Raw genomic sequence first — 71,790 nt, 5'->3', positions numbered from 1 at the left:
TGCCACCCAGCTTTGTGTCATCCGCAAACTTGCTAGTGTTGCTCCTAATTCCCTCTTCCAAATCATTAAAATATATGGTAAACAGTTGCGGCCCCAACACCGAGCCTTGCGGCACTCCACTCGCCACTGCCTGCCATTCTGGAAAGGACCCGTTCACTCCTACTCGTTGCTTCCGGTCTGCCAACCAATTTTCTATCCATGTCAACACCCTACCCCCAATATCATGTGCTCTAATTTTAGTCACCAGTCTCCCGTGCGGGACCTTATCAAAGGCTTTCTGAAAGTCTAGATACACTACATCCACTGGCACCCCTTCATCCATTTTACTTGTCACATCCTCAAAAATTTCCGGAAGATTAGTCAAGCATGATTTCCCTTTCATAAATCCATGTTGACTTGGACTAATCTTATTACTGCTATCTAAATGCCCCATTATTACCTCTTTAATAATTGACTCCAGCATCTTTCCCACCACCGAAGTCAGGCTAACTGGTCTGTAATTCCCCGTTTTCTCTCTCGCTCCTTTCTTGAAAAGTGGGACAACATTAGTAAGTAAGTTTATTGGCCAAGTATTCACATACAAGGAATTTGCCTTGGTGCTCCGCCCACAAGTAACAACATGACATACAGTGACAGTTACGAATGACTCAGAAAACACTAAACATTAATAATAATAAAACATTAATGATAAAACACCATTGATCAAGCATGTGAACCAACAAAATACCAGATCAAAGGGAGGCTACAGATTTTTGGCTGTTGAGTAGAGCAACTACTCGTGGATAAAAACTGTTTTTATGTCTGGTTGTGGCAGCTTTGACAGTCCGGAGTCGCCTTCCAGAGGGAAGTGATTCAAAGAGTTTGTGGCCAGGGTGAGAGGGGTCAGAGATGATCTTGCCCGCTCGCTTCCTGGCCCTTGCAGTGTACAGTTCGTCAATGGAGGGAAGGTTGCAGCCAATAACCTTCTCTGCTGATCGGACGATTCGCTGCAGCCTCCAGGTGTCGTGCTTGGTGGCCGAGCCAAACCAGACCATGATGGAGAAGGTGAGAACAGACTCTACGATGGCCGTGTAGAATTGGACCATCATTGCCTGTGGCAGATTGTGCTTCCTCGAAGTACATCCTCTGTTGTGCATTTTTGACTATTAGCTATTCTCCAATCCACAAGGACTGATCCTGAATCAATTGAACATTGGAAATTGATCACCAATGCGTCTACTATTTCAAGAGCCACCTCCCTGAGGACCCTGGGATGCAGACCATCAGGCCCAGGGGATTTATCACCCTTCAGTCCCATTAGCCGACCCAATACTATTTCTCGCCTAATGAAAATTTCTTTCAGTTCCTCGACCCTCTTAGATCCTCTGTCCTCCAGTACATCTGGGAGATTGTTTGTGTCTTCCTTAGTGAAGACAGATCCGAAGTACCTATTCAACTCTTCTGCCATTTCCTTGTTGCCCATAATAATTTCACCCGTGTCTGCCTTCAAGGGACCCACATTTGACTTTGCTACTCTTTTTCCCTTAACATATCTAAAGAAGCTTTTACTGTCCTTCTTTATATTCCTGGCGAGCTTCCCTTCGTACTTCATCTTTGCAGCCCGTATTGCCCGTTCTGTGACAGGGAATTGCAACCATCAAGGCGTGTATTATACATTTTATACCTGTTCATAATATTGAGATGGCTGCTCCATAGGAAACATCTGCCGTGGTGGCATCTGTTGACGTCCCACTTGTGGCATCAGCTGCTCAGACTACAACACACATGGAATCATCGTGATTATTTCATCTAAGAAATTAATTTCAAGGACAAATATTGCAGAATGACAAGACAAATGCAATGACATATTGACCTGTTCGCAGAAGTCCAACACATAGTTTAGAAGGCCTCTGGTGAATGTCAGCATGCGATTATCCGGTGTACAGTTGATCAGGGAGCCAATGAAACTGGTCAAACTCTTCACATAGTCCTCCTGCGGTGATTTGGTCTTGGGGTCTTCATGAAATGCTCTGGTTGCGTCTTTTGCCTGTTCAATGAGCTGAAACATGAATGACCATGTCAAAGGTACAATGATGGATGGATGGATACGTTGATAGAAACATAGACAATAGGTGCAGGAGGAGGCCATTCGGCCCTTCGAGCCAGCACCGCCATTCATTGTGATCATGGCTGATCGTCCCCAATCAATAACCCGTGCCTGCCTTCTCCCCATGTCCCTTGACTCCACCAGCCCCTAGAGCTCTATCTGGAACTCTCTGCCACAGAGGGTAGTTGAGGCCAGTTCATTGGCTATATTTGAGAGGGAGTTAGATGTGGCCCTTGTGGCTAAGGGGATCAGAGGGTATGGAGAGAAGGCAGGTATGGGATACCGAGTTGGATGATCAGCCATGATCATATTGAATGGCGGTGCAGGCTCGAAGGGCCGAATGGCCTACTCCTGCACCTAATTTCTATGTTTCTAACTCTCTCTTAAATCCATCCAGTGACTTGGCCTCCACTGCCCTCTGTGGCAGTGAATTCCACAAATTCACAACTCTCTGGGTGAAAAAGTTTTTTCTCACCTCAAGTCTTAAATGACCTCCCCTTTATTCTAAGACTGTGGCCCCTGGTTCTGGACTCGCCCAACATTGGGAACATTTGTCCTGCATCTAGCTTGTCCAGTCCTTTTATGATTTTATATGTTTCTATAAGAATCCCCCTCATCCTTCTAAACTCCAGTGAATACAAGCCTAGTCTTTTCAATCTTTCCTCATATGACAGTCCCGCCATCCCAGGGATCAATCTGGTGAACCTACGCTGCACTGCCTCAATCACAAGGATGTCCTTCCTCAAATTAGGGGACCAAAACTGTACACAATACTCCAGACGTGGTCTCACCACATGATGAATGAGAAGATAAATGTGCAGCATTTTTACACAAGAGACTTACAATCCTGAACAGCTCATTCCGTTCTCCCTCTCCGTCTTCATTAGTGACGTCTGGTGAGGAGGCTCCGCTGTGGCTTTCATGTGCCATCCTCCTCTGGAAGTGCTGCTGACTGGTGGAGGGGGATGTTGAGGACAGGGCCGGCATTAGGAGGCGCGGGGCCCAATTGGGAACAATTGGCCCAATTGGCTTAAGGCCGGAACTGGTTGTAGATGCCCCCTGAAACGGATCTTCCACCAGTGCATGGGGCGCGCTGGGCGGTGGATTTAACTTTTGAAACTGGAAGAAATAAAATTTGTTTTAGACAAAAGACAATAGACAGTAGGTGCAGGGGTAGAGGCCATTCGGCCCTTCGAGCCAGCACCGCCATTCAATATAATTATGACTGATCATCCTCAATCAGTACCCCGTTCCTGCCTTCTCCCCATAGAGAAACATAGAAAATAGGTGCAGGAGTAGGCCTTTCGGCCGTGCGAGCCTGCACCGCCATTCAATATGATCATGGCTGATCATCCAACTCAGTATCTTGTACCTGCCTTCTCTCCATACCCTCTAATACCTTTAGCCACAAGGGCCACATCTAACTCCCTCTTAAATATAGCCAATGAACTGGCCTCAACTACATTCTGTGGCAGAGAATTCCACAGATTCACCACTCTCTGTGTGAAAAATGTTTTTTCTTATCTCGGTCCTAAAAGATTCCCCCTTTATCCTTAAACTGTGTGACCCCTTGTTCTGGAGGTATCCCCTGCCTCCACTATTTTTAAGAGCCCTATCTAGCTCTCTCTTGAAAGCATCCAGAGAACCGGCCTCCACAGGGAGGCAGCGAATTCAACAGACTCACAACTCTCTGTGAGAAAAAGTGTTTGCTCGTCTCCGTTCTAAATGGCTTAGTCCTTATGCTTAGGAGAATTATTCTTTACAATGTGTCGAGACCACTTCAAGACAAACTATTTAATACAAATCACCTTCTTGCAGCTCCTCCTCCTCTCTACTCGCACGATGTGCGGTTTCATGAACGACCACTTGTCATGAATCCACTGCTGCCTCTTGGTGAACTTTTTCCCAGCAGTCCCAGTTTTTGTCGCCATGGTCGTCAGCTTCCCATATATTGTCCGCTGGTTCTTGATCCACTGGCAGAGCTGATCATCTGTGCAAAATAACACAAAGCCAGCGTGAATTGTGAAGAGAATGGACGAGGTGCTGCAGACAATCAACAACCGCGCACTTAAACGCCATGGAAGCCCCCGGCGGTGTTAATTGCCGGCCCGCCAGCAAGAGAATGGAAGAAGTACAGAAGATAAACAAAGTAGGGAGTTTAAAACAAATATAACATGTGCTAATTGCCTGCCTTCCCGCATATTTAACGTAGGAGGTATTGGAGACAAGATTTCAACTTCAAGCTAACAGAGCAGGCTATTCTAGACTGGGTATTGAGTAATGAGGAAGAGTTACTTAGCAGTCTTGTTGTGCGTGGCCCCTTGGGCAAGAGTGACCATAATATGGTTGAGTTCTTCATTAGGATGGAGAGTAACATTGTTAATTCAGAAACATAGAAATTAGGTGCAGGAGTAGGCCATTCGGCCCTTCGAGCCTGCACCGCCATTCAATATGATCATGGCTGATCATCCAACTCAGTATCCCGTACCTGCCTTCTCTCCATACCCCCTGATCCCCTTAGCCACAAGGGCCACATCTAACTCCCTCTTAAATATAGCCAATGAACTGGCCTCGACTACCCTCTGCGGCAGAGAGTTCCAGAGATTCACCATTCTCTGTGTGAAAAAAGTTCTTCTCATCTCGGTTTTAAAGGATTTCCCCCTTATCCTTAAACTGTGACCCCTTGTCCTGGACTTCCCCAACATCGGGAGCAATCAAGGGTCCTGAACTTAAAGAAAGGTGACTTTGAGGGTATGAGACGTGAATTGGCCAAGATAGACTGGCGATTGATTCTTAATGGGTTGACGGTGAATATGCAATGGAAGGCATTTAAAGACTGCATGGATGAACTACAACAAATGTTCATCCCAGTTTGGCAAAAAAATAACTCGGGGAAGGTAGTGCATCCATGGAAAACAAGGGAAATAAGGGATAGTATCAAAACAAAAGATGAAGCATACAAACGAGCCAGAAAAAGCAGCCTACCAGGGGACTGGGAGAAAATCAGAGTCCAGCAGAGAAGGACAAAAGGCTTAATTAGGAAAGGGAAAATAGATTATGAAAGAAAACTGGCAGGGAACATAAAAACTGACTGCAAAGGTTTTTATAGATATGTGAAGAGAAAAAGATTAGTTAAAACAAATGTAGGTCCCTTGCAGTCAGAAACAGGTGAATTGATCATGGGGAACAAGGACATGGCAGACCAATTGAATAACTACTTTGGTTCTGTCTTCACTAAGGAAGACATAAATAATCTGCCGGAAATAGCAAGGGATCGGGAGTAAAATGAGATGGATGAACTGAGTGAAATCCAGGTTAGACGGGAAGTGGTGTTAGGTAAATTGAATGGATTAAAGGTCGATAAATCCCCAGGGCCAGATAAGTTGCATCCCAGAGTACTGAAGGAAATAGCCGCTGAAATAGTGGATGCATTAGTGATCATTTTTCAAAACTGAGGATTGGAGGGGTAGCTAATGTAACCCCACTTTTTAAAAAGGGAGGGAGAGAGAAAACGGGGAATTGCAGACCAGTTAGTCTAACATCGGTAGTGGGGAAAATGCTGGAGTTAGTTATTAAAGATGGGATAGCAGCACATTTGGAAAGTGGTGAATTAATTGGACAAAGTCAGCATGGATTTATGAAAGGTAAATCATGTCTGACGAATCTTATAGAATTTTTCGAGGGTGTAACTAGTAGAGTGGATAAGGGAGAACCAGTGGATGTGTTATATCTGGACTTACAGAAGGCTGTCGGCAAGGTCCCACATAAGAGATTAGTATACAAACTTAAAGCACATGGTATTGGGGGTTCAGTATTGATGTGGATAGAGAACTGGCTGGCAGACAGGAAGCAAAGAGTAGGAGTAAACGGGTCCTTTTCAGAATGGCAGGCAATGACTAGTGGGGTACCGCAAGGCTCAGTGCTGGGACCCCAGCTATTTACAATATATATTAATGATCTGGATGAGGGAATTGAATGCAACATCTCCAGGTTTGCGGATGACACAAAGCTGGGGGGCAGTGTTGGCTGTGAGGAGGATGCTAGGAGGCTGCAAGGTGACTTGGATAGGTTGGGTAAGTGGGCAAAGGTATGGCAGATGCAGTATAATGTGGATAAATGTGAGGTTATCCACTTTGGTGGCAAAAACAGGAAAGTAGACTATTACCTGAATGGCGGCCGATTAGGAAAATGGGAGATGCAACGAGACCTGGGTATCATGGTTCACTAGTCATTGAAAGTGGGCATGCAGGTGCAGCAGGCAGTGAAGAAAGCGAATGGTATGTTAGCATTCATAGCAAAAGGATTTGAGTATAGGAGCAGGGAGGTTCTACTGCAGTTGTACAGGGTCTTGGTGAGACCACACCTGGAGTATTGCGTACAGTTTTGGTCTCCTAACCTGAGGAAAGACATTCTTGCCATAGAGGGAGTACAGAGAAGGTTCACCAGACTGATTCCTGGGATGTCAGGACTTTCATATGAAGAAAGACTGGATAGACTCGGCTTGTACACACTGCAATTTAGAAGATTGAGGGGGGATCTTATAGAAACTTACAAAATTCTTAAGGGGTTGGGACAGGCTAGATGCAGGAAGATTATTCCCGATGTTGGGGTAGTCCAGAACAAGGGGTCACAGTTTAAGGATAAGAGGGAAGTCTTTTAGGACCGAGATGAGAAAATCATTTTCTACACAGAGAGTGGTGAATCTCTGGAATTCTCTGCCACAGAAGGTAGTTGAGGCCAGTTCATTGGCTATATTTAAGAGGGAGTTAGATGTGGCTAAAGGGATCAGGGGGTATGGAGAGAGGCAGGTATGGGATGTTGATTTGGATGATCAGCCATGATCATATTAAATGGCGGTGCAGGCTCGAAGGGCCAAATGGCCTACTCCTGCACCTATTTTCTATGTTTCTATGTTTCTATAAGCTGTGAAAGTAGCCAAAAATGCTGGAGAAACTCAGTGGGTGAGGCAGCATCTATGGAGCGAAGGAAATGGGCAACATTTTTCGGGCCAAAACCGTTCTTCAGACCAAAGATCCTATAGCGGAGCAAGATAGGCCACTCCTGCTAAATGCAATGGGCTGACGTGTAGTACGCAACGGAGCGGTACGTGGGCCTTTTTTTCATCCATTTCAGTAACCGGACCCGACCCGTCCCGACCCGACCCGCAGTGTAATCAACGTTGCAGGGGAACAGTTTGTGTTAATAAATTATATTTCTGAAAATGGGGAGAAGATTTTTACCCAATAACTTTTATTTTTACGTGGATGTTTCCGTAACCGGCTTCCGTCTCCGCACTAGTATTTTTGCTCCGCTGTGACGGGATCTTTGTGGGGGTGGGGGGGGGGGGGGGGGGGGGGGGGGGGGGGGAAGAAAGGAAGAGGAGGAGCCAGAGGACTAGTGGGAGAGCTGAGAAGGGGAGGAGACAGTAAAGACTACCTGAAATTAGACTTGTGAATTTTGCCTGCAAGTCTGCAAAAGAATGGAAGAGGTGCTAAATCTATCATAAAAACCTGATTGCCTGCAAGAGATACTGAAGATAAACTATTTATGTTTAAGAAAGAACTGCAGATGCTGTAAAATCGAAGGTAGACAAAAATGCTGGAGAAACTCAGCGGGTGAGGCAGCATCTATGGAGCGAAGGAAATAGGCAATGTTTCGGGTCGAGGCCCTTCTTCAGATAAACTATGAAGATAAAATATGTCGGATCTTTGAAACAAATATATCCTGTGCTAATTGCCTGCCTACCTGCATGAGAATGGAAGAGGAAGGACATTCTTGCTATTGAGGGAGTGCAGAGTAGGTTTACCAGGTTAATTCCCGGGATGGCGGGACTGTCATATGCTGAGAGAATGGAGCAGCTGGGCTTGTACACTCTGGAGTTTAGAAGGATGAGAGGGTATCTCATTGAAACATATGAGATTATTAAGGGCTTGGACACACTAGTGGCAGGAAACATGTCCCTGATGTTGGGGGAGTCCAGAACCCGGGGCCACACAGTTTAAGAATAAGGAGTAAGCCATTTAGACGGAGACGAGGAAACACTTTTTCTCACAGAGAGTTGTGAGTCTGTGGAATTCTCTGCCTCAAAGGGCGGTGGAGGCAGGTTCTCTGGATGCTTTCAAGAGAGAGCTAGATAGGGCTCTTAAAAATAGCGGAGTCAGGAGATATGGGGAGAAGGCAGGAACGGGGTACTGATTGGGGATGATCAGCCATGATCACATTGAATGGCGGTGCTGGTTCGAAGGGCCGAATGGCCTCTACTCCTGCACCTATTGTCTATTATATTGCAGGAAAAAATGATGCTTTAAATCTAAAGGAACCTGTGAAAATGTCCTGCAAATGGTGACAAGAGAATGGTAGAGCTACTGAAGTTAACAAATAAGCAGGTACTTACAGGTGCAGTCAGGATATTCCTTCGCCTTTTCCTGGAATAATTTGTTCTTCTTCTCCCTCATCCTGTAATCTTCATGTTCCTTATCGTACAGGATGGTGTTTTGCCGATACCATTCCACCAGTTCTCCTTCCTGCTGCCTGCTGAAGGTAAAAGGCAAAACCTTCCTCCAGTCCTTCCTCACCACCAATGGGGCGTCCGTTTCTGATGCTGTGTCTGACACAGACACGGAAGAAGGGGCTGCGTTGTTGGCTTTAAATGGGCCATTCAAGGATGGGGCGGTGGTGGTGGGGACGTGGCCTCCCTCCCTGGTCTCATCCTCCAGGGCTTCCTCCTCCAGGTCTTCCTCCTCCTGTGGCATCTCCTCCGGCCACTCCTGCCACTCCTCCTCCTGGTTCAGCAACACCTGCATGGCAGGTTTGTGTTGAGGGTTGTGCCTTAACCCTGCACTTCTGCCTTTTCTTTGGAGCCATGTCTAAAACAAGTCTGATGCTCTAACAGAAAACTCTCGCAATGACCGCGCCCTGGAATGACAGCGCATCTCGTGCTGCTGTTTACTCACCAAAGGAGCCATTGCAACGAGCAAACGTGATATACAAACGACTACTTTCCCTTGCCTTCGATTACCTACGATAGCATGCCGACCTGCTTCCACTAAACCTACAAGTAAAAAACCAATTGATTTTTTCCACGCCGACCAATTTTTCAGCACGCTAAAAAATTCTCCTCGACCGCGACTATCGGGAGGTTGCACCCATATCGCCATATCACAATTACAGCAAGGAAACAGGCCATCTCGACCCTTCTAGTCCGTGCCGAACACGTATTCTCCCCTAGTCCCATCTACTTGCGCTCAGACCATAACCCTCCATCCTTTCCCGTCCATATAACTATCCAATTTATTTTTAAATGATAAAAACGAACCTGCCTCTGATGAAGCCGAGTTTTAGTTAAAAATATAAGAAGATATTAAATTGGTTTCTGGGCTAGCTTACAGCTTATATTTAGTGTCAAATTAGGCTTTCCTCAGGTTGTGGGGTGTGTGAGATAACATTGTCTCCCAAGTGAAGGAGCTAGAGAGATATCTTTGAAAGTAAGATGCCATAAACCAAATGACCAATGTTTATGGGGGAGGAGGCAATAAAGGAAGAGAGAAATAAACAGTCACATCTTTGTAAACAAATGACCTATGTTTATGAGGGACCAAATGACAGAGGAAGCAGTGAAAAGAGCTAGGGGTGGTCTATTTGGAGATAAAGCAAATAGCCAATGTTTTTAGTATATCTTGTACCATGTAAACAAAAGGTTTGATGTGATGCAATCTGTGGAAACCTTTTCCTGTACCTCTGACATGATTAATGTCTGTGGAAGGTGTTAAGGGAACAAAAAAAACCTATTTAAGGCAATGTAATTCTGTTGTTCAGAGAAGAGGACCGGGGACAGTTGAGTGTCTACATTGGTCACTTAGCTGGAATCCTCGCTCCCATCGGCCGATGTTAAGTAAAGTTTTGAACTGGCCTACCAAACAGTTTGTGTGGTGTCTGTTTATTAAGAAGCGAACCTGGTTTAGTAGTTATAAAAGTAACTTTTTCACCTCCACCACCTTCACTGGGAGCTCATTCCACACCGCCACCACTCTCTGAGTAAAGAAGTTCCCCCTCATGTTACCCCTAAACTTCTGTCCCTTAATTCTCAAGTCATGTCCCTTGTTTGAATCTTCCCTACTCTCAGTGGGAAAAGCTTATCCACGCCAACTCTGTCTATCCCTCTCATCATTTTAAAAACCTCTATCAAGTCCCCCCTTAACCTTCTGCGCTCCAAAGAATAAAGCCCTAACTTGTTCAACCTTTCTCTGTAACTTAGTTGCTGAAACCCAGGCAACATTCTAGTAAATCTCCTCTGTACTCTCTCTATTTTGTTGACATCCTTCCTATAATTAGGCGACCAAAACCCAGTCGAGGTCACGAACCGTGACCCGTACTGTTGCCATGCAACGCCAACTGGAGTACACGCGATGAACTTAAGCATTTACCAGTGTTTCCAGGGTAGCGGGCCCGTTTAAAAATCGCCATTATTAAAAAAAATATTATGGGAATCGGGGTAAGCGTGAGAGGCATCTATCCTACTTCAGAATTCCAAAAGTGAGGAGAAATGACGGTAGAGAGAAGCTGAAGGGACAACAACAGTCAAAGTGGTTGGCGAACATTGGCCGTGCAGATATCGATATTGAAAATATTGGCAATTATCGCATTTGCTCACTGTATTTCATCAACAGTAAGGTATTATTTGTGTGTTTTCTTGATTCCTTTGGTATCTAAAAAGTTTCAGAAGTGATAAATCCGGCTGTAAATTTTTAAATCGCACGTGGTTCTCAAGTGGGTTTTTACGTGCAAAAAGAAAACACTTATGATGCAAAATTTTTAAAAATCGCAAAACCATACGTGGGTTTTGAATTACTCAGATGCAAGTCAAGGAATGGCATAATTGTTAGCTGTTAGTTGGACATAATCAACCTCAGCAAATTGACAATATCTTTGAAAGGGAGTGGATGTTTAAGCTGTCAGGACATTTCATTATTTGCCAAAATATACTTCTCAATAGCATAATGATAGAAAACCTACCTTTCCACACACCACTCGTAAGTCTGGAGAATTTTTAAATAATAAATTTAGCTTCAGAAGTATTTACTTTTTTCAGGTTCAGGAATAGCTACTTCCCCACAGCCATCAGGCTATTAAACTTGGCTTGGACAAAACTCTGAACATTAATAACCCATTATCTGTTATTTGTTTATCAGTTTATTTATTGATGTGTGTATATATTTAGATAATGGTATATGGACACGCTGATCTGTTCTGTAGTCATGCCTACTATGTTCTGTTGTGCTGAAGCAAAGCAAGAATTTCATTGTCCTATCAAGGACACATGACAATAAATTCTCTTGAATCTTGAAAAAAACACCCACTTCATTGGCGATTTCAAAATTTTACAGTCAGATTTATCACTTCTAAAACTTTATAGATACCAAAGGAATCAAGAAAAAACACAAATAATACCTTACTGTTGATGAATACGATGTCCGATTAGGAAAAGGGGAGATGCAACAAGACCTGGGTGTCATGGTACACCAGTCATTGAAAGTAGGCATGCAGGTGCAGCAGGCAGTGATGAAAGTGAATGGTATGTTAGCATTCATAGCAAAAGGATTTGAGTATAAGAGCAGGGAGGTTCTACTGCAGCTGTACAGGGTCTTGGTGAGACCACACCTGGAGTATTGCGTACAGTTTTGATCTCCTAATCTGAGGAGATTCTTGCCATAGAGGGAGTACAGAGAAGGTTCACCAGACTGATTCCTGGGATGGCAGGATTTTCATATGAAGAAAGACTGGAAAGACTCAGCTTGTACTCTCTAGAATTTAGAAGATTGAGGGGGATCTTATAGACACTTACAAAATTCTTAAGGGGTTGGACAGGCTAGACGCAGGAAGATTGTTCCCGATGTTGGGGAAGTCCAGAACGAGGGGTCACAGTTTAAGAATAAGGGGGAAATCTTTTAGGACCGAGATGAGAAAAACATTTTTTACACAGAGAGTTGTGAATCTCTGGAATTCTCTGCCACAGAAGGTAGTTGAGGCCACAGTTCATTGGCTATATTTAAGAGGGAGTTAGATGTGGCCCTTGTGGCTCAAGGGATCAGGGATATGGAGAGAAGGCAGGTACAGGATACTGAGTTGGATGATCAGCCATGATCATATTGAATGGCGGTGCAGGCTCAAAGGGCCGAATGGCCTCTACTCCTGCACCTATTTTCTATGTTTCTTTGAAACACAGATGAAACGATAATTGCCAATATTTTCAAACCTGACATCTGCACGGCCAATGTTCGGCAACCAATTTAGCCGTTGTTGTCCCCTCAGCTGCCGCATCCCTTTCCCATCTTTTCTCCTCACTTTTGGAATTCTTGAAGTAGGATAAATGTCTCTCACGGTTACCCCGATTTCCACAATTATTTACAGCAAAAATTGACCATTTTGGCAGATTTTAACGGGTGAGAAAGTCCGCGTTTCGTGTAGTAACAGTACGTGCCGGAAGCTGCCTTGTCCTCCACATGGATTGAGCTGCTCCGCACGTTACACCCTTTGACCCGATGACCTTACATGCAACCCCCCTCCCCCCCCATGCAGGAACTTCTCTCCAGCATGGAGGAGAGCTGCAGTGACCTCCTAGGACCACGTGTCGACCAAAGATCCTACAGCGAGCAAGATAGATCACTCAACGAAAAAGACGTAGTACGGTCATGGGCAGATTCATGGGTAATTTTCGGCCACCATTTCCGTAACCGGCTTCCGTCTCCGCACCAAAGATCCCATAGAGGGAGTACAGAGAAGATTCACCAGACTGATTCCTGGGATGGCAGGACTTTCATATGAAGAAAGACTCGCCTTGTACTCGCTAGAATTTAGAAGATTGGGGGGGGATTTTTATAGAAACTTACAAAATTCGTAAGGGGTTGGACAGGCTAGATGCAGGAAGATTGTTCACGATGTTGGGGAAGTCCAGAACAAGGGGTCACACAGTTTAAGGATAAGGGGGAAATCTTTTAGGACCGAGATGAGAAAAACAAATTTCACACAGAGAGTGGTGAATCTGAGGAATTCTCTGCCACAGAAAGTAGTTGAGGCCACAGTTCATTGGCTATATTTAAGAGGGAGATAGATGTGGCCCTTGTGGCTAAAGGGATCAGGGGGTATGGAGGGAAGGCAGGTACAGGATACTGAGTTGGATGATCAGCCATGATCATATTGTATGGCGGCGCAGGCTTGAAGGGCCAAATGGCCTACTCCTGCACCTATTTTCTATGTTTTTCTATGTTTTCTGTAGCGGAGCAAAGATACTAGTGCGGAGACGGAAGCCGGTTACGGAAACATCCTTGTAAAAGTAAAAATTACTAGACTAAGTGGGACCCATAGGGTCCCATGTTCACACGGGAGGACTGGTCCCCCAACGCAATATTCCACCTCTCCACCAATTCCAATATTGGTGGCCAGTGGTGGGGGGGGGGGGGGGCTTTCTGGAGCGCTAGTATGGGTACTGTGGGCTGAAGGGACTGGTTAGTATGGACATTGTGGCCAAATGGATTCTTGGGGTGGCAGCTCAGTCACTCAAGCCTGATGTGCTGGCAGCTTACTAATGGCTGGTGGGCTGGCAGTTGACTCATGGCTGGCTATTCCTTGAAATTCCATTTCAAGCAGGCTGAAAGGCCACCAAATTCAAGTGCATTTTCATGTCAATTCAAGCAGGGTGCAAAGCCACCAAATGCTAATGCTGTTTCATGCCATTTCAAGCAGTGTGCAAGGCCACCACATTGAAGTGCAGTTTCATACCATTTCAATTCAATTCAATTCAATTCAACTTTAATGTCATCGCACAAATACAAGTATCAGTACAACGAAATGCAGTTTTGCGTCAGACCGTAGTAGTTGTACATAAAGAGAAAAAACAAGAAAAAAATAGAAAGAGAGAAGATACAGAATAATCAGGAAATACAGAATGATTAAACAAAGGGGGACGGAGGGACCAGAGAAATCTATCGTCGGGACTCCGAGTTCAGCAGTGTGATTGTGTTGTTATAGAAGCTTTTCCTCATCCTGCTGGTACGTGACCTGAGGCTCCTGTACCGCCTCCCTGATGGGAGGAGGGCAAACAGTCCATGGTTGGGGTGTGAGGGGTCTTTGATGATCTTCCCAGCCCGTCTCAGACACCGTTTTCGGTGGAGGGCATCCATGGCAGGGAGCGGGGCACCGATGATGTGCTGCGCGGTTTTCACCACCCGTTGTAGTGCTTTCCTGTCCGCAGCAGTGCAGCTGCTGTACCATACCGTGAAGCAGGTGGTCAGGATACTCTCTATGGTACAGCGGTAAAAGTTGGTCAGGATCTGGGGGGACAGGTGGGCTTTCTTGAGCCTCCTAAGGAAGTAAAGGCGCTGCTGTGCCTTTTTGATCAGCTTGGAGGTGTTGAGGGACCAGGACAAATCCTCCGAGATATGCACTCCGAGGAATTTATAGCTGGAGACGCGCTCCACCTCAGTCCCGTTTATATGGATGGCGGTATGACTGCCTCCTCTGGTCTGCCTGAAGTCGACTATAATCTCCTTCGTCTTTTTGGAGTTGAGGATGAGGTTATTGTTGGCACACCAGGCTGTCAGGTGCTGGATCTCATCCCTGTAGGCTGACTCATCGTTGTCGCTGATCAGTCCTACTACCGTGGTATCGTCAGCAAACTTAATAATGGCGTTGGATCCGTACTTTGGGATGCAGTCGGGGGTGAAGAGGGAGTAGAGGAGAGGGCTGAGCACACAGCCCTGTGGCACTCCGGTGTTCAGTGTTATAGTGGAGGAGGTGAGGTTATTGACCCTAACAGACTGTGGTCTGTTAGTGAGGAAGTCCAATGTCCAGTTGCAGAGGGAGGTGGAGATGCCAAGTCCACTGAGTTTGGTGATCAAGCTGGCTGGGATGACGGTGTTAAAGGCAGAGCTGAAATCAATGAACAGCAGCCTGATGTAGGAGTTGTTGTGGTCCAGGTGGGTCCGGGCAGAGTGTAGGGCCGCCGATATGGCGTCCTCTGTAGACCTGTTGGTCCGGTAGGCAAACTGATGGGGGTCCAGTGTGGGGGGGAGGTAGGCTTTGAGGTGAGCCAAGATCAGCCGCTCAAAGCACTTTGCAATGACAGGGGTGAGTGCCACTGGGCGGAAATCGTTGAGACTCCCTGTAGCTGACTGTTTGGGCACTGGCACGATGGTTGATGTCTTGAGGCAAGTGGGGACAACACCCTGGGCTAGTGAGAGATTGAAAATGTCGGCGAGGACTGGGGATAGTTGTCCAGCACATGCCCTAAGCACCCGGCCAGGGATGCCATCAGGGCCGGCAGCTTTGCGCTCATTCACCTTGCTCAGTGCATCTTGTACAGCAGAGGTGGAGAGGCTGAGAGGTTGTTCATTCGGGGGTGGAGCAACTTTAATGGCTGGGGTTTTGTTGTCTCGGTCAAAGCGTGCATTGAAGTGGTTTAGCTCATCAGGCAGGGTGTCGTTGTCTGGGGGAGGGGTGTTAACTTTCTGATAATCGGCAAGGGATTTGATTCCTTGCTACATGCGCCTGGGGTCAGAGTTGTTGTGGAAATGCTCCTCAATCCGCCGTTTATGATTTAGTTTAGCAGTCCTAATTCCCATTTTCAGATTGGCCCTGGATGAGCTGTATCCCTCAGCGTCGCCAGATCTGAAAGCGGCATTGCGAGCCTTCAGTAGGAGTCTGACCTCCCTGCTCATCCACGGCTTCTGGTTAGGGAAAGTCTTTATCTCCTTGTGGGTAGTGACATTATCGGTACAGAATTTTATATAGTCCAGAACTGTTGAGGTGTACGAGTTGATGTCCACTTGTGAATTGGAGGTGGACTGAGTAGCAAAGAGACTCCAGTCTGTCTGCTGAAACTGCTCCTGTAAGTCAGAGACAGCCCCCTCAGGCCAGACCTTCACTGTCCTCATGGTAGGTTTCACACGTCTGATCAGAGGTGTGTATTTGGGGAGCAGGAACAGGGAGAGGTGGTCAGACTGTCCAAGGTGGGGGAGGGGGAGGGCTTTGTAGGCTTCAGTGATATTAGTGTAAACTAAGTCCAGAGCATTGTTTCCTCTGGTTGGGCAGAAAACATGCTGATGGAACCTGGGGAGTACAGTTTTAAGGTCGGAGTGGTTGAAATCACCCGCAACAATAAATGCCCCCTCTGGGTGGGCAGATAGATGTTTGCTGATAGCAGCTTGCAGCTCTTCCATTGCTAGCCTGGCATTAGCGTCCGGGGGAACATAGACTGCAGTGATAACAGTTGATGTGAATTCCCTGGGCAAATAGAAGGGCCTGCACTTTAACATCAGGTATTCCAGGTCAGCAGAGCAGTGACTACCAATCTTAACAACGTCCGTGCACCATGTGTTATTCACATAAATGCATAGTCCGCCGCCCTTGGTCTTACCGGAGTCCTTCACTGATCTGTCGGCCCTGAAGACAGTGCGTCCCTCCAGCTCAATGGCGTTGTCTGGGATGTTGTCCTTTAGCCATGTCTCAGTGAAGACCATGGCGTTGCAGTTGGCGATCCTTCTGTGTGTGGTGATCCGCAGCCTTAGTTCGTCTATTTTACTCACCAAGGACCGGACATTCGCGAGGAAAATGCTGGGCAGAGCTGGCTGGTGAGGATTTGATTGCAGCCTAGCTCGATGGCCTCCCCGCTTCCCACGCCTTTGTTTGCGGTCCCTGCGCCGCCTCCGGACACTTCCTGTCGGGGGCGCGGACCCGCTAGACCACGGTGTCCTGGTGATCTCCGGCGGCAGCTGAAAGTCGCTTCTGGTGCGCGTTATGCAGAGACGGCCGAGCTCAAGTAGCTCCTGACGGCCGTACACATTCATTCACAAGCAGGGTGAAACCACCATAAAACCGCACAAAACACCACATAAACACCACACTCACAGTTCAGTAGACACTCAGTGTGTGCAGTTGATTCATAGCTGAGTGTCATGACCTCTTTCTCCCCCATCTTGCTGCGACTGAGCCACACCCACACTTACGGGTTTTATAATCTCTCCCCCTGTAACTTGAAGGGCGTGGCCTTCATAGCATGATTGACAGGAGAGAGATTCTCAACATTTTTTTAAACACTAATAACACTTTTATTTTTCATTGATGGGAAGAATCCTCTGCACCTGATGAGTGGCGAGGAACTGAGTAAGATGGCCAAAAATCACAGCCGTAAGTGGTAGCGTTTTATCTAAAATCAATATTCAGTGCAAATAGGAAGTTGTCAAGTTTCCAACAACAACAGCATTTTTGCCGTGCAGCCTTTCAAAGCAGTTACCACCACCAACAACAGCCATTTTTTTTGCAGTGCAGCATTTCAAAGCAACCATTTTTTCATTTTCAAACCACACTCACATGTGTTCAGTGTTATTCAGAGCTCAGAGACCTGACCCTCTCACTTCCTCCATCTTGCAGAGACTGAGTGAGGCACACCACTTCCAGGGTTTTATAGTCCCTCCCCCTCCCAGCAGCAGGGGCAGCAGAGAGAATGGCGAAATCTTTTAAAACATTAATATCTCTCTGATTTTTCATCGATGGGAAAATTCCTCCGGTCCAGTCCGGCGGAGGGGGGCTCTGAGCGAGGTGGCCAAAAATGACGGCCGTAAATGGCGGCGTTCTCTCGGAAATCACATCGCAGTGAGTCAAAAGCGGTCAAGATCTTACTTTTAGCAATATATAAATTTGGTAAAAATCTTTTCCTCATTCTCAGAAATATGATTTATTAACACAAACTGTTCCCCTGCAACGTTGATTACACTGCGGGTCGGGTCGGGTCTGGTTACTGAAATGGATGGAAAAAAGGCCCACGTTCCTCTCCGTTGCGTACTACACGTCAGCCCATTGCATTTAGCAGGAGTGGTCTATCTTGCTCCGCTATAGGATCTTTGGTGTCGACCGTGCTGCGAGTTTGTGGCGAGCGCAAACTCGAAAATTAGGTCGCCACAGTGGGACAGGCCCTTTAGCGCGTCTCCTGACCTTCTTCATCACAATTGAGGCAGCAGTGTCCTGTGCATGGCCTGGGCCTGGGCCTGGCTCAGCACCAGCACCAGCAGCAACAATACCTGTGGCCTTGAGTACCTTAGTCCGGGGTGGGATGTTGGTGTTGGTGCTGTGGACACGATACATCTCCATGGTCTCCTCCAGGCCCTCATCCTCATCCTCCTCCTCCTCCTCCTCCACCTTGACCTCAATCTCCAGGCCCTCCTCAGTTTTAACCTGCCTGTTGGGTGGGGGTTGGGCCTCGCTCCCGGGCAGCACCTTCCATCTTCTTGGGACCATTTTGCGATGCTCACCCTCGTCTGTCTCCGCCGGATCACGTGGGGCCGCAAAACAAATCTGTCCAAAGCTCCGGTGTAAATGTCTTTCCGCTTTAAGGTCCCGACGTCTGCCCCTCTACTGCGTCATGACGTCTGCCCCTCTACTGCGTCATGACGTCTGCCCCTCTACTGCGTCATGACGTCTGCCCCTCTACTGCGTCATGACGTCTGCCCCTCTACTGCGTCACGACGTCTGCCCCTCTACAGCGTCACGACGTCTGCCCCTCTCCTCCAGCGTCATGACGTCTGCCCCTCTCCTCCAGTGTCATGACGTCTGCCTCTCCTCCAGCGTCATGACGTCTGCCCCTCTCCTCCAGCGTCACGACGTCTGCCCCTCTCCTCCAGCGTCACGACGTCACCCCTCTCCTCCAGCGTCATGACGTCACCCCTCCCCTCCAGCGTCATGACGTCTGCCCCTCTCCTCCAGCGTCACGACGTCTGCCCCTCTGCAGCGTCATGACGTCTGCCCCTCTCCTCCAGCGTCACGACGTCTGCCCCTCTACAGCGTCACGACGTCTGCCCCTCTCCTCCAGCGTCACGACGTCTGCCCCTCTCCTCCCCCTCTAGCGTCACGACGTCTGCCCCTCTGGTCATGACGTCTGCCCCTCTCCTCCAGCGTCACGACGTCTGCCCCTTTACCAAAGATCCTATAGCAGATATAGGATCTTTGCCTTTACTGCATCCCGACGTCTGCCCCTCCCAGCGTCATGACGTCTGCCCCTCTACAGCGTCACGACGTCTGCCCCTCTACAGCGTCCCGACGTCTGCCCCTCTCCAGCGTCACTGACGGACGGGGGGAGGGAGCTCAGCCGCGGCCTCAGTGCGGCACGTGAAGCGGGAGCCGCTGCCCCTCTCCTGCGTCACGACGTCTGCTCCTCTCCCGGGGTGGGGTTGGACGGACGTGGGCCCGCCCCCCGCGGGTACAACTAGCGCGGTCAAGGTGGCGCAGCGGGTAGAGTTGCTGCCTCACAGCCCCGGGGACCCGGGTTCGATCCCGACTACGGGTGCTGTCTGTACGGAGTTTGCACGTTCTCTCCCCGTGACCTGCGTGGGTTTTCCCCAATATCTTCTGCTTCCTTCCACACTCCAAAGACGTACAGGTTTGTAGGTTAATAATTGGCTTATGTTCAGTGCTGAGTGAGTGATGCTCACTCCACCCCCCCCCAATACCCCTGGTGCAGCTCTCCCTTTACCCCCCCCCCCCCCCCCACCCCCATCCTCCCTTGGTACAACTCTCCCCTTACCCCAGGATAGAATTCTCCCCTTTCTGCCACCCCTCCCCCATTCCTTCCCCTGGTACAATTCTCCTCTTGCCTCCCCCATCACCGGGTATAACTCTCCACTTACCCCCACTCCCCTGGTACAACTCTCCCATATCCCCCTCCCCCACTCCCATCCCGGGTACAACTCCCCCCTACCCCCCCCCCCCCCCGTTTATGATTGAAGTAGATGTTGTGCAAGAAGGGAGTCTGTATCAAGACTTGTCAAACCCATGAAAGATAACGGGAACACATTGCATCCATCTAGAATATGACTTCTTACAATGTTAAAATAAAGAACTGTTTCATTTGAAAAACAAAAGCATTCAAGAGTCTGTGTGTCACAAACACTAACTACAATGTTTTTTTTTTAAACCTGATTCAATAACTTTAAAAATACAGTATAAATTAAGGGTCAACAATAATGTTGAAAGTGTGCTGGAGTAGGCCATTCGGCCCTTTGAGCCATGTGTGATCATCCAGAATCAGTACCCCGTTCCTGCCTTCTCCCCATGTACCCTGACTGTGCTATCTTTACGAGCCCTGTCTAGTTCTCTCTTGAATGTATGCAGGGAACTGGTCTCCGGCACCTTCGGAGCCAGAGAATTCCACAGACTCACAACTCTCTGTGTGAATCGGCACTTTCATTCTGGAGACCGCGGATTCAGGATGTTCAGGAAGCAAAGAAGTACAACGTAACAAAGATGAGCAGGAAGCAAGAGGATTGGGTAATGTTTAAAGAACAACAGAAGATAACCAAAAGGACAATACGGGGAGAAACGATGAGGGACGAAGGGAAGCTAGCCAAGAATATAAAGCAGGACAGTAAAAGCTTGTTTAGGTATGTGAAGAGGAAAAATATAGTTAAGACCAAAGTTGGACCCTTGAAGACTGAAAAAGGTGAATTTATTATGGGGAACAGGGAAATGGCAGATGCGTTGAACAGGTACTTTGGATCTGTCTTCACTAAGGGGGGCACAATCTTCCTGATATAGTAGTGGCCAGAGGATCTGGGGTGACAGAGGAACTGAAGGAAATCCACATTAGGCATGAAATGGTGTTGGGTAGACTGATAGGACTGAAGGCTGATAAATCCTCAGGGCCTGATGGTCTGCATCCCAGGGTACTTAAGGAATAGTGGATGCATTGGTGATAATTTTCCAATGTTCTATAGACTCAGGATCAGTTCCTGTGGATTCGAGGGTAGCTAATGTTATCCCACTTTTTAAGAAAGGCGAGAGAGTGAAAACGGGGAATTATAGACCAGTTAGCCTGACATCGGTGGGGAAGATGTTGGAGTCAATTATTCAGATTCAATTTCAATTTTAATTGTCATTGTCAGTGTACAGTACAGAGACAACGAAATGCATTATAAATTATGAGATAGCCGCACATTTGGATAGCAGTAACAGGATCGGTCCGAGTCAGCATAGATTTACGAAGGGGAAATCATGCCTGACTAATCTTCTGGAATTTTTTGAAGATGTAACTAGGAAAATGGACAAGGGAGAGCCAGTGGATGTAGTAGAGAGGAACATAGAAAAAAGGTGCAAGAATAGGCCATTCAGCCTTTCGAGCCTGCACCGCCATTCAATATGATCATGATCAGTTTCCTGTACCTGCCTTCTCTCCATAGTGTACCTGGACTTTCAGAAAGCATTTGATAAGGTCCCACATAGGAGATTAGTGGGCAAAATTAGGGCACATGGTATTGGGGGTAGAGTGCTGACATGGATAGAGAAGTGGTTGGCAGACAGGAAATAAAGAGTAGGGATTAACGGGTCCCTTTCAGAATGGCAGGCAGTGACTAGTGGGGTACCGCAAGGCTCGGTTCTGGGACTGCAGCTATTTACAATATACATCAATGATTTGGATGAAGGGATTCAAAATAACCTTAGCAAATTTGCAGATGACACAAAGCTGGGTGAAAGTGTGAACTGTGAGGAGGATGCTATGAGAATGCAGGGTGACTTGGACAGGTTGGGGGAGTGGGCAGATGCATGGCAGTTGAAGTGTAATGCAGATAAATGTGAGATCCACTTTGGTAGCAAAAACAGGAAGGCAAATTACTATCTAAATGGCGTCAAGTGGGAAAAGGGGAGGTACAACGGGATCTGGGGGTCCTTGTACATCAGTCTATGAAAGTAAGCATGCAGGTACAGCAGGCAGTGAAGAAAGCGAATGGCATGTTGGCCTTTATGACGAGGAATCGAATATAGGAGCAAAGATGTCCTTCTGCAGTTGTACAGAGCCATAGTGAGACCACACCTGGAGTATTGTGTGCAGTTTTGGTCCCCTAATTTGAGGAAGAACATTCTTGCTATTGAGGGAGTGCAGCGTTGGTTTACAAGGTTAATTCCCGGGATGGCGGGACTGTCATATGCTGAGAGTATGGAGCAGCTGGGCTTGTACACTCTGGAGTTTAGAAGGAGAGGGGATCTTATTGAAACATATAGGATTATTAAGGAATTTGACACGCTAGAGGCAGGAAACATGTTGCCGATGTTGGCGGAGTCCAGAACCAGGGGCCACAGTTTAAGAATAAGGGGTAAGCCATTTAGAACGGAGACGAGGAAACACTTTTTCTCATAGAGAATGGTGAGTCTGAATCTGAATCTGAGTGTGGAATTCTCTGCCTCTCTGGATTCTCTGTTCTCTGGATGCTTTCAAGAGAGCTAGATAGGGCTCTTACAAATGATAGCGGAGTCAGGGGATATGGGTAGAAGGCAGGAACTGATTGGGGTACTGATTGGGGATGACCTGCCATGATCACATTAAATGGCGGTGCTGACTCGAAGGGCCAAATGGCCTCCTCCTGCGTCTATTGTCTATTGTTATCGGCCGCAGGCCGGCACTGTTCTATGGTCCAGTGGAAGGCAAACAAATTAAAATATTTCACAAACTGTGTGTGACAAATGAATTTCAAATCCAATTCACCAAAAGTATAACAACATTAGATACCTGGTGAACCTGCTGGTGTTTTGGTCCCATTGAGAAAGTTTAAAGATTTAAAATTTACAAAATGGATTCAGCTGTAGATTTAGAATCAATAAAGTGGATGCTTTCACCTTTCTCCTATTACACTAGCAATGCTACAGCACTATAACTAAAAGATGTTTTTGCCATTCTTACATAACACTAGCGAGATAACAGCACAACGACATGAATGTTTTCCCTTTATGATATAAACACCAGGAGAATGGTTCGTACTCTTTGGCTCGTACTCTTTACTCCATAAGATTAGAATGTGCGTTAATAAGGTAAATAAAAAAATCAAATGCTTAATCTGCAGTTAAACAGCTTCTTCAACACAACCATATATGGGCTAACCTTTCGTCTCTCAGAAGAACCTGTCAATCATAACAGGCAAGATGCTGTGCAAACATAATCAGAATCAGACTTTATTCGCCATGTATGTTTTACAACAGACTGGGACAGGAATTTCACTGGCCAGGTCAGTCAAACAATTAAAAGCAACAGAGTCAAAAACACATTTTAACATGAACATCCACCACAGTGACTCCTTGATGGTAAGTCCGCAGGCAAGGGTTCCACTCCGATGTTAAGTCCGCGCCCCGCGGTGGGGCTCACGACAGTCCGAGGCGGCTCCCAGCTCCAGCGATGGTAGGCCGCAGAGCCCGGCGAATGTGATCCGAAAAGTGATCACATCTCCAGGAAGGTATGAACTTGATAAAAAGTTTCCCCTGATCCCCCCCCCCCCCCCATAAAACAAACTGAAGTACGTTAAAACAAACTCTTAACAGACGTTAAAAATAACAAAAGATGAAAAAACGAACAGTGCCGGCAGTGCTGTACATGTCCCCGGCGCCCCTGGTGGTCTAGATGCTCTGTAAGGTAAAGTATTGCTGAATTGCTGATTATCGGGGTATAAATATATCTGATTGAACATTGCCTCTGTGTGTGGGAATAGAGTGAACCTATAGTCTGTAAGAGTTTACAGCCACACCCACCTGGCGAAATAAAGAGTTTAATGCTTTATCACTAATTTTTGTGTTGTTGTCTGTTTGAAGTAAAAACGAACCTTAACACCATCAGTCCCATATGTGGGTGGCCCAAGAATGCCTTGTGCTGCAGAGCCTGCAACAGCAATGAATTCATTGTCAATATTTCAGACAAAACCATTAATTTTAAGGTCAGATATTAAAATCAAATGTTTCCAAAATTCCACAAAATTTGAATAAAAAATAATTACCGGCTGAGAGAAGCTTCGGGCCATGAACAAGGCATCTATGGTGTCGTTATCCCAGAATTGTTCAGGGATAGCTACACCCGCTGAGTTTGTCCAGCATTTTTGTCTACCTTTGATTTTCCAGCATCTGCAGTTCCTTCTTGAACACTCAAGTCAATTTGTAATGTTGCCTCCAGAGTTTCGATTGCTTCCTTGAGGACAAGATTGTCAAATTTGAGGCGTTTCGCATCCTCTTCCCTGTCCTTTAGTTTTTCCTGAACTTTTCTGTACTGGTGAATTGAAACAGTTTCTCCCTTTCCCTCACTGCCACGAAACTTGAGCAATTGTCTGTGTGCTTTTTTAAGTTTCAAAAACTCTGCCTTGGTTTCAGCAAGCTCTCGTGCCAAAGTAGTCCCACGTAATTTGGTTTTGAGTTCCTGAATCTTTCTGTCCTTCAAATCTATTTGGTTTTGCTTTATCTCTAAGGCTTGATTAACTACATGTTGAGGAGTTTTCAACTGTGCCCTAAGTTCACTGACCCTTGTGTGATACTTTTGTGTAAGAACGACCTTGGATCTAGACATAAAGTTTAGTCTTTTCTTCATTTTCTGTTCCCTTAGTGTGAGACTTGGTTCAGGTGAGGCAGCAGCTAGATTCAGTGGAGGATGCAGACTATGACTGTCATCGCCCATGTCCTCTGTGTCTTGAAATATGGGCACTTGGATTTCAGCAGATGTCAAGGATTCAGGATCTTGAGCACCAGGCGGTGGAATGTCATCTAAAGAAATGTGTTGACTGCCTTCTGGAAGTTTAAAAGTTCCATCACAAATTTTCATAAATGTTCCAAGTTCCTTGGGATTGCAGAGTTTTTTAAACTTAAACAAAGTCCTCCGGTTAACAAGACTCCTCACCCTTGAGTTAACAGCACCAAATGAATAGCCTTCTTCATCCGACAAAGAGAAATGTGAACTCAGCCGTCCCTCAGTTTCAGACAGACTTTTACCAAACGAGGTGTACAAGTAAAAGATGTGCCCATTTTTAAGATCCCTCTTAGACTCGGGCAGGACAGAGAAATTCACTTCAAGGTAAGCTCTAGCTTTGCCAGGCTGGACATTTGGTTTGGCAATTATGCATTTCTTCTTCTGAGGCATCTGAAAAATGTAAAGACAAAAAAACCCACTGAGCAGCATTAAGTAGAAACAAGTTTCTATTTACAGTTTTAGAAAAAAAAAGTAGAAATTATTTTGATCAGCAAAATGCCCAACACAAGTTCAATATTAAATCAAATAGTGGGAGGTACATGAGGGCTGCTCTGCTGTGCACCACATTCCAGTCTGCTCTGTTTGTGCCTAGTTTTAAAACGTCGCCCATCTGTAAAGTCTGTACATAGTATGATATGTGTGCCCTGAAACCTAGGCTTTTGTTTCTGTGGATTATTGGCCTTTGTCTCTCGGCCGAACGCACTATGGGAACTACACTCGCCCCCCTGCAGGAACTATACATCAGGAGGTGCAACTCCAGAGCCAACAAGATCATGGGGGGCCCCTTCCACCCCTGCAACGGACTGTTCCAGCTGCTACGGTCAGGCAAACGCCTCCGTTGTCATGCTGTGAGAACGGAGAGATTGAGAAGGAGTTTCTTCCCAGAGGCCATTCGGACTGTAAACTGCTATCTCACCAGGGTCTAACCTTACCGTACCAGTCTACTGCTTTTTTTTTAAATTGCTGTTTTTTTCCCTTTTTCCTTCCGCCCACAATATTTAATTTAAAAAAAGAATATGTGATTCTGTTCCATTCTGTTTGTACAGGTTCACAACCTTTTATCCGAAAGCCTTGGGACCAAACACCTTTCGGATTTCGGAATTTTTCGGATTTCGGAATGGAAGATTTTTAGCGTAGATTTTAACGTTTTTTAGATAAAACATTACAGGGGGCTCAGTGGTAGAGTGCCCGGCTCGTGGCCGCAAGGTTGCGAGTTTGCGCCTCGATCCCAGCAGTTACTCGGTGAGGGAAGTAACGCTCTCTTGTCACCTTAGCGGGGCTACATGGACTTAGGTGGCCCAGCTCGGGGGATTCAAGATTCAAGGATGCCCTGAATAAATAATTTAAAAAAAGATAAAACATGAAGTAAAACTTTAAACATAAACTGGCTCAAACTAAGCTAAACACATGAAAAAATACTTACATGCAGTAAAAGCACAAAACAACTATTTTGAGGATCCTGGAGAAACATCAATGTCGTCAACGTTGTTATGGCGACCATCATCACTGTGCTTCACATCGTTCCCATGGTGACCATCGTTCTCGGGCTTAAAGAATTCCTCCAGTGTCATCTGTCTCATTAACGGAGGTTTCTGCCTAAGCAGTCTCTCTTTGATTGAATAAACTGCCATAATCTCATGGGCACTGATAAATGTATGTTGTTCCATGCCACCAATTAACTGATCACACAGTTTCACCATATCATCTATGGGCATTTTTTCACCTGTGTCCACAATGTCATCATCCTCATCACTACCTGTGCTATCCTCATGCTTATTGTTATCTAACACCATTTCAGCAATTTCTCCATCACTCAAGGAATGCACAACAGGTGCGTCATTGTCAACATTCAGCACTTCTTCGATATCAGCTGACTCTAACGTATTTACATTTTCTGCTGCAACACTTTTGGCATAAGCAATGAGGTTTGATATGATCTTCTTCTCGTCAGTGACACGGAATCCTTCAAAGTCTTCATCTGCCAGCTCATTTTCATCGAACATTGTTGTAGGCCAAAGTTCGTGCCATGCATTTTTTAATGTTGATTTAGTTACATCTTTCCAAGCATTAACAAGTGCATAAATGGCATCCTTAAGAGTGAACTCTTTCAGGAAGTCTTCGATATCTACGCCTCTGTTGACTGCAGCAAGCATGCAGTTCAGAAAAAAGTCTTTATACATTGTCTTCATTGAGTGCAAAATTCCTTGGTCACAAGGCTGTATTAAAGTTGTTGCATTGGGTGGAAGATAAATGCCAAAAACATTATTTTTCACAAGAACTTCAGCAGGGGGATGTGCGGAACAGTTGTCTAGGAGCAATACAATTTTGCAGTTTTCTACCAGTCCAGCTTTCCTACAATGAGCTCGTGCAGCTGGTACGAAATGGTTATTGAACCAATTGGTAAACATTTCTCTGGTTACCCATGCATTCTTGTTTGCATAATAATGCACAGGTAGATTTGTTACACCTTTAAAACATCTTGGACGTTGGCTTTTTCCAAGCACTGCCAACTTTAACATGTGTGTGCTTGCAGCATTTACACACCCAAGAACAGTCACCCTGTCCTTAGCGTCCTTGAATCCTGATAGTGCTCTTTCGTCAGCCGTTGTTAATGTTTTTCTAGGGACGTAGCGCCAGTAGAGAGCTGTTTCATCAGCATTGTATATTTGTTCCGGACTAAGCTTTTCATCAGATACCATCTTGGCAAATTCACCAATGTAACGTTCAGCTGCATCATAAGCAGCAGAAGCTTTTACTCCACAGATTTTCAGATATTTTATACCATGCCGCTTCTTAAATTTCTGCAGCCAACCTTCTGAATATTCACACTTGCCTCCAATGTTCAGTTCTTCATGGTATTTTCTGGCTTGTTTCATTACCATCAAACCAGTCAGTGGCATACGCTCACCTCTTCGTTGTCGAATCCACTGCATCAGCACACGGTCAAGATCTTCGTTTTTAGCCCTATGCAGCGTTTTCATATTTTTCTTTAGTTTCTGGTCATCACTGTCACTGTAAAACTTCAACAACTTAAGTTTCTGTTTCTTTAGGTCGTATATGGTGGAAATTCCCACACCATAATCTTTAGTAAGACGCCGCACAGATTCACCACGATCAAGCTTCTGCAATAACTCTATTTTCTGTGCTATCGATAATGCCAGATGCTTCCTTTTCTGCTTCTCCCTGTTATCCATAGGGGAATCTGCAGCTCTTTCTGACATTTTCACCGTCTTCAAAGTAAAAAAGAAAAAAAGAAAAAAGTAATCAAAATATCCGTGAGCAGCAGAGGCGACGTGCGTTTGGTGGCAAACGCGAGCTTTGGCGTGTCAAGTTTGGCGCCAAACGCGAGCTTTGGTGTGCAGACAACATCCTGGAAAAAATGTCGGGGTTTCGGAGCTTTTCGGTTTCCGGAATTTCGGATAAAAGGTTGTGAACCTGTAGTTTGTTTGGTTGTTTGTTTGTTTGTCTTTTTGCACAAAGTCCGCGAGCATTGTTACTTTTCATTTTACTGCACATCTCGTATGTGTATGTGACAAATAAACTTGACTTGACTTGAGAAAAGACAATATATTGGACAAATGTTTTGTAAATGTCAAAGGGGCTTATGCATCCAAGTGTAAGCCACCCATTTTGTATTCTGATCATAATATTGTGCACATGATTCCAGTGTATAAAACCAAATTTAAGAGAAGTAAGCCAGAAAGGAAAGTGATAAGGACATGGACAATGAATGTAGGGAACATAGAAAATAGGTGCAGGAGTAGGTCATTCGGCCCTTCGAGCCTGCACCGCCATTCAATATGATCATGGCTGATCATCCAACTCAGTATCCTGTACCTGCTTTCTCTCCATACCCCCTGATCCCTTTAGCCACAAGGGTCACATCTAAATCCCTCTTAAATATAGCCAATGAACTGTGGCCTCAACTACCTTCTGTGGCAGAGAATTCCAGAGATTCACCACTCCCTGTGTGAAAAATGTTTTCCTCATCTCGGTCCTAAAAGATCTATAGGGTGATTGCACGAAAGGTCACTGGGTCACTGGGTCATAGGTCTTCACGCACGGAGCCACAAAATCCAACTGGAGGACAGGCGTCACTTCCGGTCCATGTTATTAATGCTAGAAACGCGTACTTTCAAACCTGTTAAAAACCGCTAAAACGGTTAATTTTTGCGCTGTAAATAACTGTGCAAGTCGGGGTGACCGTGAGACACAGCTATCCTACTTTAGTTTCAAAGATTAAGAAAAATGAAGGTAAAAAGAAGAGAGAGCTGAAGGGACAACAACAGCGGAAGTGGTTGGCGGCTCCGTGCGTGAAGACCTATGTGACCTTTCATGCAATCACCCTATTAGGCTGTGGGCTGAAGAGCTTTATTCTGCAGGTTCGTGACCCAAGTCACCAAACTACATGAAATTTTCACATATTATGTAAAATAATCTATATAAATCACCCCTGAAACTCGATATGAAGAAGACTTGCACATTTTTATTAAATTAGAGAAAAAACAGAAAAGTTTCGGATTTTTTTGTCCAATCAAAGCACGTTTAACATTGATTTGTCTGCCAGTTGGCCAATCACGCGCTTTGCTTCAGGCTAGCACACAACATGGCTGAGGCTGCCTCTACAGATGCCTGTTGTACTGGAGATTCCGATTTGTTGTTCTGTGGAATACATGTCGTGGAAACTTGCAGCAGGTTAATTGTATTTAGTAAGAAAAGCATTAAAAAGGCTGAAGAATGTGCTGCTAAGTGGATGGAAGTGCAAGAAAGCCTTGAAAGCAAAGTCGCTGCAGATGTGCTCCAACACAAAGAAGGCCCCCATGAATCAACTCTAACTGAAAGGTAAGACTAAAGTCTGAATTTATGAAAATCTATCTGTATGGACTTTAATTAATTTAATTGCACCCTTTTATAATGTGAATAAATGCATTCATTCATGCATTCATTCATTCATTCAAGCATTCATTCATCCATACATTCATTCAATCATTCATTCAATCATGCATTCATGCATGCATTCATGCATGCATTCAATCATTCATTCATTCATTCATTCCTGATTCATTATTCATTCCTTATTCATTCATGAAATTGAGGGCCTAAACTATATGTTTCCATAACACAGTCAATTATACATTGTCACTAATGCCAGCTTGTAGTAGAGTAATAAGTCTTTAACAGCTAATCTCGGAGCTGCCTGCAAAAATGTACCGGGAAAAAGGTGCTCTGACTAGGTACTCGCGGTAAACTGAAGCCACGGTCTCAATTAATAAGCGGCCGATTCCCGAACGCGGTGCCGCGGATCATCTACGCGGGCGGGGGCGGGGGGGCTGTAAATAGTGCCGTCTGTAGCGGTCGTTTTCAGACCCCGACAACGGGAGAAAAACGGAGGGATATCGATCGCTATTTATAGGCTTCCATTGCAGTGAGAAATGGTCAGAAACGGTTGATTTTTCTGTAGAAATGAACTGGTGATATGTGAACTTCAACTAGTTTTTTCTATGGTAACAGTGTTATTCTCATTAACATTAAGAAGACGTTTAAATGTTATGAATTGAAGTCCATGCAGACTTAATGACTATGAGATTTTTATTTCTGTAGCCTCGACTGAAACTTGAAATAACTTATCAATTGTAGTAAATTACAGTGTAAGTCTCATTGACATTAAATAGAGGTTGACACTTTATGAATTGAAGTCCATGCAGACCCAAGTACTATGAGATGTTTCTTTCTCTAGCTTCAAGAGACTTCTCAAGAACGGTGAAGACAGTGTCATACTCAGTTGGACTGGCATCTATAATTGGTAGATAGCTGATGTTACACATTCCTGGAATATCATTCTGTAGAAGAGTGTTGCAGCCTGTCCATCCAGGGAAGACCCTCTCAGGTGAATCCACCAATTTCATCACAAGAAGAGCCAGATAAAGTGTTCTTGCAGAACTTTGGACTGATCGATAATGTCTGTCCACAAGATCAACCTTATCGCCATAAGCTTTTGGTCCAATATTTCTGCTCCCAAGATATTTCTTGATGTTAGGAGATGGCGGCTGGACAGATTGTCGTCTATCTCTTGCACTGGGCACAGGCTGCGATCACTGGGTTGATTCAGAGGTGGTAGATGGGCTCCACTGAAGAAGAATGCCATTCGTATTGTGTGTGGTTCCCTTTACACTGATTGTTTTTCCCCCAAAACCATTGTCCCATACAAACGTGGTGAAGGTTGTTTGAGCCTCAGCTGAAAGTAGGCCAATCCCCTGTTCTATCTGTTGTTTAAGAGGGAACTGCAGATGCTGGAGAATCGAAGGTTACACAAAAAAGCTGGAGAAACTCAGCGGGTGCAGCAGCATCTATGGAGCGAAGGAAATAGGCAACGTTTCGGGCCGAAACCCTTCTTGTCCCCGCCCACCCCCGTCCCCGATCAGTCTGAAGAAGGGTTTTGGCCCGAAACGTTGCCTATTTCCTTCGCTCCATAGATGCTGCTGCACCCGCTGAGTTTCTCCAGCTTTTTTGTGTAACCCCTGTTCTATCTGCCTCTTTGCCAGTGCAGTGTCATGTTCTAAGGTACATGAATTTGATGAACAATGGCCAAACCCATTGAGCAGCCTAATTAACCTCGCTGAGCCTGTTAAATGTCTGACTGTCATGGAGAGGGCTGTGTGTTTCTTCCTTCCGATTTCAGGTGCATGATATCCTGGGCAATTGACAGCAGACGGTGATGCATCTGGTCAGGCACATCAACTTTCCCAGATTCTTTTGGCTCATTGCTTGCTCCAGTGGTCCATGCCAAAAGGTTGTAAAGGTCATCTGGGACAATCTGTTCGGCTGTATGTAATGTAGTGTCTTCAGAAGTCGGGGGCCATTGGATGTGGTTTGTTGCGTTGATGATGCTATTCTGAACTGTCTGGGCTGCATGAAACATTTCTCTGGGGTGATGGGGCGATGATCCTTCTTGTTGGTTGTCACCGACAATCGCGCTGCTGTCACTGCCCTCGGTTGAATTATCTTCCACAACACCTTCAACCAGCTCTTCATCAACAAGTGATTCAACAAATACAATTTCACTTTCCACTTGCCGAAATGGCCTTGTGAAACATAAGAGAGGGTGGGATCTCTTCAACCTTGCCTTCAGGCGGCCTGTCTTGTGAGATGATGCATCCAAGCCCTCAACTTCTCGAACTTCACTTATGAAAAGTCTGTTCAGTTTAGCAAGTCTTAAAATTTCTTTGCCGTGGATGATTCTCTTCTCGATGACTCTCTTGCAGAAACTAGAGTAGGACTTCTCATACACCTGCTGCTGATTATCTTGTTTACAATCTTGTGCAAAATCAATGACAACTCTGGTGTATCTCTGGTAGCATGATTTATGGTATCTTGCTTCAAGAGCTACAAGGTCTCTGTCTCTTATGTGTAACAGCAATGCCTCATCTTTCTTCATGGTTGCAGCAGTCATTAATTGGCCACCTTGTTTTGTTTCACATTGCATTAATTTCTCCATATTTCTTTTTCCCGTGTTTATTTCTTTTGTGTACTTTGAACCTTTACAAATGATGCAGCGCGCTGGTAGGACATGCCTGGGGTCAGTGTGCTCGACAGTTGCTGTTTGTTGACTGTGACTTGTCATGGATCGAAGCAGTCTCTTTGGGGCCGGCTCATCTGCTTCACCATCAGGAACTGCCTCTTGAGGAGGTTCACCTGCTTCAGGCTTTTCAGCGTCTCGAACTCAATTGAAAGAGGAAAAAGAAAACAGAAAAGGAATGAAAAGTAAAATAAATCAACATCCTCAAATATATCGTATCATTTTTCAAAGTAACATCATATGACCATAAGTAAAACGGTTTGTTGTTTGAGTCCTATCATTACCTTTCTTCCTTCTAGACTTTGCTATCGCTTGATTTATTGTTGTTATGTTGCAGAAGTGACGATAGCACTCTGCATGATAACCCGGGATACACTGCTGCCTCCTAATAATAGAAGATAATATGTGTCAGGGTGTATTTGACATCTTTTCATGTTTTATATTATGTAATAAAATATCGACATATCAATGAGGAAATTAAACATGTATGCATGTCCAGGTAGATGGGATGGCAAGTCTGCAAATTATCAAATTAGTGTTCATTAAAGCACAGTGAATGTCCACACAAAACACTTTTGTGTGGACAGACTCTGAAGAGTGGAGGGGCAGAAGCTGCAGGAAAAAAAATCAGATTACTTAGGTCTGCATGGACTACAGCCCCCCCCCCCGCCCGCGGAAATGATCCCCGGCTCCGCGTTCGCGAATAAGCTGCTTATTAATTGAGACCGCGGCTTCACTTTACCGCGAGTACCTAGGCCCCGCGGTCAGAGCACTTTTTCCCGGTAAGTTTTCGCAGGCAGCTCCGAGATTAGCTGTTAAAGACTTATTACTCTACTACAAGCTGGCATTAGTGACAATGTTTAATTGACTGCGTTATGGAAACATATAGTTTAGGCCCTCAATTTCATGTATGAATGAATGAATGAATGAATAAGGTATGATTGAATTGAATGAGTGAATGAATAAGGAATGAATGAATGCATTTATTCACATTATAAAAGGGTGCAATTAAATTAATTAAAGTCCATACAGATAGATTTTCATAAATTTGGACTGGTCTTACCTTTCAGTTAGAGTTGATTCATGGGGGCCTTCTTTGTGTTGGAGCACTTCTGCAGCAACTTTGCTTTCAAGGCTTTCTTGCACTTCCATCCACTTAACAGCACATTCTTCAGCCTTTTTAATGCTTTTCTTACTAAATACAATTAACCTGCTGCAAGTTTCCACAACATGTATTCCACAGAACAACAAATCGGAATCTCCAGTAAAACAGGCATCTGTGGAGGCATCCTCAGCCATGTTGTGTGCTAGCCTGAAGCAAAGCCCGTGATTGGCCAACTGGCAGACAAATCAATGTTAAACGTGCTTTGATTGGACTAAAATATTCCCGACATTTTTCCAATTTAATAAAAATGTGCAAGTCTTCTTCATATCGAGTTTCAGGGGTGATTTATATAGATTTATTTTACACAATATGTGAAAATTTCATGTAGTTTGGTGACTTGGGTCACGAAACTGCAGAATAAAGCTCTTCGGCCCACAGCCTAATTGCACGAAAGGTCACTGGGTCATAGGTCTTCACGCACGGAGCCGCCAACCACTTCCGCAGTTGTTGTCCCTTCAGCTCTCTCATCTCTTTACCTTCATTTTTCTTAATCTTTGGAACTAAAGTAGGATAGCTGTGTCTCACGGTCACCCCGACTTGCACAGTTATTTACAGCGCAAAATTTAACCGTTTTAGCGTTTTTTAACAGGTTTGAAAGTACGCGTTTCTAGCATTAATAACATGTACCGGAAGTGACGCCTGTCCTCCAGTTGGATTTTGTGGCTCCGTGTGTGAGGACCTATGACCCAGTGACCTTTCGTGCAATCACCCTATAGAGGGAGTACAGAGAAGGTTCACCAGACTGACTCCTGGGATGTCAGGACTTTCATGTGAAGAAAGACTGGATAGACTCGGCTTGTACACGCTAGAATTTAGAAGATTGAGGGGGGATCTTATAGAAACTTACAAAATTCTTAAGGGGTTGGACAGGCTAGATGCAGGAAGATTGTTCCCGATGTTGGGGAAGTCCAGAACAAAGGGTCACAGTTTAAGGATAAGGGGGAAATCTTTTAGGTCCAAGATGAAGAAAAATATTTTCACACAGAGAGTGGTGAATCTCTGGAATTCTCTGCCATAGAAGGTAGTTGAGGCCACAGTTCATTGGCTATATTTAAGAGGGATTGAGATGTGGCCCATGTGGCTAAAAGGATCAGGGGGTATGGAGAGAAGGCAGGTACAGGATACTGAGTTGGATGATCAGCCATGATCATATTGAATGGCGGTGCAGGCTCGAAGGGCCGAATGGCCTACTCCTACACCTATTTTCTATGTTTCTATGTCTATGTTTCTATCTCGAAATAATTTTGCTCCGACGTTTGATCGGTACAAAAAAAAAAACTTGACCCATATCAATTTGCCTACAAGCAGGGCTGTGGCACAGAAGGTGCTTAGTTCATATTATCTCTAAACACTTAGACAAACGCAACACCTTTGCAAGAGCCCTCTTTCTAGATTTTTCGTGAGCTTACAACACAATTCAATCAGACATTTTGGTGTCAAAAATGGTCCAGCAGAAACTAAATCCCTATCTGATTCACTGGTATGCTTCCTTTCTCACTAACAGAGTACAGATAGAAAAGGTGAAAGAAACCCTTTCATTTGCCATCACAACCAACGTCGGGGCACCCCAGGGTTGTACCAGTTCAGCGATGCTGTTTACCTTTTACACTGATGATTGTCGTACAGATATCCTGAATTATAGATATTCTAAAGTACTCAGATGATACAGTTCTATTATCTTGGTTCTTGGTTACTTGGTCCTCCAAAATATTCCAACTGGAGGTGGTGAAGGGAGGGATTAAGCCAGAAAGGGTTATTGGGAAGACAGTGCTACTTGAAATTTAGTTGCATCTGGTTGGGGAACTATAGTTGGGTGGAGCTTTAATTGTGCGGGGAAAAAACAAATTGCTGTACACATCTGTCTTTGTAGCTGGGATCACAAATTGGATCGAATGCCCTCGTCTGCTCCTAATTGGTTTGGCGTTGGTGTAAGTCTTGTGATCTATGTCGAGCTGACCATTTAACATTTTGTAAAAACAGGTCAAACGGTGAGCTTCACGTCTGTCTTGGAGAGGGTTCCACCCCAGAGAATTCAGAAGTTTGGTGACACTCGCTTCTCTCTCATAGGTGTTAGTAGCTCTGTTGAGTAACTCGCTACAGGTCTCTCCGTTGCCGGACCAGCAGGTTCAGGAACAGCTTCTTCCCTGCGGCTGTCACTCTACTCAACAATGTACCTTGGTGACTGCCAATCACCCCCCCCCCCCCCCCACCCCATTCCAGGACACTCCTCCCACAGGAAAAACACTATGTCTGTATACATGTAAATAGATTTATTTATTGAAATCATATTCTATGTCGCTCTTCCAGGGAGATGCTAACTGCATTTCGTTGTCTCTGTACTGTACACTGACAATGACAATTAAAGTTGAATCTGAATCTGAATCTGATCTAACTCAGACAACCCTGGGCTGCACCAACCCGGCGTGAACAAACTGGTCGAGTGGACTGAAAATAATGCCCTTGAGATTAACACAAAGAAAACAGAAGAGATTGTATTTGGCTCACCATCCGACTCTCATAAAGTTTCACCTGCTACCAATAACGAATAAAATCAAGCAGGTGTCTCCACTTAAATACTTGGGGGTAACGATTGACCATCAGCTATCATAGAAACATAGAAATTAGGTGCAGGAGTAGAGGCCATTCGGCCCTTCGAGCCTGCACCGCCATTCAATATGATCATGGCTGATCATCCAACTCAGTATCCCGTACCTGCCTTCTCTCCATACCCTCTGATCCCCTTAGCCACAAGGGCTACATCTAACTCCCTCTTAAATATAGCTAATGAACTGGCCTCGACTACCCTCTGCGGCAGAGAGTTCCAGAGATTCACCACTCTCTGTGTGAAAATAGTTCTTCTCATCTCGGTTTTAAAGGATTTCCCCCTTATCCTTAAGCTGTGACCCCTTGTCCTGGACTTCCCCAACATCGGGAGCAATCTTCCTGCATCTAGCCTGTCCAGCCCCTTAAGAATTTTGTAAGTTTCTATAAGATCCCCTCTCAATCTCCTAAATTCTAGAGAGTATAAACCAAGTCTATCCAGTCTTTCTTCATAAGACAGTCCTGACATCCCAGGAATCAGTCTGGTGAACCTTCTCTGCACTCCCTCTATGGCAATAATCTCATTATCATGGCATAACCACATTGATCAGATTTGCAATAAGACAAAACAAAGAATCTGCTTTCTCCGCCGACCTAGATCAAATCCTTTTATTATTTTTTACTGCCGTGATAATGAGTGTTTTGCAGTATTGTAACACTGCATGGTACAAGAGTCTGTCTGCTACTTCTCAATCAAAACTGCTCCAACAAATATAAATTTGCTCAAAGATTGTAGGTCACCCACTACAACAATTGTAACTATCATCCTGCCTTAAAAGCATACTAAGGTTTGCCAATAACATTTGCTCTGACACCAACCACGTTCTGAATAGTGAGTACAATTTGTTACCATCAAACCGGAGATATAGGGTTCCAAAATGTAATAAAGTTGGAATGAGGGGCTCTTTTATGCACCAGTCAATCCTTGAACTAAACACGGCGCTTAATCTCAGATCATACGTACTCTGACGGGTCTTCTGTTATTGTAATGTCTTGTTGAATATGGGTGTTTTGGGAGGCTGTCTTGATGTGTTGATGCCTGTCCTCTCTCACCCCTCTTGTCATTTTTGCGAAGATTCTATGATGCAAAACAAATTTCAGATTAGCTCTGACAATAAAGTATTATCGTATCGTATCGTAAACACCCAACAAAAAAATCATATTCATCAGTCATCAAATCAATTAAATTCATCAAAATTCAATTACCAGATCTAAACATTTATCCAATCCTTAAGAAATTGCTAAAAATATTTTTTAAATAGCCAAAGTATCCAAATAACAAACTGGGATCATCACATAAAAACATCAGGGACTGGATTGTTTTTAGTGTTATTATGTGTGAAATGTTTTAAATTTCACGTGCGATGCTCCGGTATTCCCTGGGAAACGTCTTTTCATTTTGCACTGTACAACTGTTGCTTGCAAGATGACAATAAAGGTTGATTGATTGATTGATTGATCCCATTCACACAAGAATTCACAATATGACGTGATTTTAAAATCTCACTTTGTCATGAATTTCTATGCCAAATCGAAGGAATTGAATGTTTAATTCCCATAAATTTTACTCTATTGGTTTATAACACTGCAGCAGGCAAGGGCCGTTTCACACAGACAAGTGTTCAAAATCCACAAACATCCACTCTCAAGATAATCAAAATCATTATTTTTTGCGCAATCAAGCCATAAAAACATAAATGATCTATATTTTGTGTAATTGACTATCCATGATCAATATTTTCATGCTAAAAATCTGACTAAAAACTATGTACTGTGGAAGTTTTTAGTCAGGTATTTAAGGGCCTGTCCCACTTTCACGACCTAATCCAGGAGGTTGTAGGTAGGTCGTAGCAGGTCGTGATGCTAGTCGTAGGCATCAAGTAGGTGGGGGCGTTTTTTCAATATAATGAAAATTGTCCACGAGTAAAAAAGGTCGTGAATTAGGTCGTGAAAATGGGACAGGCCTTTTAGTATGAAAATATTGATCATAGATAGACAATACCACAAAATGTAGATAATTTAGATGTTCTTATGACATGATTGTGCAAAAAATAATGAATTTGATTATTTTGGAATAAATGTTTGTGGATTATGATACAGAGATCGGATTGTGGCTCAGGGTTTGCCCGATACCAATTTACCAGCTCCCCCTCTTGTTCCCTGATAAAGTCATACGGTGGTGTAACGCATCTCCTCACCTTCTTCATCACATTTGAGGCAGCAGTGTCCCGTGCATAGCCTGGGCCTGGGTCAGCACCAGCACCACCTGTGGCCTTGAGTACCTTAGTCCAGGGTGGGGTGGGTTGGTGGTGCTCACCCATGGTCAGGACCTATTTGAGGCCCCCACAGTCACCACAGCGGAGGCCCGATGTTTCAGTCGCGTTGGATGGCACTCCGGCGTCGGAGAGAACACTCTCAGCGGTATTGGAGTTCTGAATCAGCCGCTTCCTCCCGGAGACCGCAGCTCCCGAAGTCCACAGGCCGCGCTGGGCGGAGATTCACACTGGCGACCTCGGCAAAAGATCCCAGTCCCCGCGATGCTGACATCTCCGTAACCACAGCTCCGCGATGTTGGAGTCGGCGGCCTCAGCACTCCGGAGCTTACCACACGACGATCCTCGGTAAGACATCGCCCACTCCGCGATTGTGCTTCAGCGCTGCGCCGCTGCTGAAGCTCTGGCCGGTCCCGACAGGAAACCAGGCCAGGTGGTACGCCGCGAGGAGGGAGCGAAGATGCGGCTCGGAGGAAAGATGCATCTCTGATCAGGTAGGGACTGAGAAATACAGTTTCCCCATTCCCCCCACCCCACATAAAAGAATTAGAAGATCTCCACCAAAACTTTTTAAACACACTAAAAATTAAGAAAAGGGTGTAAGGACCGACTATAGGCAGAGCAGCCATACACAATGGTGCCCCCCTCCTGCAGTCTGCCATCTGAGGGTGATTGAGGTCAAGGAGGAGGAGGGCCGGCAGGAGACATAGAAACATAGAAAATAGGTGCAGGAGTAGGCCATTTGGCCCTTCGAGCCTGCACCGCCATTCAATGTGATCATCCAACTCAGTATCCTGTACCTGCCTTCTCTCCATACCCCCTGATCCCTTTAGCCACAAGGGCCACATCTAACTCCCTCTTAAATATAGCCAAGAAACTGTGTGGCCTCAACTACCCTCTGTGGCAGAGAATTCCAGAGATTCGCCACACTATGTGTGAAAAATGTTTTCCTCATCTCGGTCCTAAAAGATTTCCCGCTTATCCTTAAACTGTGACCCCTTGTTCTGGACTTCCCCAACATCGGAAACAATCTTCCTGCATCTAGTCTGTCCAACCCCTGAAGAATTTTGTAAGTTTCTATAAGATCCCCCCTCAATCTTCTAAATTCTAGCGAGTACAAACCGAGTCTATCCAGTCTTTCTTCATATGAAAGTCCTGACATCCCAGGAATCAGTGTGGTGAACCTTCTCTGTACTCCCTCTATTGCAAGAATGTCTTTCCTCAGATTAGGAGACCAAAACTGTGCGCAATACTCCAGGTGTGGTCTCACCAAGACCCTGTACAACTGCAGTAGAACCTCCCTGCTCCTATACTCAAATCCTTTTGCTATGAATGCTAACATACCATTCGCCTTCTTCACTGCCTGCTGCACCTACATGCCTACTTTTAATGACTGGTGTACCATGACACCCAGGTCTCGTTGCATCTCCCCCTTTCCTAATCGGCCACCATTCAGATAATAGTCTTAAATTTGACAGTCAGATCAAGGCTGTTGTTAAATCAAGCTTTTTCCATTTGAGGCAGCTGGCCAAAATATAGCCAATTCTGTCAAGGCAGCACTTTGAGACGGTAATCCACGCCTTTGTTACCACTCGGCTGGATTACTGCAATGCACTGTATGTGGGGGTTAGTGGGTCCTCCATCGCCCGTCTCCAGATGGTACAGAATGCACCTGTACGTCTTTTAACTGGCACACGTAAATATGATCACATTTCACACATTTTAGCCTCACTCCGCTGGTTGCCTATTCAGTTTAGGATCCATTTTAAAATTATTTTATTTGCTTTTAAATCCCTGAATGGTCTTGCCCCGCCCTACCTATCTGAGCTTCTACACCCTTATACACCCGCCCGCTCTCTGAGGTCAGATAATCAGCTGTTCCTGAGTGGGCCTAAAACTAAGCTGAAGCTCAGAGGGGACCGTGCCTTTGCTGTGTCGGCACCCAAATTATGGAACGATCTGCCTCTCCATATTAAACAGGCCTCTTCTCTGTCTGTTTTTAAATCACTTCTTAAAACCCATCTCTTCTCCGTGGCCTTTGATACCCAGTAAGATGTCGACTTTATTTATTTACTTGATTTAATTTCTTATTTTTTGATTGCTTTTATTCCGTGGTTATTATTTTAACTCATGTTTTATGTCTTTTAATTTATTGTTGTATTTCGTATGTAATTTTTGCACCTCATGTGAGCTGTTAAGGTGTCTGTTTATGATGTCTTGTTTATTCTTCTGTACAGCACTTTCGTCAACATTGGCTGTTTTTAAAGTGCTTAACAAATAAAGTTGGAGTGGATTGGATTGGATACTTTCCGGTTTTTGCCACCAAAGTGGATAACCTCACATTTATCCACATTATACTGCATCTGCCATGCATTTGTCCACTCACCCAGCCTATCCAAGTCACCTTGCAGCCTCCTAGCATCCTCCTCACAGCTAACACTGCCCCCCAGCTTCGTGTCATCCGCAAACTTGGAGATGTTGCATTCAATTCCCTCGTCCAAATCATTAATATATATTGTAAATAGCTGGGGTCCCAGCACTGAGCCTTGCGGTACCCCACTAGTCACTGCCTGTCATTGTGAAAAGGACCAGTTTACTCCTACTCTTTGCTTCCTGTTTGCCAGCCAGTTCTCTATCCACATCAATACTGAACCCCCAATACCGTGTGCTTTAAGTTTGTACACTTCTAAGCCTTCTGAAAGTCCAGATATAACACATCCACTGGTTCTCCCTTATCCACTCTACTAGTTACATCCTCGAAAAATTCTATAAGATTCGTCAGACATGATTTACCTTTCATAAATCCATGCTGACTTTGTCCAATGATTTCACCACTTTCCAAATGTGTTGCTATCCCATCTTTAATAACTGATTCTAGCAGTTTCCCCACTACCGACGTTAGACTAACTGGTCTGTAATTCCCTGTTTTCTCTCTCCCTCCCTTTTTAAAAAGTGGGGTTACATTAGCTACCCTCCAATCCTCAGGAACTACTCCAGAATCTAAAGAGTTTAAAAAAATTATCACTAATGCATCCACTATTTCTGGGGCTACTTCCTTAAGTACTCTGGGATGCAGCCTACCTGGCCCTGGGGATTTATCGGCCTTTAATCCATTCAATTTACCTAACACCACTTCCCGGCTAACCTGGATTTCACTCAGTTCCTCCATCTCATTTGACCCCCCAGTCCCCTGCTATTTCCGGCAGATTATTTGTGTCTTCCTTAGTGAATACAGAACCAAAGTAGTTATTCAATTGGTCTGCCATGTCCTTGTTCCCCATGATCAATTCACCTGCTTCTGACTGCAAGGGACCTACATTTGTTTTAACTAATCTTTTTCTCTTCACATATCGATAAAAGCTTTTGCAGTCAGTTTTTATGTTCCCTGCCAGTTTTCTTTCATAATCTATTTTCCCTTTCCTAATTAAGCTCTTTGTCCTCCTCTACTGATCTCTGAACTTCTCCCAGTCCTCTGGTAGGCTGCTTTTTCTGGCTAATTTGTACGCTTCATCTTTTGTTCTGATACTATCCCTGATTTCCCTTGTTATCCACGGATGCACTACCTTCCCCGATTTATTATTTTGCCAAACTGGGATGAACAATTCTTGTAGTTCATCCATGCAGTCTTTAAATGCCTTCCATTGCATATCCACCGTCAACCCATTAAGAATCAATCGCCAGTCTATCTTGGCCAATTCACGTCTCATACCCTCAAAGTTACCTTTCTTTAAGTTCAGGACCCTTGTTTCTGAATTAACAATGTCACTCTCCTTCCTAATGAAGAACTCAACCATATTATGGTCACTCTTGCCCAAGGGGCCACGCACAACAAGACTTGTAACTAACCCTTCCTCATTACTCAATACCCAATCTAGAATAGCCTGCTCTCTCGTTGGTTCCTCTACATGTTGGTTTAGAAAACTACCCCGCATAGTCACCCATTATAACTGTTTTACCTTTGTTGCACGCATTTCTAATTTCCTGTTTGATGCCATCCCCAACTCCACTACTACTGTTATGTGGCCTGTACACAACTCCCACTAGAGTTTTCTGCCGCTTAGTGTTTCGCAGCTCTACCCATATCGATTCCACATCCTCCAAGCTAATGTCCATCCTTTCTATTGCGTTAATCTGCTCTCTAACCAGCAACACTACCCCACCTTCTTTCCCTTTCTGTCTATCCCTCCTGAATAATGAATCTCCCTGGATGATCAGCTCCCAGCCTTGGTCACCCTGGAGCCATGTCTCCGTGATCCCAACTATATCATAGTCATTAATAGCTATCTGCACATTCAACTCATTCACCTTATTACGAATGCTCCTTGCATTGAGACACAAAGCCTTCAGGCTTGTTTTTACAACACTCTTACCCCTTGTAAAGAAGTGATAGCGACACACTGTAACTTTACTTAGTTTTATTCATACTGTATTTTATACAAAGAGCACTAGCTGTACGTGGCCTGTCACGGAAACTAGAGAGCGATATGTGGGTGGGGAGGTTGTAATTATACTTGTGATATGGGGAGTGGTTAGTAGTGATGAGGTAACTATATTAAAGGCACATGCATATCTCAGCTACATCCTTCCCCTTGGAAATGAAAGGCAAACAAAGTAGTGACAGGGCGACCACGTCTCATGCGCTAGAATGGTTAAGCAAAGTCGCCATAGCGGACAGGCGGCTTGACAACACGTCCCGACCGGGTTTGCATCTCGCCATCTTCCCTCGCTGCAGGAAGAAGTGGAACAGGTGCAGACGGCCGAACTGGCACGGGGGAGCCGGGAGGGGACGGAGAAGGCAAGGGCAGAAAGGCAGGAGGGGATGCAGGGTCAGCAGCGGGCAGCGCGCGGGCAGGCGAGGGAGGTAGAGCCGGAGGAGGATCGGACTGATAGAGCTGAGAGGGTAAAGACCGTGGCATGCGAGGGGGGGCGGGCAGAGCATCGCCCAGAGGCCGAAATGGTAGTGGGGGAGCAAAGGGATCCGCGGGAGGCGGTCGTGGCTCGTTGACGAACCGCAGGTGTTGGCGGGACCGGCGGTAGACGGTTCCTGCATGGTCGACGAGATAGGACCTAGGCGACCCAGCAGAGGCGACGACGGTTGCTAGCCTGGAGTGATCGGAGGGGGTCTGCATGCGGACGACCTGACCGGGGAAAAGGCGCGGACTTGTCATGGGAGCGCTTCTGAACATCGCGCTTAAGGGCAAGGCGCTCCTGAACAGCAGCGGGCTTGAGGACAGAGGGGATGAGTGAGCGCTGGGCCACCGGGATCGGGGGTCTGGTAGTGCGAGACATGAGCCGCTGAGCAGGGTCACGGGATATGTTGCGAAGGTTAAGGAGGGCTAGGTAGAAGTCGGAGTGAGACAAGCGACATTGTTCGAGCAAGTTCTTCGCACTGCGGACGGCGCGCTCGGTCAGACCGTTGCTTTGAGGGTACTCAGGGCTGCTGGTGAAGTGGCGGAAGTTCCAGCTGGCAGCGAAAGCCCTAAAGTCGGAGCTGGTGAATTGGCTGCCGTTGTCCAACTGCAGGCTGGCCGGGGTGCTGAAGGTAGAGAAATGGCGGCGCAGCTTATCGACAACGGCCGAAGAGGTGAGGGAGTGCAGCGGGTAAACCTCGAACCAGTTGGAGTAGGAGTCGACGAGGACCAAGAAGTGTTTGCCTCGCCACTCGAAAATGTCAGTGGCAACCGCCATCCAGGGCAGTTCCGGTATCAATCTTAGCAGTGAAGGTCGAGTTGTTCACAGTTACACGAACTGAAGGGTCTGTTATCACAGCAGGTGCATCCAACAGTGAAAATATGCTGGTCTCCCCCTGAGAGAACCCAGATTCAGACACAGGGAGTTCGTTGGTATGGTACTGGGAACCGAGCTCGCTATCAGCTTGCTACAAGTTGTTTAACATAGGCCTTGGAGCAGCAGCAGCAGGCTTCCCACGGGAACGACAGGCAGCAGAAAAATGGTTCAGTTTCTTGCAGTAATTGCACGTTTTGCCTAAAGCAGGGCATACGTTGTACTGATGAACGGCAAAGTTACAATTGGGGCACCTTTGCTGGGCGCGTCCCCCGGGAGCAGTGCCGGACCCCGGGGGTCGTGGCAGGGTCGTGTTCTGCCGACGGCTGGTAACGCCGGCAAAGTTAATGTCCTGATCAGCCGGTGACACCGCCGAGGTGACAGCTTCGGCTAAACGGCAGGCTTGCATGGCCTCGTTAAAAGATAGGTCGGGCTTGAGCAAAAGTTCAGCCCTGAGCTTTTCATCGCGGAGACCGTAAACCAGAACGTCCCTGGTCAGTTCCTCGGGGGTCAGCGTGTCAAGGCGGCACCGCCTGGCCAGGCGTCGCAGCGCAGCGACATAATTCTCTACAGATTCACCAGGGTGCTGACGCCGCTCGAACAGTTTAAAACGTTCTAAAATGCAGTTAGAGGGAATGTCGCAAATCGCGGTAAACTTAGCCAATAAACATACCGGGTCCCGAGCAGATTCACCCGCAGCGTAGACGAAGAAGTCTGACTGAGCCAGGGCATCGGGACCAGCCAGGTTGAGAAGTAGAGAAGCTTTGACTTCAGGGGTGGCGGCAGGATGAGCGATTGCGACATAGTGGTCGAAGTCATGTCTAAAGACATCCCATCGATGGGCAATGTCCGAATCGAAAACGAGCACATCGGGCATGCGGCAAGAAGTGGCCATAGCGAGGAAATGAGAGGAGGGAGGAACAGAAAACTGGGGGAAAATTAAACAAACAGCCGATAAACAGGAGGCGCAAAGGTACGAGGTATGACACCATGTAAAGAAGTGATAGCGACACACTGTAACTTTACTTAGTTTTATTCATGAATCATTTTAAAATGATATATAAAAAAATAATTTTCAAGGGGTACCGGGGATGGAGGGGATGGTTGACAAGTGGGGGTTAATGTTTATCTATTGCTTTACAATTGTTTACTTATGTTTGGTTACTTCATATATGAAGTTTGTATGTGTATAATAGTTGTATGTATATATATGTCTGTAGGTATTATGGGAAATTGCCTGGGGTAGTACTATTATTATTATTATTATTAATTAATTGATTTTTAAATATGGTAGAAGTGTTGGGGAAAAGGGGTGAGATTTAATAAGTTATTCTTCTCACTCCTTTTCGAGCTTGTACAGACACACGAGAGTTGGACATTGGAAATTTGCTTTTTGTTCTTTTCATTGCTTGTAAATATTGATTGTAATGTCCAATTGTTTGATAATTTCGATTTTGTTACTATTAATGTCTTTACTTGTTCGGAATAAATAAAATAAATAAATAAATTCATACTGTATTTTATACAAAGAGCACTAGCTGTACGTGGTCTGTCACGGAAACTAGAGAGCGATATGTGGGTGGGGAGGTTGTAATTATACTTGTGATATGGGGAGTGGTTAGTAGTGATGAGGTAACTATATTGAAGGCACATGCATATCTCATCTACACCCCTTATACTATTATGTTGAAAAGTGGCCCTTTTTGATTACCCTCATTTTACACCCCTCTGTCTCTCCGCTCACACATTTAAGAAACCCTTTCCCTTTAACTCCATCCTCAAGTATCCCATTCGACACCCCACCCCCTTATTCAGTTTAAAACCACCCATGTAGCAGTGGCAAACCTGCCTGCCAGAATGCTGGCCCCCCACCTGTTAAAATGCAATCCGTCCCTTTTGTACAGTTCCCCCTTACCCCAAAACAGATCCCAGTGATCTAAGAATCTAAATCCCTGCCCCGCGCACCAGTTCCTCAGCCACACGTTCAGGTCCCGTATCTCCCTGTTGTGTTCACACCACCACCCCACCCCGGACTAAGGTACTCAAGGCCGCAGGTGGTGCTGCTGCTGCTGGTGCTAGAAATTATAATTTATTTACCTATCTGTTACAGCATATAATACAATAATATTAAAGTTCTGATCTTGAGAATATCACATTTCTGAATTTTCAAGGCAGTCTGGGTGTTTATTACTATTTCCGTCACAACGATCAATTTTGTAATTAACAATTAGGTAATTAACTAATTGTCTTCCAAGTAAGATGTTTTATGTTTCAGAATGCCTCAATCTATAATAACTGACAATTTCATTCAGTTTGTTTGTTTGTCTTTTTACACAAAGTCCACGAGCGTTGCCACTTTTCATTTCACTGCACATCTCGTATGTGTATGTGACGAATAAACTTGACTTGATTTTTTTTAAAGTTATGGGCTTTTATGTCAATTGACTGTCCTCGATCACAGCTTTTGTGTTAAGTCAATGGAAAAGCAATAGAGAACAAGGTGCTAATCTGCGAGTATGAACATGGCCATCACTTTTTTTAATACTGAAGTTATGAAAGTGAATTAGGTGCCAAATTAAACTTCTTTTTGTGCTTTATCTGATGGGATAAATTGCAGACTTGATTTTTAAAAGCTCAAAATGTTGTAACATTGCTACTATATAAATAGAACTTACCTCAATCTCCTGCTCCTCCTCGTCCTCCACCTGGACCTCAATCTCCGCGGCCTGGGCCTGGGCCTCGTCCACCTCCACCTTGACTACAATCTCCTGGGCCTCCTCCTCCTCCTTGACTACAACCTCCTGGGCCTGGGCCTGGACCTCCTCCTCCACCTTGATCTGAAACACCTGGACCTCTTCCTTGACCTTAATCTCCAGGCCCTCCTCAGGTTTAACCTGCCTGCTGGGTGGGGGTTGGGCCTCGCTCCCGGGCAGCACCTTCCATCTTCTTGGGACCATTTTGCGATGCTCACCCTCGTCTGTCTCCGCGCGCTCTCTGCCCGCTGTAGCGTCACGACGTCTGCCCCTCTACAGCGTCACGACGTCTGCCCCTCTACAGCGTCACGACGTCTGCCCCTCTACAGCGTCACGACGTCTGCCCCTCTACAGCGTCACGACGTCTGCCCCTCTACAGCGTCACGACGTCTGCCCCTCCCCCCCAGCGTCACGACGTCTGCCCCTCTACAGCCCCTCTACAGCGTCACGACGTCTGCCCCTCACTAGCGTCACGTCGTCTGCCCCTCACTAGCGTCACGACGTCTGCCCCCCCCCTTCTATGTTAGAAGCACATGTTGTACAAGAAGGGAGTCTGTATCAAGACTTGTCAAACCCATGAAAGATAACGGGAATACATTGCATCCATCTAGAATATGACTTCTTACAGTGTTAAAATAAAGAACTGTTTCATTTGAAAAACAAAAGCATTCAAGAGTCTGTGTGTCACTAGCAATGTTACAAAATTTTGAGATTTATAAAAACAATTCTGCAATTTATCCCATCAGATAAAAATAAGTTTAATTTGACACCTAATTCACTTTCATATCTTCATGATTTATGGCCATTTTCATACTCGGAAATTAGCATCTTGTTCCCTATAGTGAAAATAAAGCCGATTTTGTCGAGGCAGCACTTTAAGACGGTAATCCACGCCTTTGTTACCACCCGGCTGGATTACTGCAATGCACTGTATCTGGGGGTTAGTCGGTCCTCCATCGCCCGTCTCCAGATGGTACAGAATGCAGCTGAAGTAAATTTTTCTTCAGATGCGTTTTCATTTTGTACGTAAAAACCCACTTAGAAACATAGAAATTGCGATCGGGAAACATAGAAATTAGGTGCAGGAGTACGCCATTCGGCCCTTCGAGCCTGCACCGCCATTCAATATGATCATAGCTGATCATCCAACTCAGTATCCCGTACCTGCCTTCTCTCCATACCCCCTGATCCCCTTAGCCACAAGGGCCACATCTAACTCCCTCTTAAATATAGCCAATGAAATGGCCTCAACTACCCTCTGTGGCAGAGAGTTCCAGAGATTCACCACTCTCTGCGTGAAAAAAGTTCTTCTCATCTCGGTTTTAAAGGATTTCCCCTTTATCCTTAAGCTGTGACCCCTTGTCCTGGACTTCCCTAACATCGGGAACAATCTTCCTGCATCTAGCCTGTCCAACCCCTTAAGAATTTTATAAGTTTCTATAAGATCCCCTCTCAATCTTCTAAATTCTAGAGAGTATAAACCAAGTCTATCCAGTCTTTCTTCATAAGACAGTCCTGACATCCCAGGAATCAGTCTGGTGAACCGTCTCTGCACTCCCTCTATGGCAATAATGTCCTTCCTCAGATTTGGAGACCAAAACTGTACGCAATACTCCAGGTGTGGTACAACTGCAGCAGTAGAACCTCTCTGCTCCTATACTCAAATCCTTTTGCAATGAAAGCTAACATACCATTCGCTTTCTTTACTGCCTGCTGCACCTGCATGCCTACCTTCAATGACTGGTGTACCATGACACCCAGGTCTCGCTGCATCTCCCCCTTTCCCAATCGGCCACCATTTAGATAATAGTCTGCTTTCCTGTTTTTGCCACCAAAATGGATAACCTCACATTTATCCACATTATACTGCATCTGCCAAACATTTGCCCACTCACCCAGCCTATCCAAGTCACCCTGCAGTCTCCTAGCATCCTCCTCACAGCTAACACTGCCCCCCAGCCTAGTGTCATCCGCAAACTTGGAGATATTGCCTTCAATTCCCTCATCCAGATCATTAATATATATTGTAAATAGCTGGGGTCCCAGTACTGAGCCTTGGGGTACCCCACTAGTCACTGCCTGCCATTGTGAAAAGGACCCGTTTACTCCTACTCTTTGCTTCCTGTTTGCCAGCCAGTTCTCTATCCACATCAATACTGAACCCCCAATGCCTTGTGCTTTAAGTTTGTATACTAATTTCTTATGTGGGACCTTGTCGAAAGCCTTCTGGAAGTCCAGATACACCACATCCACTGGTTCTCCCCTATCCACGCTACTAGTTACATCCTCGAAAAATTCTATAAGATTCGTCAGACATGATTTACCTTTCGTAAATCCATGCTGACTTTGTCCAATGATTTCACCACTTTCCAAATGTGCTGCTATCCCATCTTTAATAACTGACTCTAGCAGTTTCCCCACTACCGATGTTAGACTAACTGGTCTGTAATTCCCCATTTTCTCTCTCCCTCCCTTCTTAAAAAGTGGGGTTACGTTTGCTACCCGCCAATCTTCAGGAACTACTCCAGAATCTAAAGAGTTTTGAAAGATTATTACTAATGCATCCACTATTTCTGGAGCTACTTCCTTAAGTACTCTGGGATGCAGCCTATCTGGCCCTGGGGATTTATCGGCCTTTAATCCATTCAATTTATCCAACACCACTTCCCGGCTAACCTGGATTTCACTCAATTCCTCCAACTCTTTTGACCCGCGGTCCCCTGCTATTTCCGGCAAATTATTTATGTCTTCCTTAGTGAAGACGGAACCAAAGTAGTTATTCAATTGGTCCGCCATATCCTTGTTCCCCATGATCAACTCCCCTGTTTCTGACTGCAAGGGACCTACATTTGTTTTAACTAATCTCTTTCTTTTCACATATCTATAAAAACTTTTGCAGTCAGTTTTTATGTTCCCTGCCAGTTTTCTTTCATAATCTATTTTTCCTTTCCTAATTAAGCCCTTTGTCCTCCTCTGCTGGTCTTTGAATTTCTCCCAGTCCTCCGGTATGCTGCTTTTTCTGGCTAATTTGTACGCATCATCCTTCGCTTTGATACTATCCCTGATTTCCCTTGTTATCCATGGATGTACTACCTTCCCTGATTTATTCTTTTGCCAAACTGGGATGAACAATTTTTGTAGTTCATCCATGCAGTCTTTAAATGTCTTCCATTGCATATCCACCGTCAACCCTTTTAGAATTAATTGCCAGTCAATCTTGGCCAATTCACGTCTCATACCCTCAAAGTTACCTTTCTTTAAGTTCAGAACCATTGTTTCTGAATTAACAATGTCACTCTCCATCCTAATGAAGAACTCAACCATATTATGGTCACTCTTGCCCAAGGGGGCACGTACAACAAGATTGCTAACTAACCCTTCCTCATTACTCAATACCCAGTCTAAAATAGCCTGCTCTCTCGTTGGTTCCTCTACATGTTGATTTAGATAACTATCCCGCATACATTCCAAGAAATCCTCTTCCTCAGCACCCCTGCCAATTTGATTCACCCAATCTATATGTAGATTGAAGTCACCCATTATAACCGTTTTGCCTTTGTCGCACGCATTTCTAATTTCCTGTTTGATACCATCTCCAACTTCACTACTACTGTTAGGTGGCCTGTACACAACACCCACCAGCGTTTTCTGCCCCTTAGTGTTGTGCAGCTCTACCCATACCGATTCCACATCCTCCAAACTAATGTCCTTCCTTTCCATTGCATTCATCCCCTCTCTAATCAGTAACGCTACCCCACCTCCTTTTCCTTTCTGTCTATCCCTCCTGAATATTGAATATCCCTGGATGTTCAGCTCCCAGCCTTGGTCACCCTGGAGCCATGTCTCCGTGATCCCAACTATATCATAGTCATTAATAGCTATCTGCACATTCAACTCATCCACCTTATTACGAATGCTCCTTGCATTGAGACACAAAGCCTTCAGGCTTGTTTTTACAACACTCTTACCCCTTACACAATTATGTTGAAAAGTGGCCCTTTTTGATTTTTGCCCTAGTTTTGTCTGCCTGCCACTTTTACTTTTCACCTTGCTACCTATTTCTTCTACCCTCATTTTACACCCTTCGGTCTCTATGCTCACACATTTAAGAAACCCTTTCCCTTTAACTCCATCCTCCACTGTCCCATTCAACACCCCACCCCCCTTATTCAGTTTAAAGCCACCCGTGTAGCAGTGGCAAACCTGCCTGCCAGAATGCTGGTCCCACACCTGTTAAGATGCAATCCGTCCCTTTTGTAAAGTTCCCCCTTACCCCAAAACAGATCCCAGTGATCTAAGAATCTAAATCCCTGCCCCGTGCACACCAGATCCTCAGCCACACGTTCAGGTCCCGTATCTCCCTGTTCCTGCTCTCGCCAGCACGGGGAACTGGAAGCAAACCGGAGATAACAACCCTGGAGGTCCTGCTTTTCAACATTTTTCCGAGCTCTCTAAAGTCACGTTGCAGAATATTCATCCCCTTCTTTCCGACATCGTTTGTGCCGACATGCACTACCACTTCCGGATGTTCACCTTCGCCCTTGAGGATTTTCTGCACTCTGTCCGTGACATCCTGGATCCTGGCACCGGGAAGGCAGCACACCATCCTCGCATCCCGTCTGTTGCCGCAGAAACCCCTGTCCGTACCTCTCACGATGGAGTCTCCCACTACAATGGCCTTGCCTGCCTTAGGCCTTTTTGGTTTTGGCTCAACAGCCCTATTCGCATCACAGGCCAGTCCGCCGCTCACGTCTTCTGTCCCAACAGCTTCTAAGCGGATGAACCTGTTTACAAGAGGTACATCACCCGGGGACGTTGGCATTCCATGCTTCCCTCCCTTTCTCACTGTCTCCCACCTTCTCTCTTCCAGTACCTTAGGTGTAACAATCGTACTGTAGGACTTGTCGAGGAACGACTCCGTTTCTTGTACGAACCGGAGGTCGTCCACTTGCTTCTCCAGTTCCCCAACACGGCCCTTCAGGAGCTCCACCTGGATGCACTTCTCACATTTGTAGCAGCCAGAGGCACCAGCGGTGTCCTTGACCTCCCACATACTGCAAGCATCGCACTGAATCAGCTTGCCTGACATCTCCTTCTTTCGTCTCTCCCTCTCAAGCGTATTGCGTGGTCTTCTCACTTGAGAACCATGGGCGATTTAAAAAAAATTACAGCCAGATTTAACACTTCTGAAACCTTTTAGATGCCAAAGGAATCAAGAAAAAACACAAATAATGCCTTAGTTGATGAAATGCAGTGAGCAAACGGCCAATGTTCGCCAAACACTCTGTCTGTTGTCCCTTCAGCTCTCACTTCTATCTACCGTCATTTCTCCTCACTTTTGGAATTGTGAAGCAGGTTTAATGTCTCTCACGCTTATCCCGATTTCCATAATTATTTACAGCGCAGAAATTGACAATTTCAGCGGGTTTTAACGGGCCCGCTACGCTGGAAACAATGGTAAGTGCTTACACTCATCGCGTGTAATCCATTTGGAGTAGCGTAGCAACAGTACGGGTCATGGGTCGTGACCCGACTGCCGTGAAACCTCCCTATACATTGCATCCATCTAGAATATGACTTCTTACAGTGTTAACATAAAGAATTGTTTCATTTGAAAAACAAAAGCATTCAAGAGTCTATGTCACTAGCAATGTTACAAAATTTTGAGATTTTAAAAATCAAGTCTGTAATTTATCCCATCAGATAAAGCATATAAATAAGTTTAATTTGACACCTAATTCACTTCCATATCTTCAGTATTTAAAAAGCTTATGGTAATTTTCCATACTCGGAAATTAGCATCTTGTTCCCTATTGCTTTTCCATTGACTCAACTCAAAAGCTGTGATCGAGGAGAGTCAAAAGCTCATAACATTTTTAAAAATTAAGGGAACTAAATGAAATTTTCAGTTATAATAGATTGAAACATTCTGAAACAAATATGAAACAATCTTAGGTACACAAAAAAGCTGGAGAAACTCAGCGGGTGCAGCAGCATCTATGGAGCGAAGGAAATAGGCAACGTTTCGGGCCGAAACCCTTCTTCATGAAACAATCTTACTTGGATGACCTGAAATTAAAGCATATAATTAGTTAGTTACCTAATTTTGGCTAATTACAAAATTGACTGTTGTGACAGAAATAGTAATACACACGCAGACCGCCATGACAATTCAAAAATGTGATATTTTCAAGATCAGAACTTTAATATTATTATATTATATGCTGCAAGTCTGTTATAGATATAAAAATATGATATTCTCAAGATCAGTACTTTAATATTATTGTATTATATGCTGGAAGTCCGTAACAGATAGGTAAATAATTTACAATTTCTAGCAAAAGACCAAGTCTTTATGGAGAAGATCAGCTGCTAGCTGGTACATTGGCATATCATAATCAGTAGCATCATCATACTCCTCAGATTGCAACCAATAAGCAACTCTGTACACCTTGTTTTTCCCTCCACTTTTCAATTTTGGCATTGTAAACTACAAGTTTGTGCTCTTTAAACCACTCATGACATGCTTTTCTGCCCACTACTTTCCCATTAAGAATGTCCTGGAGTAGTTCAAATTCGGATAATCTCTGCGAATGCTGTCTAAATCAGTCTCTTTCAATTTCATTCCTAGTTTTTTCCTCTCTTTCGTGCCTTGAGCCGAGCATGCTCCTTGCCTTTCTGTCACTTGATGATTTCTGCTCTCAATTCCTTCTGTTTTTCTTCCGTCTGTTCCTCTGCACTATCCCCCATGTCACTGCCTTACAGAGCACCTCCTCCCTACGATGCTCCTCGAGATTATCAAGGAAGTTGACTGTTTTTTTCTTGCAGGCCCGCATCCAACATGACAAATAACACATGGTGGCATTGGGAGATTTCTGTTTCAATGAGCTTCACATCCGCATTATCTCCTCCGCATCAATGTTGTGTGATCTTGCTGACGTTCCACCTCCGTCCCGTGACATTAACGGGACGGAGGTGGAACGTGTTTCTAGCTTCAGGTTCCTGGGAGTCAACATCTCCGATGACCTCTCTTGGACCCACAATACCTCAACTCTGATCAAGAAGGCTCACCAGCGTCTCTTCTTCCTGAGGAGACTGAAGAAGGTCCATCTGTCTCCTCAGATCCTGGTGAACTTCTACCGCTGCACCATCGAGAGCATCCTTACCAACTGTATCACAGTATGGTTTGGCAACTGCTCTGTCTCCGACCGGAAGGCATTGCAGAGGGTGGTGAAAATTGCCCAACGCATCACCGGTTCCTCATTCCCCTCCATTGAGTCTGTCCAAAGCAAGTGTTGTCTGCGGAGGGCGCTCAGCATCGCCAAGGACTGCTCTCACCCCAACCATGGACTGTTTACCCTCCTACCATCCGGGAGGCGCTACAGGTCTCTCCGTTGCTGAACCAGCAGGTTGAGAAACAGCTTATTTCCGGCGGCTGTCACTCTACTCAACAACGTACCTCGGTGACTGCCAATCACCACCCCCCCCGGACACTTATTATTATTTATTCAAATCATTTGCTATGTCGCTCTTCCAGGGAGATGCTAAATGTATTTTGTTGTCTCTGTACTGTACACTGACAATGACAATTAAAATTGAATCTGAATCTGATGCAGTCTCCTCCTTCAGTTTCTCAGTTATATCAAGTTCAAAGTATTTATTATACTGCCTCTCCAACACAGTGATGACAGCTTGAAGACAGCTCCTCACCTTTGAACTGAACTGTGGATGTACTGGTAGCTCCCGCAGTTTTGTCAATGTGGCATCAAGGTGCACCTCCTCACCGAAGAAATCTTCCCTTGCCAATATCAAGTTGTCTGGATTTTCTGTGGCTTCCTTTAGAGCAACAATCACCCCTTTAACCACTTTGATGCCATCAACATGGTTGATCTGATTCTGGTTTGAAATGTGGAAGCGTTTCATCCAAGGCCCAGTCAGATATTTGCCAAGTAAGCCCAATATCTGAAGTTGTACTTTTGCTTCAGCCTGGGTGATGTCATGGAGGACGGAGCTTCTCAACCCCCCCCACAGGATGTCCCGCTATTCAGCAGGGCAACAAAGTCATCATAATGTTCTATGAGCTTGCCACTAACATGGAAAAGTACATGCAATCTGTTGCCATGGTACTGTGGGAGGTCACCTCGGGGGATGTTCCTTTCATCCAAAAATGAAACAAATCCTCTTGGGTCCCCTTTTCCGTTTTTATACCGAAGTTTGCTCATCTGCAGAATGGCATTTACTGCTAGACAGTCTTTCCCAAACAAGAATTGTCCTCCGGATTGTTTCTGCATTTTGAGGGCTGAGTGAACTGATGTAGCAATGGAGTCAAGAGGATGCAAGTGGCAGTAGAACTCATTCAAAGATTTACCCCACGGACTGTTCACAACCCTAATAGCAGCATGATCCACTGCACACCGGTCACTCATTGTGTTTGAAATGTTGTCGATCGTCTTTTGCCCGGTATCTTGAAAATCTGCTTGCTCACTGAAATAAGTGTAAGTTTTACACAAACTGTCAACTGTATCGCAAATATGTTGTGCATAGTCCTCAGCAGTCCAACCAACCAATTTATCAACTGTTGCAGGAAGACACTTATTTGTGGTGGTGAAGTCTACACTGTTAATGTGGGTGGTTGCATCAAAGCCAACACACAAACCCTTTGTCGCGAGGAGCATCTTTGCTGTCTGCAACTCAGCAACACCTCCCAATTCTCGGGCGATAAGTTCAACTGCACTCCGTCGAGCAACACTTCTTCTTCTGTCGTGTGTCTTTTAGACCTGCAGTTCCGTTGAGGCGAGTGGGGCCAATGTGTCATCGCCCAGGTCAACCAGACCTCGTTCACCATTCTGTGGCCGGTGTTTGGGGCAACTGGTGACTGTGTGCTCCACTGTCTGTGTTGGGTCCCCACACTCGCAGGAGGCTCTCGCTGTCCACGAGGCCCCACCTCTTCATCATTGAGGACCAGATCCAGATCAAGTCCACTCCGCTTGTAGAACTGGCTCATCAGGATTGGAATATTTGCTATGGGAGTTTTGTTTACAATACACAGTCAAACACATGTATCCTTGTTGTGGAGTAGTAAGTCCACCTGGTCCACCTTTGGCAGTCTCCAGAGTTTTGATTGCTTCTTTGAGGACAAGATTGTCAAATTTGAGGCGTTTCACATCCTCTTCCCTGTCCTTTAGTTTTTCCTGAATTTTTCTGTACTGGTGAATTGAAACAGTTTCCCCCTTTCCCTCACTGCCACGAAACTTGAGCAATTGTCTGTGTGCTTTTTTAAGTTTCAAAAACTCTGCCTTGGTTTCTGCAAGCTCTCATGCCAAAGTAGTCCCACGTAATTTGGTTTTGAGTTCCTGAATCTTTCTGTCCTTCAAATCTATTCAGTTTTGTTTTCTCTCTACAGCTTGATTAACTACACGTTTAGGAGTTTTCAACTGTGCCCTAAGTTCACTGACCCTTGTGCGATACTTTCGTGTAAGAACGACCTTGGATCGAGACAGAAAGTTTAGTCTTTTCTTCATTTTCTGTTCCCATGGTGTAAGACTTAGAAATTCTCTGCTACATCTTGTTGAAACACTAGATGTCGATAGCATTGGTTCAGGAGAGGCAGCAGCTGTCGTTGGCGTTGCTAGATTCAGTGGAGGATGCAGACCATAACTGTCATCGCCCATGTCCTCAGTGTCTTGAAATATGGGCACTTGGCTTTCGGCAGATGTCAAGGATTCAGGATCTTGAGCACCAGGCGGTGGAATGTCATCTACAGAAATGTGTTTACTGCCTTCTGGAAGTTTAAAAGTTTCATCACAAATTTTCATAAATTTTCCACGTTGCTTGGGACTGTGGATATAACTAAACTTACGCAAAGTCGGCCTAACAGAATTCATCGCCCATGTGATAACAGGAACAAATGACTAGCCTTCTGCATCTGACAAAGAGAAATGTGATCTCAGCTGTCTCCCAGTTTCAGACACACTTTTACCAAACGAGGTGTACAAGTACAACAGGTGCCCATTTTTAAGATCCCTCTTAGACTCGGGCATGACAGAGAAATTCACTTCAAGGTGAGCTCTAGCTCTGCCAGGCTGGGCATTTGGATTGATAATTCTGCATTTCTTCTTCGGAGGCATCTGAAAAATGAAAGAAAAAAACCACTGAACAGCATTAAGTAGAAACAAGTTTTTATTTGCAGTTTTATAAAAAAATATATATTTTGACAATACACAATAGGTGCAGCGGTAGGCCATTCGGCCCTTCGAGCCAGCACCACCACTCAATGTGATCATGGCTGATCATCCCCAATCAGTACCCCGTTCCTGCCATCTCTCCATATCCCCTGACTCCACTATCTTTAAGAGCCCTATCGAGCTCTCCCTTGAAAGCATCCAGAGAACCTGCCTCCACCGCCCTCTGAGGTGGAGAATTCCACAGACTCACAACTCTCTGTGAGAAAAAATGTTTCCTCGTCTTCATTCTAAATAGCTTACCCCTTATTCTTCAACTATGGCCCCTGGTTCTGGACTCCCCCAACATCGGGAACATGTTTCCTGCCTCTACCGTGTCCTAACCATTAACAATCTTATATGTTTCAATAAGATCCAGTGAAGTGCGGTAATGGCTAGTATCAGAGCCAGATTTACACACATATGAACCCGATAGAGGTAGCTTAAATCCACCATCCAATTGGCAGGCTGCACAATGACTAGTGGATAGTCAACCGTATGTTTCATATTTCATATCAGCATTCTTTACAACACACGCATACAGGTAATTAACGTATTCTTTTCACGTTTTATAGGCAAATGCAGTTCCACTATCATTCTTTTCTTTTCTTTTTCTTTTTTGTATGGCTTTGTAAATAATTGATTAGTGTATAAATGTAAATAATTTGGTGTACATATAGTGGCTGGTGTACATATAGCTGCTAAATTTGTATAAGATAATTACACGCAGATGAATAAGGGGTGGGAATTAATAAGCTTTGGCTTCATCCTGCTCCTTTTTGGACACATACAATTTCATTTATTTATAGATATTGTTTATGACACTTTATAAATATTCTTGTTTTGTTTTTTTGTATGCTGTGTTTCACACTTGCTTTTTATTATTTTATTCTGTTCGAAATAAATAATAAAATAAATAAATACTTATTCAACACAAATGAAAATAAATATTGCATGGTCTTACCGTTACTTGTAAATGAAGTCCATTCGCCTATCCTTCTGGACAAAGATGTCAGTAACTTTGTTGCAGAAGTCCTCTTTATTTTCTTTTAGTTTTGAAAGTCTCTCCCTCTCAATCGAAATGATTGCCAGGGATGAAAGTCGTCCTTGGTCAGTCCGATTCCGACTGTATGTTTTGAGTCGTTTCAAAGCAGAGAAGGACCTTTCAACGGACGCTGTTGTATCTGGTATAGTGAGCACCAGCTGGAGTAACTTTGTCGCCTCGGGAACCGTCGGCATCAGATCATTCTGGGCCAAAAAGCTGAGGAGCTGTCCGGGTGATTTGCATTCTTCCCTCACCATTTGTGAACTATACAGTCCGATAAGATCAGCCTTTAGTCTAACAACGTCAAAGTACCTTGCATATTTTGATAGGCTCTGCAGTTTGGTGTCATCGAAATGTTGTGACATTTCATAAAATTTCGTGCAGTTGACCAAACCAATGAAAGCTAGCTCACCGAAATGATCAAACCTGGCTTTCATTTGAACGCTGATGTTGTCCAGAATGTTATAAAACATTATTTTCCTCTCGTCTCTGATCAGCTGTTTACTTCGGACGTTGTCTGTCAGGCCAAGTGTGGTGCATTTCTGCTCGAATCGATCGTAGAAACTGTCAAACTCTTGTCTCCGGTGTTCCACAACTCCCATTGTGTCTCGGATCCGCGCACAGCAGAATCCAGTGTCCATTACTTTATTCTGCAGCACACGGAAGAGTGCGTCGGTTTCGTTGAAAATGCCCTCGTACGCCGTGATGAAGAAGCAGGTCGATGCTTTTGACAGCCAGAGATCATATCCGACGGCCAGCATCAGGGTGTCATTGTCCCAACCATCGGGATTCTCGCCAATAATCTGGAACGCAGCACGCAGATCAGATTGGTACATGCTGACCGTCTGCACTAGTCTGGAATGTGAGCTCCATCTGATGGGCTCTGCTCTTGGTAAACGCCGCTTCACAACACCATCCAGTAGGTGGGCGCGCTCGGTCGACTTATTGAAAAACGTCGCAAGTCCCTCAACTGTCTTAAAAAACGCTTTGCACTCAGGCATACATCTTGCTGAATGCGAGAGTACCAGGTTCAATTTGTGTGCGTAGCAATGGGTAAAGGTGGCTTCAGGTACCCTTTCTTTAATCTTGGCCTGCACCCCATTAAGCTCTGATGCCATCACAGAGGCCCCGTCGTAAGTCTGAGCTACCAGCTTTTCAACGCAATTGTATTTCCCCAACACTCCCAAAACATAATCGGCAATAGCCGCGGCTCGCCTGTCCTCACTCACATCATCAAACCCCACGAACGCCTCCCTCACCTCGCAAGTCGCCTGACTTTTAGCCACATAACGCAAAACTACAGAGACCTGGGGTTTGTTTGTGACACCTGTCGTCTCGTCTACTTCGACTGCAACAAATGGGGCTGCATTAATCTCCTCTTTGATATCATTTCTAATGACGTCGCCGACTGCTTCGATTAAATCGTTCTGTATCCCGTTTGATAAGGCAGAAAACACAGTGGATGTCTCCAAATGTCTAGCTAACTTTTCATCTTTCTCAGCAAAAGCATGTAGTAGCTCCTCGTAGTTGCCACGATTGGAAGAGCTTGCACTCTCATCGCGACCACGAAATGCTAATTCCTGTTTGGCCAGGAAGCAGGTCGCATTAATAAGGTCTTTTAAAATCTCACGGTTTTCCTTAACCTTCGCATTGTGGGTGCTGATATTTAATCTCCGCTGCTCATTCAAAGCTAGATCTATCCTTGACGTTCCAAAGGTTTTTAAAGCAATTTGGCTCTGAATGTGAGCTGTCGATTGTTCGTGTTTTTTGAGGCTCCTTGGCAGATTCTTCAAGTCGCAGAATCCCGCGTTAGTCCAAACGTTGTCGGTAGTGGAAAACAGAAGGCAGGGAAAGCAGTAAAGGCGATTCTTCACAGCACAGCCACACAGCCAGTCTTTCCGTTGGTACCACTCCATTTGAAACGAACGTATTGTTTTCTGCCCCTTCGTTTGAAGTAGGTCCTTAAGTTCAGGCATTGGTCTTCCAGTGTTTATTACTCCCTGTTTTGATTGAAAGTCCAATTTTGAGAATTTTTTACGGTTAGATATAACATCTTATTAAAAGGATATGGGTCTCATTGAAACAGAATTCTCTGCCACAGAAGATAGTTGAGGCCAGTTCTTTGGCTATATTTAAGAGGGAGTTAGATATGGCTCCTGTGGCTAAAGGGATCAGGGGGTATGGAGAGAAGGCAGGTATGGGATACTGAGTTGGATGATCAGCCATGATCATATTGAATGGCGGTGCAGGCTCGAAGGGCCGAATGGCCTACTCCTGCACCTATTTTCTATGTTTCTATGTCTAAAAGATTGTTACGGGTTTGGACACGCTAGAGACAGGAAACATGTTCCCGATGTTGGGGGAGTCCAGAACCAGGGGCCACAGTTTAAGAATAAGGGGTAAGCCATTTAGAACGGAGACGAGGAAACACTTTTTCTCACAGAGAGTGGTGAGTCTGTGGAATTCTCTGCCTCAGAGGGTGGTGGGGGCAGGTTCTCTGGATGCTTTCAAGAGAGAACTAGATAGGGCTTAAAAATAGCGGAGTCAGGGGATATGGGAAGAAGGCAGGAACGGGGTACTGATTGTGGATGATCAGCCATGATCACATTGAATGGCGGTGCTGGCTCGAAGGGCCAAATGGCCTCCTCCTGCACTTATTGTCTATTGTCTTCCATTTTTGCAGCCGCTTTTCTAACTTTACTAATTATCAGCCGATGGAAGTGGCAAGGAAAAGCCCCCAGCCAAGGGAGCAACACAGACCCTTGGCTGTCCTCTCTCCACTTCCCTGAACACAGAATTACATGGTATTATATACTGTTCTATTGTCACCTAAGCACATTCCAAAGACATTATGGTCAGAGGTACAGGGAACACACATTACTACAGGATGCGTCTGAGTTTGTCTCGTCAATCATCAGTTGCATCAAAGGCACCTTGTCATGTGGTACAAGGCACTTACATATCGAAGGCATTGGACATTGGCACAAGGACTTACATATCAAAGGCATCAGACATTGTGACAAGGTTCTTGCATACCAAAGTCATCAGTCACTGCATACCTCAAAGGCATCGGCCATTATCTCAATACCCCTTACTGGGATTAATCTGGGTTTGAAGGGTTTCGGCCTGAAACGTTGCCTATTTCCTTTGCTCCATAGATGCAGCTGAGTTTCTCCAGCATTTTTGTGTACCTTCGATTTTCCAGCATCTGCAGTTCCTTCTTAAACACTTCCTCTCTCGTCAAATGGTAGACGCATTTCAAAGTCATCGGTCATTATCTGAATACACAGCAACCTTGGAGAAGTCTGGGCTTGTCTTTCTGTATCAATCTAGCCCAGAAATCCATTTAATATATTTCTTATATTGTTAACATCATTTAGCCTTATCAATGCAGCACCCAAAAAAAAGATAAACACAACACTTTAGAATTTAACATTAAACATAAAAACGTCCCCCCCCCACAGCAGAATCAACGTTTCCCACTGTGAGGGAAGACACCAAAGTTGAACAGGCCCCGACCACGGGTGAACAGAGGTAGAGGACGGAACTTTGAAAGTGAACTGGTCGGGGCCTATTGAGGACTCTGCAGTCGTCGCTACGGCCCAGAGACTCCGAATCAGCCACTTCCCTACCGGAGACCGCACCTTCCGAAGTCCACAGGCCGAGCTGGGCCGTGAGTCAACACTGGCGACCCCCACGATGTTACGGTCAACGCCGCCCGCGGCTGGAACGTCGGCGCCGCCTGCGGTGGAATCCAGTGCTGCTCCGCCGCTGCAGAAGCTAGCTAACGTGGAGGGAGCGGGAGGCAGCGTCAATTACGTGGGCTGAGCCTACGTAATTGAGGCTCGCTCCTCCTTCACTAGGCTCAAGACACGCCCCCTTGTGAGGCAGATGTGATCCCTGCCTCCCCTGGTGCTTTTTCATTGCAGTTTTATGATGAGACCAGCGAGCACAAATTTAATATATTTATATGTGAAATAAACTTCCTGGACTATGGAAGGCGAGGCATGTAATGAAGAATTTTACAAATATTACATTGGTGACATACATAGAGATAGTAACAGGCACGTGCTTATTTCCCGCGCTCCATGCAGTTTCTGAGGGGTTGCGCAATCAGAGGGGAGCTCTGCTCGTCGCTGCCTCATCTCTCAATGTATTTGCAGCGGAGGTGCGCAAATTTGGCGATTTAAAAATATATTTTTATTAGAAGAAAACACATATTATGGTAAAAACATTTTATGTATATCAGTCGTACATTATTAATATTATCAACTGTGGATTGATTCTGCTTCTAGTTTTTTGGCGATTTTGACTATAAAAAAATGATTAGATTCATATAGAAATTACATTGATAACACAGATCAGTGGAAAAATCTTTATATTTATATTATTTTTAATTTTATTTACTTTTCTTATCAGCTATTTTCATTGGGAGTATGACAGGTGAGGTTCTGCCTCTCCTGACCACACATCCCTGTCGTACGTACTCGTGGCATCAAGTGGGTCGGGGCGTTTTTTCAACATGATGAAAAATGTCCACGAGTAAAAAAGGTCGTGAATTAGGATGTGAAAGTGGGACAGGCCCTTTAGTATGAAAATATTCATCATGGATAGACAATGACACAAAATATGGATAATTTAGATGTTCTTATGGCATGATTGTGTAAAAAATAATGAATTATATTATCTTGAGAGTGGATGTTTGTGGATTATGATACAGAGATTGGATTGTGGCTCAGGGTTTGCCCCATACCAATCTACCTTCTCCCTCTCTTGTTCCCTGCTGAAGTCATACGGTGGTGTAACGCGTCTCCTCACCTTCTTCATCACAATTGAGGCAGCAGTGTCCTGTGCATGGCCTGGGCCTGGGTCAGCACCAGCACCAGCTGTGGCCTTGAGTACCTTAGTCCAGGGTGGGGTAGTGGTGTGGACACGACACACCTCCATGGTCTCCTCCAGGCCCTCATCCTCCTCCACCTCCACCTCAATCTCCGGGGCCTGCACCTCCTCCTCCTCCTCCACCTCAATCTCCTCCTCCTCCACCTTGACTACAATCTCCTGGGCCTCCTCTTCCTCCACCTTCACCTCAATCTCCAGGCCCTCCTCAGGTTTAACCTGCCTGTTGGGTGGGGGTTGGGCCTCGCTCCCGGGCAGCACCTTCCATCTTCTTGGGACCATTTTGCGATGCTCACCCTCGTCTGTCTCCGCGCGCTCTCTGCCCGCTGTGGCGTCACGACGTCTGCCCCTCTACAGCGTCACGACGGCTGCCCCTCTACAGCGTCACGACGGCGTCACGACGACGTCTGCCCCTCTACAGCGTCACGACGTCTGCCCCTCTCCAGCGTCACGACGTCTGCCCCTCTACAGCGTCACGACGTCTGCCCCTCTACAGCGTCACGACGGCTGCCCCTCTACAGCGTCACGACGGCTGCCCCTCTACAGCGTCACGACGTCTGCCCCTCTCCAGCGTCACGACGTCTGCCCCTCTCCCTAGCGTCACGACGTCTGCCCCTCTACAGCGTCACGACGTCTGCCCCTCTCCAGCGTCACGACGTCTGTCCCCCCTCCACTTATGATAGAAGCACATGTTGTACAAGAAGGGAATCTGTATCAAGACTTGTCAAACCCATGAAAGATAACGGGAATACATTACATCCATCTAGAATATGACTTCTTACAGTGTTAAAATAAAGAACTGTTTCATTTGAAAAACAAAAGCATTCAATTCAAGTCAAGTCAAGTCAAGTTTATTTGTCACATACACATACGAGATGTGCAGTGAAATGAAAGTGGCAATGCTCGCGGAACAACAAAGCAACCAAACAAATTATAAACACAATCATAACACACATATTATTTTACATAATAAATAATAGAAGGAAAAACGTTCTGTACAGTTAGTCCCTGGTGAGAAAGGCGTTTACAGTCCGAATTGCCTCTGGGAAGAAACTCCTTCTCAACCTCTCCGTTCTCACTGCATGGCAACGGAGGCGTTTGCCTGACCGCAGCGGCTGGAACAGTCTGTTGCAGGGGTGGAAGAGGTCTCTCATGATTTTGTTTGCTCTGGAGTTGCACCTCCTGTTGTATAGTTCCTGCAGGGGGGCGAGTGAAGTTCCCATAGTGCGTTCGGCCGAGCGCACTACTCTCTGCAGAGCCTTCTTGTCCTTGGCAGAGCAATTCCCGAACCAGATGGTAATGTTCCCGGACAAGATGCTTTCCACCGCCGCTGCGTAGAAGCACTGGAGCATTCAAGACTCTGTATGTCACAGACACTAACTACAATGTTCTTTTTTTACCCGATTCAAACAGGTAAAATGTGTTATTGTAAGGTATCATTTCCAAAAATTACAATATAAATTAAGAGTAAACAATTATAGACAATAGGTGCAGGAGATAGATATATATGCCATTTATTGTCACTATACATGTACAGTGAAAATGAAAGCTGCTCGTACTCAGTGCATACATACAATTTAGCACAAAAAACATGAAACAGAAAAAACAAAAAACAGAAGGTAAAAGGGGGGGGGGGGGGGATGGGGGCGGGAATAGGTGCACAATTTCTGCGGCGCTACATACATATATACATATATACAGATGGAAGTCCGTGTTGGGCAGTGAAGTCAGTGCATGTGTGAATTAGAATTAATAGTAGTTATAATTCTCGGAAAGCAACTATTCCTGAGTCTATTTGTCCTGGATTTGATGCACCGATAGCGCCTTCCAGAGGGCAGCAGGTCGAACAGTCCAAACGCAGGATGGGAGCTGTCTTTGATGATCTTCTTTGCCCTGCTAAGGCAGCGGGAGGTGTAGATGTCCATCAGGGAGGGGAGAGGGGCAGCCAATGATCCTCTGCGCTGTCCTAGTTACCCTCTGAACCCTCTGAGGAGACCATTCGGCCCTTCGAGCCAGCACTGCCATTCAATGTAATCATGGCTGATCATCCCCAATCAGTAACCCGTTCCTGCCTTCTCCCCATATCCCCTGACTCCGCTATCTTGAAGAGCCCTATCTAGCTCTCTCTTGAAAGCATCCAGAGAACCGGCCTCCACCGCCCTCTGAGGCAGAGAATTCCACAGACTCACCACTCTCTGTGAGAAAAAGTGTTTCCTCATCTCCATTCTAAATGGCTTACCCCTTATTCTTAAACTGTGGCCACTGGTTCTGGACTCCCCAACATTGGGAACATGTTTCGCACCTCTAGCTGGTGCAAACCCTTACGTGCCTGTCACACTTTCCCGAGTTACTCACGAATTCTCCTGAGTTTTCCCCTTGATTCAAACTCGGAGATGCCAGCCGTAGGTACTCGGGGCTATTTTTTTTACTCATGGACATTTTTCAGCATGCTGAAAAAACGTCCCGACTTCCCTGACGCTGAGAGTGCCTACTGCTGGCATTACGAACCGCTATGAAATATCTACGGACTCCTACAGCCTCCTATGGACACTACAGACATTCTACAGGTCGGTAGTCGGAGCTCTTCTATTGTCTATTGGAAGGCAAACAAATTAAAACTTTTCACAAGCTGTGTGTGACAAAAGAATTTCAAGTCCAATTCACCAAAAATATTACAACATTAGATACCTGGTGAACCTGCTGGTGTTGTGGTCCCGTTGAGAAAGTTTATAGATTTAAAAGTTACAAAATTGATTCAGCTGTAGATTTAGAAGCAATAAAGTGGATGCTATCACCTTTTTCCTATTACACCAGCAAGACTACAGCACTATAACTAAAATATGTTTTTGCCATTCTTCCATAACTCTAGTGAGATAACAGCACAACTACATGAATATTTTCCCTTTATGATATAAACATCAGGAGGATGTTCAGACACTTTGTACTCTTTACTCTATAAGATTATAATGTGCATCAATAAGGTAAAAAAAAAATCAAGTGCTTGATCTGCAGTTATACAGCTTCTTCAACATAACCATATATGGGCTAACCTTTCCTCTCTCGGAAGAACCTGTCAATCTTAACAGGCAAGAAGCTGTGCAATGCTTTGTAAGAAAGTATTGCTGAATTGCTGATTATTGGGGTATAAATATATCTGATTGAACATTACCTCTGTGTGGGGATAGACTGAACCTATAGTCTATATTTTACATACTGTAAGAGTTTACTGCCATGTCCACCTGGCAAAATAAAGATTTTAATGCTTTATCACTAATTTTTGTGTTGTTATCTGTTTGAAGTAAAAACGAACCTTTACACCATCAGTCCCATATGTGGGTGGCCCAAGAATGCCGTGCTGCAGAGCCTGCAACAGCAGTGAATTCATTGTCAATATTTCAGACAAAAACATTAATTTTAAGGTCAGATATTAAAGTCAAATGTTTCCAAAATTCCACAGAATTTGAATAAAATATAATTACCGGCTGAGAGAAGCTTCGTGTCAACATAAATGAAAACGATCCTCGAGAAGTGTGTGTGTGTGTGTGTATACAGTATATATATATATATATCTATATATCTATATATATATATATATATATAGGAAAGTAATTGTCAAGATTTACCAAGATGTTGCCAGCACTAGAGGGTGTGAGCAACAGGGAGAGGTTGAGTAGGCTGGGACTCTGCCCAGAGTAGGAATCTAGGACCAGAATTGAGGACCATAGGTTCAAGGTGAAGGGGAAAAGACTTAATGGGAATCCGTATAGTATATATTATCATTCATATGATACAATACAATTATACAATTTATTTGTTGAGGTTCAAATGAAATTTGGTTTCTGCAATCATACACACAAGAAAAAGAACTAAGACACAACGCAATTTACACAAATATCCATCACAGTGAATCTCCTCACTGAGATGGAAGGCAAAGTCTTATCTCTCCCCTGCACTCCTCATTCTCCTCCCGAAGTCAGAGTCAAAGCCCCCGGCGGGCGATGGTAAGTGTCCTGCGGCCTTTAAAACCGCGCCGGGTGATGCAAGGCCGCGCTCCGGGTATTGGTGTTGGTGTTGGAGCATATTAAATGTATCCTGTATTGAAAATAAGTTGTATCTTAAAAGTTGTTTTCAGGGGGGCCCCTTTCACAAGGTCACATTCTCGATGTCACATTCCTGTGAATTACTGTAACGGACATGACTCTAAAGCTGTTTATACATGTCTTAGACAGCAAGGCGCCTCTGAGCAAGGTGCCTCTGACAATAATAATGGATGTTGTGGTCTTTTGCTCGGTTTAATTAGAGATAAGGGATAAGACATTTAAAGGCAATTGGGTGATAGTTATGTGACCTTTGTATAAGTTGGAACTCTTATGTTTATATATATCTCGGAAAGTAACTTTGTTCTGAGATAATATTGATTGGGGTCCACAACATTAGATTTGTAACTGTGTAAGGCTGTTAGTAAGGAAACACAGAGCCATAAAGAGGCTCTCGAGCTTGGCCAGAAGCAATTATCATTAATCAAGGTTGACATTTATACGACCCCTGTGTGTGTTGGAGCTTTTTTACCCGATTCAAACAGGTAAAATGTGTTATTGTAAGGTATCTTTTCCAAAAATTACAATATAAATTAAGAGTAAACAATTATAGACAACAGGTGCAGGAGTAGAGGCCATTCGGCCCTTCGAGCCAGCACCGCCATTCACTGTGATCATGGCTGATCATCCCCAATCAGTACTCCGTCCCTGCCTTCTCCCCATATCCCCTGACTCCGCTATCTTTAAGAGCCCTATCTAGCTCTCTCTTGAAAGCATCCAGAGAACCCGCCTCCACCACCCTCTGAGGCAGAGAATTCCACAGACTCACCACTCTCTGTGAGAAAAAGTGTTTCCTCATCTCCGTTCTAAATGGCTTACCCCTTATTCTTAAACTGTGAACTATGTTCTGGACTCCCCCAACATAGGAAATGTTTCCTGCCCCTAGTGTGTCCAAACCTTTAATAATCTTATATGTTTCAATGAGATGCCCTCTCATCCTTCTAAACTCCAGAGTATGCAAGCCCAGCCGCTCCATTCTCTCAGTATATGACAGTCCCGCCATCCCGGGAATTAACCTTGTAAACCTACGCTGAGCAAGCAAGGAAATGGTGTAATTTCAAGGTGTAATTATCAAAGATTCTCTGCATAAACGGGGTGCTGATTGTGGATAATCAGCCATCTTCCTCTTTTTTCATTTGTTCCCAGTCTCATGCCTGGACCATACAGGCGTCACCCCGCGACCATCTGGCGACAGCCTCGCCTCCTATAGTCGACGATAAAATTGCTAATTGGGACAGGCCCTTTAAATAGCCTCTTTATTCTTAGACTGTGTCCCTGGTTCTGGACTCCTCCCACATTGGGAACATATTTCCTGCATCTAGCTTGTCCAGTCCTTTTATCATTTTATACATTTCTATAAGATCCCCCCCCTCATCCTTCTAAATTCCAATGAATGGATGCCCAGTCTTTCCAATCTTTCCTCCTATGACAGTCCCCGCCACGCCGGGGATTAAGCTCGTGAACTCATAGCAAAAGGATTTGAGTATAGGAGCAGGGAGGTTCTACTGCAGTTGTACAGGGTCTTGGTGAGACCACACCTGGAGTATTGCGTACATTTTTGGTCTCCAAATCTGAGGTAGGACATTATTGCCATAGAGGGAGTGCAGAGAAGGTTCACCAGACTGATTCCTGGGATGTCAGGACTGTCTTATGAAGAAAGACTGGATAGACTTGGTTTATACTCTCTAGAATTTAGGAGATTGAGAGGGGATCTTATAGAAACTTACAAAATTCTTAAGGGGTTGGACAGGCTAGATGCAGGAAGATTGCTCCCGATGTTGGGGAAGTCCAGGACAAGGGGTCACAGCTTACGGATAAGGGGGAAACCCTTTAAAACCGAGATGAGAAGAACTTTTTTCACACAGAGAGTGATGAATCTCTGGAACTCTCTGCCACAGAGGGTAGTCGAGGCCACAGTTCATTGGCTATATTTAAGAGGGAGTTAGATGTGGCCCTTGTGGCTAAAGGGATCAGGGGGTATGGAGAGAAGGCAGGTACGGGATACTGAGTTGGATGATCAGCCATGATCATATTGAATGGTGGTGCAGGCTCGAAGGGCCGAATGGCCTACTCCTGCACCTAATTTCTATGTTTCTATGTTTCTATGTGAAGCTAGGCTGCACTGCCTCAATAGCAAGGATGTTCTTGCTCGAATTAGGAGACAAAAACTGCGCACAATACTCCAGATGTACAAGATACAAGGTACATTTATTTGTCACATGTGCCAGATGGCACAGTGAAATGTGATCACCATACAGTCATACAATAAAATACACAACACACGATAGAATTCAACATAAAACATCCCCACACAGCAGAATCAAGGTTTCTCACTGTGAGGGAAGGCATCAAAGTCAGTCTCTTCCTCTAATGTTCCCCAATGTTCACCCGTGGCCGGGACCTCCCCGAGCCCTCCGTAGTCGCCGCTACAGGCGGCCCGATGTTCAGGCCGGCTCGCCGGGGTGATGTAAGTCCAACGTCGGGGCTGGGGACGTCCTCAGCGGCCTAGACATCAGAGTCAAGTCAAGTCAAGTCGAGTTTATTTGTCACATACACATACGAGATGTGCAGTGAAATGAAAGTGGCGAATGCTCGCGGACTTTTGTGCAAAAAGACAAACAAGCAAACAACCAAACAAACTACAAATACAATCATAACACACATATTCTTTTACATAATAAACAAAGGAAGGAAAAACGTTCAGTAAAGTTAGTCCCTGGTGAGATAGGCGTTTACAGTCTGAATGGCCACTGGGAAGAAAACTCCTTCTCAACCTCTCCGTTCTCACCGCATGGCAACGGAGGCGTTTGCCTGACCGTAGCAGCTGGAACAGTCCGTTGCAGGGGTGGAAGGGGTCTCTCATGATATTGTTGGCTCTGGAGTTGCACCTCCTGTTGTATAGTTCCTGCAGGGGGGTGAGTGAAGTTCCCATAGTGCGTTCGGCCGAACGCACTACTCTCTGCAGAGCCTTCTTGTCCTTGGCAGAGCAATTCCCAAACCAGATGGTAATGTTACCGGACAAGATGCTTTCCACCGCCGCTGCGTAGAAGCACTGGAGGATCCTCGGAGACACTCTGAATTTCCTCAATTGCCTGAGGTGGTAAAGGCGCTGCCTTGCCTTACTCACGAGTGCTGAGGCGTGTGATGCCCATGTCATATCCTCGGAGATGTGGACTCCCAGATATTTAAAACAGTTCGCCCTATCCACAGGATCCCCATTTATCCTCAATGGAGTGTACGTCCTCGGATGATGTGCCCTCCTAAAGTCCATGATCAGCTCCTTCGTTTTTTTGATGTTCAAGAGGAGGCTGTTATCTTGGCACCAGAGTGCTAGATCAGCCACCTCCTCCCGGTAGGCCTTCTCATCGTTGTCTGAGATCAGGCCCACCACCACAATGTCATCAGCAAACTTAATTATTGAATTGGAGCTGAACCTAGCCACACAGTCATGTGTGTACAGGGAGTACAATAGGGGGCTGAGGACGCAACCCTGGGGCGATCCTGTGCTCAGGGTGAGGGACTTCGATGTATTCCCTCCCATCTTGACTACCTGGGGCCTAGCGGTGAGAAAGTCCAGGACCCAGGCACACAGGGAGGTGTTGAGCCCCAATTCCCGTAGCTTCCCGGCCAGTCTGGTGGGGACTATCGTGTTGAAGGCTGAACTGTAGTCTATGAACAGCATCCTCACGTAGCCCCCCTTCTGGCTGTCCAGATGGGAGAGAGCGGTGTGCAAGACCTGGGAGACCGCATCGTCCGTGGACCTGTTCGGACGGTATGCAAACTGCAACGGGTCCATGTTCCGAGGGAGGAAGGCGCAGATGTGATTCTTCACCAGCCTCTCAAAGCATTTCATGACTACCGAGGTAAGGGCCACCGGACGGTAGTCATTCAGACAGGCTGGGGAGGCATTTTTTGGTACCGGTACAATGATGGATTTTTTGAAGCAGGCAGGGACCACGGACTTGTCCAGGGAGAGGTTGAATAATGTAGTGAGCACTGGAGCTAGCTGCGTAGCACAGGACTTGAGTACTCGCCCCGAGATGCCATCGGGGCCTGCAGCTTTCCTCGTGTTCACCCGTGACAGAGCCCTCCTCACGTCGTGCTCGGACAGCGAGAATGTGTGCACATTCCTCCCTTAAGCTTCGGTAGCCAGCAGAACTGGGGTGGTGTTGCCCCTCTCTAAACGAGCGTAAAAGGAGTTCAGGTCATCAGCTAGGGAGGTGCCGGCACTTGCGGATGAGGGAGGGGTGCTCCGGTAGTTGGTTACAATCCGTAGCCCCTGCCACAGGCTTCTGGTGTCCTGCTGCTCCACCGGAGTTGGCCGCTCCCAAAGTCCGCGGGCCGCGCTGGGCGGAGATGCAACGCTGGCGGCCCTCGGCAAAGGGCCCCAGGACTCCGTGATGACGGTCAGCGCCTCCCGCGTTGGAAGCTCTCCCAAACCGCAGCTCCACGATGTTGGAGCAGCGGCCCAACGCTCCGGAGCTCCAAATGGCGACCCAGGTAGGCATCGCCCGCTCCGCGGTGAATCCAGCGCTGCGCCGCCGCTGTTGCAGCTCTGGTCCAGTTCCCGGTCCCCGGCAGGAAAGGCCGCTCCGATCCAGCTGGTAGGCCGCGAGGTGGGAGGCGAGGATGCGACTCGGAGCCGTTGGTGCGAGGAGGAGTTACCTGGAGCTGTGAGTATAAAAACAGCGCGGGGCTTGCTTTTACAGAGGCCGAGGGAGCCGTTGGTGCGAGGAGGAGTTACCTGGAGCTGTGGGTAT

At 45.5% G+C, this 71,790-nt stretch overlaps 2 protein-coding genes across 16 annotated transcripts in view; both read right to left on the bottom strand.

The window, feature by feature from the left end:
* Positions 1 to 18,560, bottom strand: part of LOC129694707 (uncharacterized) — a 21,547-nt gene extending 2,987 nt beyond the window's left edge. For 2 of the 7 annotated variants that reach the window (XM_055631447.1, XM_055631448.1), the window contains exons 1-7: positions 18,173 to 18,560; positions 8,481 to 8,952; positions 3,895 to 4,076; positions 2,930 to 3,205; positions 1,853 to 2,038; positions 1,664 to 1,753; positions 440 to 526 (exon numbers count right to left, since the gene is read on the bottom strand). In XM_055631447.1, coding sequence (XP_055487422.1) covers positions 440 to 526; positions 1,664 to 1,753; positions 1,853 to 2,038; positions 2,930 to 3,205; positions 3,895 to 4,076; positions 8,481 to 8,952; positions 18,173 to 18,373 — 1,494 coding nt within the window. In that variant the 5' untranslated portion in view covers positions 18,374 to 18,560. Of the gene's footprint in view, positions 1 to 439; positions 527 to 1,663; positions 1,754 to 1,852; positions 2,039 to 2,929; positions 3,206 to 3,894; positions 4,077 to 8,480; positions 8,953 to 18,156 lie in introns of all 7 variants that reach the window. The other 5 variants (XM_055631449.1, XM_055631454.1, XM_055631453.1 and 2 more) reach the window with 5 other exon arrangements.
* A 6,347-nt stretch (positions 18,561 to 24,907) lies between these two features.
* Positions 24,908 to 63,269, bottom strand: LOC129694708 (jerky protein-like). Of its 9 annotated transcripts, none has more exons than XM_055631462.1 (7): positions 63,042 to 63,269; positions 46,695 to 46,799; positions 44,693 to 44,947; positions 36,927 to 37,040; positions 33,260 to 33,534; positions 32,481 to 32,581; positions 31,136 to 32,339 (listed from the first exon to the last, which is right to left on the bottom strand). In XM_055631462.1, exons 1-7 carry the CDS (start codon positions 63,213 to 63,215, stop codon positions 31,261 to 31,263), a joined length of 2,103 nt encoding a protein of 700 aa, XP_055487437.1. In that variant the 5' UTR covers positions 63,216 to 63,269; the 3' UTR covers positions 31,136 to 31,260. The 9 variants fall into 9 exon arrangements, with proteins under 9 accessions (XP_055487430.1, XP_055487431.1, XP_055487432.1 ...); XM_055631463.1 differs by having other exon boundaries at positions 31,136 to 32,333; XM_055631455.1 differs by lacking the exons at positions 31,136 to 32,339; positions 32,481 to 32,581; positions 33,260 to 33,534 and adding exons at positions 24,908 to 25,010; positions 26,044 to 27,850.
* Positions 63,270 to 71,790: the final 8,521 nt, after the last annotated feature.

Source organism: Leucoraja erinacea, unplaced genomic scaffold, assembly GCF_028641065.1.
Source record: "Leucoraja erinacea ecotype New England unplaced genomic scaffold, Leri_hhj_1 Leri_766S, whole genome shotgun sequence".
In the NCBI taxonomy this organism is placed as follows: domain Eukaryota; kingdom Metazoa; phylum Chordata; class Chondrichthyes; order Rajiformes; family Rajidae; genus Leucoraja; species Leucoraja erinaceus.
Note: the sequence above shows the minus strand (reverse complement) of the source record. Positions and strands in the feature narration are given on the sequence as shown.

Coding starts and splice junctions, on each gene's coding strand:
- LOC129694708 (XM_055631455.1), bottom strand. CDS start 63,215: ATGGTCCCAAGAAGATGGAAGGTGCTGCCCGGGAGCGAGGCCCAACCC. Junction 44,948..46,694: donor AGGAGGAGCAGGAGATTGAG/GTAAGTTCTATT, acceptor ATTTTCCCCCAG/TTTTCTGTTCCTCCCTCCTC. Junction 27,851..36,926: donor ATAACAGAAGACCCGTCAGA/GTACGTATGATC, acceptor TTTACTTTGAAG/ACGGTGAAAATGTCAGAAAG.